This window comes from Mastacembelus armatus, chromosome 23 (genome assembly GCF_900324485.2).
Source record: "Mastacembelus armatus chromosome 23, fMasArm1.2, whole genome shotgun sequence".
In the NCBI taxonomy this organism is placed as follows: domain Eukaryota; kingdom Metazoa; phylum Chordata; class Actinopteri; order Synbranchiformes; family Mastacembelidae; genus Mastacembelus; species Mastacembelus armatus.
This window is the reverse complement of record NC_046655.1, coordinates 6,691,222-6,763,310: the sequence shown is the minus strand read 5'-3', so window position 1 is coordinate 6,763,310 and position 72,089 is coordinate 6,691,222. Positions and strand designations below refer to the sequence as shown.

Below are 72,089 nucleotides of genomic sequence, written 5' to 3'. Positions count from 1 at the left end.
GCAGTGTTTGCTCCTGGTTCTAACTTTGAGCAAAGTTTCGGTGACATCATTTATCAAACAGATCTTGCTTGCTCAGACCTCAGGAGTCACATCTTGTGTTTGATTAGATTTTTTTCACTCTTGTCTATATTTGAGTTCACTCAGGAACTTAAGCTCAGTGCTGCAGCCTAAAGACTGTAGACGTATGACTTGTGTGTGGTGATGGAAACATGTTTACGCAATTACATTATGAGGGCTTCCTTGTTGGGACCAGATCCTGGGTCCCACCATGTAAATCACTGAATTTTGAAGAAACAGCATTATTTAAGTTTAAGGTGAGGTTAGGGTTAAATGTATGAACGTGTCTCCATGGCTCTTTCTCTGTGTCTGTCTTACAGTGCATCTTGGAGTAGATTTGCATAGCAGCTGTGCATGGACTGTACCGTGTTTTGGGCAAACAGGCATTGGGTTTGGGTTGCATTAGGGTTAGGGTTAAGATTAGGGTTAGGCTTATTGTTAAGGCGAGATAGTATGCAGGGAACAAAGTGGAGTCGAGGGCAGCGATCACTGTGAACCGTGGGAGTGGAGGTGCACTTTAAATAATTTCATGGCTTCAGGCATAGAGTACACAGTGGGGGTGTAAACAGTGCAATTACTGAGAATCTATTACCATACTCACTGGGTCTGTTAAGATCTTTATTAGCTTATAAATATTTCCCAAAATGACTATTTCTCTTACACAGTTGCAGCCATGTCAAAATCTTTTTTAGAAATCCAGAAATAACTGTAAATTTTGGAATGACAAGCTTAATAATGTGAAAAAAAAACAACACAGCAATCGAGCTGCTATGATTCTGTGCTGCTACATCATGTAGTTCCTCCCACTGTATAATGAATCTTGTGTTACTGCATTATCAGAGAGACACAGCCGAGGTGAAAGTTTCACTTCGTATTGGATGCCTGAATAAAAATAAAACCTAAATGACTAGTTTTCAAACTTGCAGATAAAGTGATTTTTCTCAAACCTGCCTGGAATTAACATACTGTATGTACAGTACACTTCTCTCAGCTTTGATTACAGTATAAACATGAATCACTCAACATTTGTGTATTTTGCAGCATAAACCGCATTATCAAAATACCTGTGCTACAAATCAGTCGGACAACATTTCATGTGCAGCATTTCTCAAACTAATTTTAGTTTCAAAAGAATGGAGAGGCAGATTTTATTGCCTTTTGTTTACCTACATGTATAGTGTGGCAGGTGCTGGGCAGTGGTCGAGGCCACCCTGGCTGCAGAACAGTCTGAAGTGTGAACTCGCTCTCCCGAGGAAAGCCTGATACATATTCGCGGCGTTTGTGTGAGGCCCTGTGCCTCTGTGTGTGTACATGTCATCAGCTCTGATGGGTGATTGAGTGCATAAGTCCACTCGCACGCCACAGCTCAAACAAGCCTGCATGTATGCGTGTGTACGTGTGTGAAACGCTGTCCCTCCTGCCTGAGTAACTGGGTAGGAACCAAACAATGCAGCCCTGCTCACACCCTATTAAGCTGTCACACTGCAACCATTGAGCCTATCCTATAATCTTTACTATGATGGGTGTCTTTTTTACAGTAATTGTTATGCTGCTTACACAGCATAGTATGTGCACACACCCGTAGCACACATGGGTTAAGCAAACAATATAAATGTGACACATAAAGTAAATACACTGGAACACATGCAATCTCTGCATACAAACACCAGCACGCACAAACCACACAGTGTCATCCACCAAATATACCCGCATGTGCTGTTCTTTCCTGCGACCTCAGCTGTGGGTTCATTCTTCCCTCACACATATGGAGCGCTGGCACCATCTCAGCTCCCGGCTGCTGCCCTGCTACTATCAGCACATTTTTAATTGCCTGGCTTTACAATATAACAGCCTCTCTGATGACAGCGCACTTGTTTGTTTTTATATGTAACCAAAAAGTCCCCAATAGCACGGACTGGATATATGTATATATATGAATATATGTATCCATTGTCTTTAGCGCTTTTATTTTTATTATGTGCAAATAAAGTGTAGTTTGGAGTTTTCTTACCCTGGGATACGATGTTACTCTGTAAAGTGTCAGAGACAAGGGAAATAATTAATTGAACCTAGTACATCGCAACCACCTTGTTACACAAGCTCTGCTGACGACAGTTTCAAACAGAAGAATCTCAGTGGAGGATAAAGGCAGAGCTGCTCATTTTGTTTCCATTGTCATAAATTAATTGTTGATTTCAACTTGTCTCATAATGACAAAGAACAAGCTGCCAAACTGTATTTTAGAAGAATGCCACTGCCCTATCTGGCACAACCAGTGTAGACAAACCTGCATGTCATTATACTGTACTTGCACAGGAACCAGAGTAACCACAGTTGATGTTAATGCCATCGTGGCTGTGGTTGTGTGGAAATAGTCTTTTGATGCATTGAATAACAGCAAAGAATGAGAGATTTATCTGCAGTTTATCTGTTTAGAGTAAAAGTCAAGATATGATAGATCGATAAGTTCTACATGTTGTCCTGGTATTGCCACAAAACAAATCTCTATTAAGGATTTTTTAAGCGAGTTGGCCATTCAGTAGTAGGAAGCTTGTCATTGGTGACCATGAGCTAACTGCAGTCAGAAGATACAAATGTACTTCAGTAACTTTGTCTACTGAAACCAGCTAAGATGGCCCATTGTCGGTCTTTAGAAATCCAACCTGTTTCCAAGAACTGTGGACTTCTCACATTGTTTTTGTCTTAACATCAACTAATGGCCTTCAAAAGGTGTAGCTTACAATATAAAAATAAGAAACAGCTATCACACCTTTGGAACAATAGAAATATCCCATAAATGACACTCGCTCTGCAGTAGTCTCTTGTTTTTCACGTTGGTCCGGTCAGCTGACGTGTGTGTGCGTGTGTGTGTGTTTGTGTGTGTGTGTGTGTGTTTTACTTTCTTTGATACCCAGCCCTTTCCCTAACTCTCAGACACAACAGATACTTTCATCTCGGAAAGTCCCCAAGTACAACCCTACAGAAAAAATCACCTTTTTCTTCACAGTTCCTTGTTACTCATCGTACTCAAATAGCTGTGTCATCACAGTGTGTGTGTGTATGTGTGTGTGTGTGTGTGTGTGTGTGTGTGTGGCTACTGGCCTTTAAATTCACACCTTAGATCCACCCTTATTCCTTCTTGATACTGCAGCAATGACACATCCATGATTCTGTCCACATCACAGTTGAGTACTGTTCATTTGTGGTTAAGAAGTATCAATAATCTTTACTAATTCTGTGACAGAAAGTCCCTTATCAACAACACCTGAGTTACAGCACTCAACCAGCCAGGTTGTTGAGTTCATACCAAAGGGTAATGTGAGGAAAGTTGCCCAGGACTTGTTGCTATCTTGTTGTCTCCATGGAAACAGCTCCGATCTTTGCCTGTCATCACAGTGCTTACAAACACGTGCTTACAGTATACCCACAATAATGTGGCATTTGTTCAGCTTCAGAGTTTAGAAAGCTGGCACAACCAGCTGAAATAACACAGATTCCATGTGTGAAGACAGAACTGGTACGATGGCCTAGTCATACCTTTAGAAACAACACCTGTTCACGTCTAAAAGGCGTGACCCTTCCAGAGGATCATCAGAGGGCGTGTCAACCGGCGGCCTTGCTCACTTTTAAATGAAAAATAGCCGTCACACCTTATTGACACAGAAAAACAAGTCAAACAGTAGCCCGGCTTTTTAGTCACACTCTCAGTACAGAGGTGCTGTAGTAGGAATATAGTTAGTGTATGTGAAATGCATACACTTTAAATCCTTAAGTGATGAGTTATTTGTTATTGGGCATATTACTGGGAGAAAAGCTGTTTGTTTCTGCGTCAATCCTATGGACATATATGTGTGTAGTGATGGATACTCCAGGCATCCTGTGTCTGAAATGCCTTCATAGCACAGCACTGATGCAGAAGCTGGACAGCCATCAAGGCTAAATGTAGACCACAAAATTGGGGAGCAGCTTAGGGATGGTCTACCAAGCGAATGACAATCGATTTACATCATTACACTAAACTCTCAGTCTCCTGCTGACTTGAGAAATAAACCTGGGCTTCATAACCAGACACACACACACACACACACACACACACACACACACACACACAGAGGAAGAGAGAGGAGTGAAGAAAGAGGGTAAGGGCATGCGACGTGAGGAGTGCTCCCTATACTTAGTGAACTTCTGGCGTTTTAATGGGCCTGACGTAGTTCCATGCTGTGGTCTGAGGTCTCTCCACCAGCATCTATTTTCCCCCAGAAACTAAGAATTGGAAAAAAGCACAGAGCATTTAAGCAGGCTAAAAATGTATCTGATGGCAACCACTGTTGGCTGAAAATAGCCCTATAAGGGTATTATTATCATTAATGAGGGATAAATTTGTCGGCCGACTTACTCCAGAGTCAGGAGCGTTTAAAATTATTCTGTAGTTTGCCCCTTTTTTTAGGCAGAGCTGAGCCATCAAATCTGTCTGAGGAATGGATGCTCTCCCGCTGACTTACACTCATAAAGTCAGCATCCCCTGTGGCACCGAACAAATCATGCTGAGTAAAGATCAGCTATAGCAGAGTCTCAGCGTGTTGCTTTAATCCACACTGACAGCTTTGCGTATTTTAGCTTATTAACTCACATATATTTCACATACCTGCAGAGATTTTTTTTCCAATGAAAGCAGTGAGTTTGGTTTCCAGGGTTAAATCTGACTCTCACATAATTCAACAGTTAGTAGTGGCTATTGCGTAGTGGCAACAGGGACCGGTGGCACGAGCTCTGCCCCACACCTAAAGCGTCACTGTTGTTGTTTCATTGTTGCATAGTTGCGTGTGCACGTGGTTTGAGGTTGAATAAGAGGAGATAGTGAAGCAGAGTGAACATCTGCAGCAAGCAGCAGCAACACCCTTGGTTTCCATGGCACTCTGACAAATGGTCAACAAACAAGGAGGGGGAAAAAAACTTGTCTTCCTTTCTGTCGTTTCTTAATTTAGAAGTTTTCCAACTCTTTGTGTCACCCAAATACCTGATGTAAGACCAGGGGTGCTTTAGGGGACAAATGTTCTGCCAAAGTCAAAAGTGACTTTGTTAATTCCAGACATTTTACTTATTAATTGCAGATTCCAACACACCCTCAGTCTCTTAGATGCTCGATGAAACGCATATGAATGAAACACACTTTTGCGAGTGGCTTCCCAGCCATAAAGCATCAATCACGATATTAAAATACACACACCATCATCCTACACATGATATCCATGTTTAGTGTGTTTCTTAAATGGGGCCATTGGGCTCATGAGGTTGCATTAAACTGGTATGAAGCAGACTGGGAGATAAAGGTGGCGTGATGAGTGAGTAAGAACAGTGAGACGATGAGGTATGGTGTTTCTGATGACGAGGCAGGACAGGTGGGGAGAAATGGAGCGCTGTACAGGGAGGGAGGGTGTGTGTGTGGGTTGAAACAGTTTGGTGAGGTATAGGGAGAGAATGGGGGAGGAAGGAAGAGTAAAGGGCAGAGGAGAGGCAGAGTTTGTGGGAGTAGACTTATCTCACCCTCTGTATCACAGTGGTCTGCTCTCATGAACATGGGGGAGGTGACGTTAGTCATACACCAAAAATAGCTGTGTAATATGTAGTCCTTACACAAAGTGATATCAGCATTTCAGCTGCAACCAACATTAATCATTAATCCAGAAAAGTGAACCTACATTTAAACTAACACGAGAAGCGAAGTCACTCTCAATAAAAAGACCACGGTGAAACACTTACGTGCTTTTGTTGCTCAATCCTTTTCTAACTAAACATCTAATAGGGTGGGTTTATAATTACAGATCAATATTGGATCAATAAATACATAAATAGTATGAATAAACAGTGTCTTTATGTGTGATATCAGAGGAGCTGTAATGCAGATTTAATCACCACCTGCGTAGTTTTGTTTACGGATATTACACTTTATACTTTTGTTTGAATCCATGGATATAACATTAATTATTGTGATTACATTCAGCTTTTAAAGCTTATGAATACAGTATATGTTGCATATATACACTTCCAATAAACAAATCCTGTATACTAAGGTGCAGTCGGCTACCATGCACACCCAATTAGCAATAAATGCACCACACACACACACACACACACACTTGTCCACACACACTCCAGTCTCCTGGACTCACATGTCTCACATATTTATTCAATCTTATTTGCATAAGGTCAGATTACAAGAAAAACTCCGAAGCCCCGTTTTTCATTACTGCCTCTCCGCTATAACTTTACAGTCTCTATACCATATGTCTTGTAGAGAAATGGGAGGAAAAACACTGGCACAGATTCCAGTTGTGGCTTACCCTCCTGGACAGGGTTTATAGTTGAGTTGGAAAAGTACCTCTCTGTTTGGAAATGTAACGGCACCATTGTTTGGTTCCTGTCGAGTTGCTGGTTGGACCAGTTTGGTTGTTAGTGCTTTTAGTAAAATTAGTCTCTCTGGTGTGTTTGTTTGTGTATTTGCTGTAATTTTAATTCACAAACATCCAGATTCTTAAGTCCACATAAGTCATACCTGACAGTTGATGCACGTTAAAAGCTGTTTTTTAAAGAATAAATGCAAAAACATACAGCTTTCACAACAAATGATATGCAACAGTGACCTCTGCATTAGTGCTGGTTTGTACAGTAATTGTGAAATTATTTTTTCCTACCTTCATTTCCTTCAGTTGCTACAGAGTGGAAGAAGACAAAACAGGAAGTGCGATAGTGAGTTTCACATTTTCATGACTAGACGGGTACTTTAAAGCACACATGCAATGCGTTTGTGCGTGTGCGTGCGTGTGTGTGTGTGTGTGGGTCATAGTAAAATCACACACATACCGCAACCCAAACATAACCTGAATGCTGCCGCAAAACTGCTGCAGCAACATGACGATGCATTCTTCCTTATCAGCTTTAACATTTTCCTGCACTTCAAACCGAGAACAGTCTTTACACTTTCATTCACATGGTAATTTTAAAAGCTGTGGAGTGTATGTGCGTGCCAACTGTAGCTCCACTATTAATCAGCCATATGTGGCTGTTCTGTATGGAAAATATTCCAGGGTTTGTATGTTTTTGGCAGGCAGTCAAATACCTTGCATGCCTCCCATATGTATAATCCACTGCATCCTGCCTGACCAAGGCTTGGCATGAAATTTATTCTTCGCCTTTTGTTTTAATTTCCACTTGTAATGTATAACTGCATGTTAGCTTTCATTTGTTGTCTGGCTCTTATCTGTGTCTTGTGCCTTTGGATTCACCTTAAATGACTTTTATGGTGAACGACTGGGAGAGCCAGAGAGACATCCCGCTTTAGACAGCTGTCAGAGATAAAATCTAGCCCTCAGAGGAGCGAGGCCCTGAGCCTCGCTGCGCCTGGGCTGCTGTCGGACAGCGCAGATGAGAGATGGGAAGTGAAGCAATGAGAGAAATAAAAAGGCGTGCTTTACCCACAGCGCTAGAGGTTTTTAAACCACAGTCCAAAAAGAATAAACCTCTTATTATCTAGCTGTCTCTCCACATGATTCTTTACTCGGTCTCTTTACACAGGCTCTTATTACATTAGTGGACTTTATCAGCTGACCAAAAACACAGAGAAAAGGATGGGTACACATAGTCTGAGAGAGAAAAAGAGGTCGGCCCTCTTTGATGTGTCTGGTGAAATCTGTTCCTTATCCCCTTTAAATACCCTTCACCACCCAACATTCAATCACACACACACACACACACACACACACACACACACACACACACACACACACACACACATGCCCTCAGGGTTCAGTGCAGTAAGACCCTGAGCACGCGAACCAGCGCCTGTCTTTCATTTTGGTTTCCCCAAAGCAAAAGACAGAGATGGAGGCCAAAAGTGTCAGACAGAGAAATTATGAGACGCGCTCCCGACATTCATTCCAATGTAGCGACCTCTGTAGCATGTCCTGCTTTGACAAGAAATGAATCTGGGCCCCAGCGCTCTGCTGTTTCATACCAGGGGATGAATTATCACCCAGTGGCTGAAACATGAGAGTTTGGCTTCAAGAAATGTTAGGGTGTCACTTTTGAGGTTGAATCATTACCTGAAGCCCATCAGTCATCTCTAGTTTTAAATCAGAAAAAAGTTTCATTTTGAATGCCACATTAACTTCACCATCTGCTTTTATGGATGCTGCAGTAGTGCCCCCCCCCCCCATTTAGATTTTGTTGAATCGTAAAAGGTGAAAACAGAGTGAATGCATGTTTATTCACTGTTTGCTCATGTGGTGCATGGAAGGTTCCATCTGTTGTTTGTCATTTTTCCCTATTTGACCCTGAATGAATATTATTGACCACTCGAGACACATGCCATGTTTGTGTCCGTGGCTTAACTTGATTGAGTCCACAAATAGATCAGGAATAACAAAACAAGAGAACAGCTGAATAAAAATATAGATGGTGCATAACAAGGACACATGGATTTATGGATTAATGACAGCATTCAGCAATTGTATGGTGGGTAAAACCTGACTACTTTACTTTCTGCTTGAAACACAGACTTTTCTGCCTTTTCATTGTTACACCTGAAAGTTTAAGTTGAATTTCTACTTTAGCCAAAGACTCATAGCTCTGATAAGATCTCCAGCTATCTCTGCCCTCATCTTCCTCCTCTATGTCCCACTGGCTGCACTCCTGCTGGGAGGAAGTTTGACCGCTGACCTCACACTACTCCAACAGTGTTTGAAGTGGACCAGCAATCCGCCCAGAGGTGGACAGGTTTCTTAACTACACTCGACATTAGCGATCTTGTGCAGCGATCAAACCACTCCCTCCTTTTATAGGCTGACCCAGATGAGAAGATGGCCTCCTTCATGCTTCTTATTTCTCTGCTTTTTAGCACACTGCTACATTTCTTGGCTTTTTACAGCCACTGACTGTCAGACAGGGGAACACTGTGAAATTAAGGGAGGTCACAAGGATAAATACGATCAGTCTCAGGGGTAAATACCAGTTATTTATTTACCCTTACATAAGGCAGTTGCCGCACAGAGGTTATTCTTCAAACCCATAAATAATGGTTTTCTTTTTTGGCCAATCGAGGGCAGCTTAGGGTTTAAACACAGCATTGTCGTATTACCACTTTATAAAGCTGTTAGTTCTAACATTATCCATCTGCCTATTTCTTAAATCTACTAATCCTGCTGCACAGGTTCACCAGGGTTTTTGAAACAGCTTCTTTCTGTGGCTAAAAAATAATGTTAATAGTGGCCTGGTTTTATCAGACGCCAGAAAAGTGTGTAAATGTTAGATTATAGCGCAAGGCGCCGAAACTTCAGTGGTGGAGCACGAGATAGGAGAGCTGACACTGATAACGTCAGAATCAAATTCATGGTTTCCTTGCAGTGGTTTCCTTCTTATGTTTGATTTAGAGGGTGCTGCTGCCAAACACACCAGTCCTCCCTTTCTTTCTCCGCTAATGGCAGAAGCTGTCTATGAAAGCCAAGACATTCCTGCAGTTTTGCTGGTAGGACTTCTCTACTCTTCTCACTCTCCTTTTTTCTCCCCATGTGTCGACCTCCTCTCCATTTATCTCCCTTTTTTTTTTTTTTTTTTTTGTCAGACCAGTGAAACGCTGTGGTTTCAGCTATCTGCCCTCTGTTAGTTTTCATTCCCTTTCCTCTTCCTTCCTTCCATCCAGTTGCAAGCCGGAGAGCCTGCAAGCACTTTGTGTGTTATGTGTGTGTTTATGCTGCAGAGAGGAGCCCTTGGGATGTGACTCAGAGTGCAATCTAAGACAGCCCCTATCATAATGACTGCTTATTACCTACCATGCTCTCATATAAAGATATATTTATACACCCGAGGACATAACCTCATCGCTCATCTACATAACAATTATGGCTGGCTTTATAGGCCTCTTTGGAGCCATAGAGGAAGCTCAGAATTCACTCAGTTGCAGAAATGGCCTGGGTGACAGACAGGTTGGGAAATTAACAACACCCACCAGTCATATTCTGGTTAAATTGTTGCTGTGGCCTGTAAGTTTGTCTATGAGTCTTTTTGGCAGGAAGATAAACAGATCAGTCAGTCATCCTGTACTGTTTTGTGTGGTTAGCTGGTAAAGTAGGGGACGTGGCGGTAAAAACTTTAAACAAAGCAGTTTCTTACTGTAGTCTCCTGTACTAATGGCAAATGGAGTTTGGGACATCAAAATGATTGTTAAAGATACTGTCCAATATCCTAAAATTTAGAGAGTTGTTTTTTTTTTCCTGTGAAAAAGTCCATTTGATTATTTTATTAGGATGGATAGCTACATATGGTTGGAGCTATTTGACACCCAAATATAGCAGCTGTTAAAGAGAAGATGGAAGGCTGGTTTGAAACTAATCATTTATATAAGATTCACGTCTACCAGTTGGTAACTCCTGCCAAATTTAACAGAAAAAAAGCAGAATTTCAGAATCCACCTAGTCCTTACTGAAATCCCATCAAGTTGACCTAGGCCTCGTCATTGCTACTGGAATTTACCCCACCTTGCTACTCCAGAAGGATGCTGTTGGAAGAACAGAAAGGTAGGAAACATAGAAAGATAAGAAGTAATAAACTGCAGAAGAAGGTCGCCTTGCACAGGTGTGGCCCTGTGTTGTAGAATGAATAGCTCAAAGACATTAAGAAATCAAGAACATATGGAGAGTTTTCACTCAAAAATGAGCTTAAAATACTTAATAAATAAAATTAGAGATGTTTTGATTTACTCTACAAAGCAAATGCACATGATGTTATGTAAGATGCATAGTTCAGGTTATTATGAAATGAAAAAAGTGGTCTCAAACATTTGGGGACACTTATGCCTGAACTTTGAACTCTGTCTTTTTTGTGCATTTGTCAGTTGTTGTCAGCAAACAGGCCTTTGTGCCAGTTCACTTAAAGCAAACCCAGCATGGATTTACTTACATGTCATCCTTTGGCTTAATTGCAGTTAATAATCAACCAATACTGGCTCATTACAGCTTATCACAGGCTAAATGCATCATCATCAATCATAAAAAAGAGGGGGCATGTTTTTGGATAAGGTCCAAATGTACGCAGGTGTTTCTTGTTGATTCCACCGTGGATGAATGTGTGCGTGTGTGTACATTTATTGTGAACAGATGGTTAATGTCCAGAGATAGGCGGCTGGTGCTGACTATGCTGATTTGTTTTCCTGACTAGTGATACAATACCATGCGATTCTTACTAAGAACATCTGTTTTTATTTTTGAAATCTTTTTTTCACCTAAAAGCTTTATTGCCGTAATCCCTTAGCTGTTTTGAAAACGTTAAAAGAGTGAAATATTTTTATTTATTTGTGGGGGAACACAACTCAGTGTATGATGTGACATTTTGCTTGTGGTTTAGCGGGAGATAGACGTGTTGTTTTCTGCTTGAACTTTCACTGTTTCCTCCTCTCTCTCTCTCTCTCTCTCACACACACACACACACGTACATGCAAGTGGTACACCATTGCATGCGTAGGTGCAGGTTTTGCCCTTGTTTGATCTGATCAATACAAAACTCGTCGGACATCCTGTTTGCATGTGTTGCTTGGTTCAAAATGTTAGTGTCAAACTACAAACCAGATAAAAGAGCTGCTTTAAGAGTGAAAGCGTGTGGGAAGCAGCAGCTTTAGGGCATGTGTGTGTGTGTGCATGTGTTTATGTGTGTGAGTGTGAGAGTATATGGGCGCCTGGTAAATGTGTGGGCCACTGGTAACCCTCATTCCACAGAGCTAACAGACCTCTGTCTCCTTTCTCTATCTACATTTTTTTTTCTCACACCCCCAAAAACCAAACTCCAGCATTTACAAAAAAGCATATTGGCATTTGTCTGTCTGTCTGGTGCAGCTCTGCATCTACCTCTGGCACACAGCAAGCAACACTAAGCTAACAGCCTTAATATAATTGCAGGATTTAACTAAAATGTTGCAAATTCAGTACCTGCAGCAGCTGAGCCAGACTTTCACACTCGTGATGCTTCGTATGAGAGCATCAAATAGAAGTTAGAAAAACACTCCCACATCTCACCCTCTGCTGTGGTTAATTATACACTGAGAAAATAGTACTTATTTTCATTTCAGCAAACCAGTCACACTGACTAATGCTCATCTCCTCTTGCAGCTAAATGCTAAGACAAATCCACAGCAGCATGGAGCAGAAGCTGCAGATGTGGAGTTTTAACATCTGTAAATCATCTCTCTGGATAAACTGAGACAGCCAGGATAAATGTGGGCAGGGGAAATGAACGGGATGCGCTTGTCTCTCACTGAACTGGACTCACAACTGTGGTTGTGGTTGTACTGGGCAGCTCCCAGGCCTGCGTGTGGGTTGTGCATGTATAACTACTCCTCCGAGCTGATGTTGTAAGTTGGAGAATATTCTTAGCTGACTTGACTGTTCAAGTCAGTTAAGGAAAAAAAAAAAAAAAAAAACCTTATCATCAAAATAAGGTTTTTGATATGGTCTGGTTTTTAAAGAGAACTGTTTCTAGTGTTTTATCTACTCCTGTGGATTAGCGGTCAAATGGAGATGATGTAACATCAGGCAGACGTCTGCAGTGCAGCTAGAATGGAAGTTTATAGCAGAAATCTCAATTATTGATCATAACTGTAAACCACAGGGTTTTCTGTCATTTCCTGAGAACAAAAGAGCAATAGCTTATCTCTGCAGACCATGGTGGCTCAGGCTTTCCAACTAACATACAAACTTTTCATCACTATACTGTCACTACCACTCCTTACAGCTTCACTTAAAGACCAGCTAAGCGAATGCAACATCTTCACACCCACTTAAAGTGGCCACAAACATAGGATTTGTGCTTTAAAATATTCAGATGATATAATTAAGTCTATGAGTGTTATGATAGCAGCAAAAACTGAGTTATGAGGTTCCCCAGAAAGAATAAATACAGAGTCAGAATGAAGAAAAATAAAAAAGAATTCAGGTTCCAGCTGTTGTCTTCTTCAGTAGGTTTGTCAGTCAGCCTGGGGTCATGCATTAGAACAAGCTGCTCTGCCCTGGACAGCCTACTAATAATGCAACATGCCTGTAAGGTTGCAGTGAAAGGAGATAATCATATTCTTCACATGCCCTGATATGTGACCTGGAGAAAACACACTGCATTTGTCACCTGATTTGCAAGCCTCCATAGCTGTGACCTGCAGCCTTCACATAGGGATTTGGCCTTTAAACATTTTTATCCTTTTAAGGGTCGTGACCCAAACTCACCCAATCACAGTACCTATCACACACACACACACACACACACATTAAAGGAGCGAGTGAACGCCCTCACCCTGACCTGTGAGTGCTGATACTTCCTGTAGCCACACGTCTGTCCTCAGGTCAATCATTAGTCACTGCCAAAACCCCAGCACGGGGTCAACTACTCAGAAACCATCCAAAGCCAGTTCCCTTTTCAAATCTGTTTACACCACCAGTTAATATGCCTTTGAGCTGATACACTGACAGGCTCATACTATCCACCTACTGATTTATCTTGGCAGCATTGAACAGCCTGTCAAATGCCTCATTAATACAAAATCACAGTGAACACAGACAGTGATCACTGTCAATGTCAAATAATAAGCTGAATGTCAGGGAATCTAACTCCTCACAAAATGCTAAGTACACTAATCTGAATAACTGCATGACAGGTTTGTACATATACCAGCATCCAAACACACATGCGGTGTCTGGGACTAACGCACACACTTTGGAGTAGCATGGCTGGAGGAGCCTCGCGTGCCAACCCCCAGGTGCCTGAGCTGTGATGTATATGTGGAAAAGACATGTCCCCGGGGTATTAGAGAAGTCACCTCTGCAACTGATTGTTGCCTTATTTCTTCTTCCCTCCACTCAGACACACATGTCATCAAGCCCTCGGGGCCAGATGAAAGAAATCAGAGACTTGTGACCCACATAGGGGGTTGAAGAGGGTTGGGGTTCTTATGTCTATAGTGGGTCTTAAAACATTCAGCCGTCAGGTCACAAAGGCTTGTTTCCATGGCAATAATACAGGGTATTTCCTCTGGGGTAATATGATTAGATGACAAAAGCGTTTAAAGATTTAAAAATGAGAGTTTTCAGTAGATCGAGGCATGTTTGAAATAATGGAAATCCATTTGCGTCTCAAGCAGTTCTGCTGTATTTCTGTGAAAGCAGCTGCTCAGAGAGTTTGCTGTTCCATGAAAGCAGGGGTGCAATCTACAGCTCTACAGAGAGCCCGTCAGTTTCAACACAGGAAACTCACAGTGCTTGATTTTCAGAAATGCAGAAGTTGTTTGTTTATATCTATTCAATCCACAAGCGCCTTTGTGTGTATTAGCAGAGAACACAACAGGCCTGCACTTTCAAGGTGACCCCTGCTGCAGGCAAACTAAACACTCCAGCTCTTTTAGCAGCAGGCCAGCCAGCATCTGAGGTCACACAGTCAGGCTGCATGAGTCACGCAGCCCAGAGCGAAAGCAAAATGTGTAAAAACTTCACATTGGCAGATTAGTTTGTTTACATCCTGCACTGGACGTGATTTGGCCTGAACGCGGCAAGACACAGCCAGAGAGCCAGTCCTCTCCTTAACTCTTCTCTGCTTCTTTCCCTCTTTTCTTATTCCATCCCTAACGCTCTGCACCTCATTCCCCCCCACCCACCGCCAGCAGCACATGACCATGAGGCAGAAGTGAAGAGGAAAAATAAAGCAGCCCTGCTCTTGTAAAAAAAAAAAAAAAAAAAAATTAAAACAAAGTTTTAAAAAAGGCAGAAATTAATAACACAAAACTGATGTGGAAGTTGTGTTTCCAGAATAAAAACACTTGATTTAAAAAAAACAAAACAAAAAAACTCTTTTCCCCTGAGTGGAGTTTGCCAAGTTATGAGCTCATACTTCACAGGCCCTGATGTATATCTATTCATAGCATCAGCTTCAAGATGTTAAACCTTTATGACCCATTTCTCCTCTCATTATCTGCAGCATCAATTAGGGGCCTGCTAATTTAACACTGGGAGTATGGAAGCACTTTCCTCACCTGTAAGGACACACACGACAGCTCACAGCGAGCTGGCACGTGCAGGAACAGATTAAACTACGGCTCTTTTAGAGGTGGAAGGGACTAGTGAAAGTCCGAGTGCATGTGGCTGCATGTGCATTTATGGGGTGGGTTCTTTTTCTTATTTCTGAAAATCACAACAAGCTATGATGATAAAATGAAACACGAGGTCAGGCTGGGGTGACACCCACACCCTCTATCGACCAGGGGTTTTGAGGTTATGCCTGGAACAGCTCACTGAAATCCTTTAAAAGCAATGACGTCATTTCTACCTCTCGGCACACTGTAGGAGCTACTACCTCTCTCCCTCGTGTTAACTGTCCTCTCAGAAGTATTTATCACTCTCTAAACCCACAGCTGCATTTTAATCATTTGCAAACCCGACTGGAAAAACGCAAACCCCCTAAAGCTCACAAGTTTCAAACACACACCCACACCAAAAAACAAACAAAAAAAAACCCCAACTATCACAGCTGACAGCAGCAAACAAAGCAGCTCATGGCTCCTTTTTAAAAACTCTGCACATCCACTCAGGTGATGTGAGTTTCAGCTAATTAGACGTCTGCAGGGATTCCTCTCAATGATCAAGTCAGATGTTGTCCCGCCTTAATCAGACTAACAGCAACGTGAGGCGGAAAGGTGTCAATCATATTTAAACACGCCCACACCCTCCTGAGAGATCTAATCAGGGAAAATAAGTGAAAGCACCTGTGAGAGTGTGGCTGGGTGTGCAGAGCTTTTAAGTACTATGACTATCAAAATTCACGCAGGCTCACAGCTTCATCTTTAACACACAGTGACATGTCTTCATCTCATTTGTCTTGTTTGGGCCATCGGAAAATGTGCACCGTGCCCTGATTCTGCTTACCATCTGTTGGCACTAGTGGCCCAGATCATTTTCCTTTATGTGGACCCTCAAGCAAGACATTGTAATTGTAACCACCTGAAAGTTCTGGGCCCCTTCAGGCCCAAACAAAGCCCAGGCTGAACCTAGTCCTGGTGTTATGTTCTGCTGTGGTACACAAGATGTAAAAAATGATTTATCATGCACAGACTATGGTGCTATGACTTAATTATGGCTGATTTGATTTTTTGGATTCATTCGTCTTCTGTACAGCATCATGGAGACTGTTCTGAACATCCAGCTGTTTGTTTTTTGACCACTATTACTTCACATGTTATTTTCATTATACTGTAGCTGGAAACCTGATAAAAATGAAGAGGAATTTTAGTGACTGGAACCTGCTGTTCCTAACAACAAACATCAGCTGAACGTGATGAATCAGTTTAACATCGATTTTTAAGGCAAAGGTTTGATTTAACTAAACGACAGGGTCATAATTTGTTCATTTCATACACACAACATGCCATATTTTAATGAGTGGTGTGTCAAATGGAAATGTACTTGAATACTTTCCATTAACCTTTTGTTTACTTGGTATACACAGTTAGTTAGCAGATTTTAAATAAAATTACATTTAAATAAATAAAAAAAACTTAGTGAAATGTAATTATAGCCTAACATTGATAAAATAAGTAAACTTTGACATATGTACACTTTCAAATACAATAAAGTTGTACTCGATGTATTACTGTAAAAGCTGTAGTACTAACACTAAATCTATATATTTTTGACTACAGATCTCCAGAGGGTCATGCGGGGGCAGCTGCCCCCAATATTGTAGGGTTTGCCCCCCAGTTAAACAATGTCTGGAAAGAGTTTATTAGTATCCATCCATCCATCCTGTGCCTAGAAATTCTGTCCATAAAAATAATGAACAGAACCGGTGACAAAGGGCAGCCCTGCCGGAGTCCAGCATGCACTGGGAACAGGTCTGACTCACTGCCGGCAATGCGAACCAAGCTCCTGCTCCTGCTCCCAGCATGCACTGGGAACAGGTCTGACTCACTGCCGGCAATGCGAACCAAGCTCCTGCTCCTGCTCCCAGCATGCACTGGGAACAGGTCTGACTCACTGCCGGCAATGCGAACCAAGCTCCTGCTCCTGCTCCCAGCATGCACTGGGAACAGGTCTGACTCACTGCCGGCAATGCGAACCAAGCTCCTGCTCCTGCTCCCAGCATGCACTGGGAACAGGTCTGACTCACTGCCGGCAATGCGAACCAGGCTCCTGCTCCTGCTCCCAGCATGCACTGGGAACAGGTCTGACTCACTGCCGGCAATGCGAACCAGGCTCCTGCTCCCTCTGTACAGAGACCGGATAGCCCTTAGCAAAGGGCCCCGGACTCCATATTCTCGAGCACCTCCCACAGGATGTCACAAGGGACACGGTTGAATGCCTTCTCCAAGTCCACAAATCACATGTGAACTGGTTGGGCAAACTCCCATGAACCCTCGAGCACCCTTGAGAGGGTATAGAGCTGGTCCCGTGTTCCACGACCAGGACGAAAACTGCTTTGTTCCTCCTGAATCCGAAGTTTGACCAGCACTCTGGCATAGACCTTCCCAGGGAGGCTGAGGAGTGTGATCCTTCTATAGTTGGAACACACCATCCGGTCCCCCTTCTTAAAAAGAGGGACCACAACCCCAGTCTGCCAATCCACGGGTACTGTCCCCGATTGCCACGCGATGTTGCACAGGCGTGTCAACCACGACAGCCCAACAACATCCAGAGACTTGAGGTACTTGGGGCGGATCTCATCCACCCCCGGTGCTTTGCCCCTTAGGAGCTGCTGAACTACCTCAGTGTCCTCGGCTTGGGTGATGGACGGATCAGCCTCCGACTCCTCAGGCTCTACTTCCTTTATGGAAGATGCATCGGTGGGGTCAAGGAGATCCTCGAATTATTCCTTCCACCGTCCAACAATTATCCCCCACAGGGATCCCACAGGAGGGCGGGCCCTCGTCACTCTTTTCAGGCTTTCGCTCGCCAATGGGCCCCAACCCCAGGCCTGGCTCCAGGGTGAGGCCCTGGCTTGGCCGTACAGGGCGATGTCACGGTCCTTGCTGTTTTCTTCATAACGGGTGGTTGAACCACTCTTGGTCTGGTCCATCACCTAGGACCTGTTTGCCTTGGGAGACCCTGCCAGGGGCATATAGCCCTGGACAACATAGCTCCTAGGATCATTTGGGCACTCAAACCCCTCCACCACGATAAGGTGGCGGTTCAGGGAGGGGGTTTATTAATATAATTAAGAATAAATATGTTATAAAAATCAATTTATGTGACTTTTGTTCCATTTACTTAAAAGTAGAATTGTTTTTTTCCTTTGTATAATGACCTACATTTGCCGCCCTCTTATGCCACCCTACCAAACCCTTTTGTCACCCCATGGAAAAATTTCTAGATCAGCCACTGCTACCTACTACTAGTGAAACTGATTTGTAAAGACACTTTAAATATTGGTAATTCACTTTGTTTTAAATCTACTTTGAGAAGTTCCGTACAGTATTTTACAGCCCAAATAAAAGGTAAAATGCGGCCAAAAGAAAAATATCTCTAAGCCACAAACTTCAGTAGCTAAAGGACTTTCCAGGGCACTATTTTCTGTGTTTGCTTGTGGCCAGACTCTATGACAAGTGTTTGAGAATATTTGTGTTAATCTGAGGTTTTTGGCAATCTGTAGGAGGCTCCCCCTCCCTGCCCAGTCATTTATGGAGCAACATGCACTAATGGAAAGAAATGTTGACAGTAACACCCAGGCTGGTAAACACCTGATATATCTCTAAAATGTATCATGTTGCTGTTGTGTAAAGCTGTCAGCCATATCTGAGGCCTAGTCAGATTCAGGAATTATGTTTATGCAAAAACTAGAATATGATTTCAATTAGAGAGAAAACAATGAGACAGATGAAAAAATTGTTCCTGTACTGTTCCCAGATCAGCTACAACCCAAGTACTGTAAACAATGATCTTCACATAGTGGAGACAGATACAGGCCCACGTTCAGTCAGACAACCACAGAGGACTGAAAACCTCATCAAGGTGCAAGGTATAAGATGAAAAACATACTTTTACTGCTTTTCAGGGTAGCATTATACTACTTATTATACATTTTAATATGATGCTGGCATTTTATATATGTTTCACACCCAAATAAGTACTTTGTCAAAAGAGAAAACACCACTGTGGTTAAGAAAAGTGTTACATTTCTGTCAAAAAGTGTATTAAAAAGATCTGAGCTCAGTAATAAATACTGCAGACGCTCACATCCAGCAGGAGATATCATAAAAACTGCTCTCACTCAGAATCTGACTCCTACAAGCTGGTATCAACAGGAAAAAGTCAGCCAATGACACTAATTGGGTGGTGTGTGCTTTATGAAAAGAACAGCCTGTACTGTCCCAGATTCCCTCCCACAGATCTGACTGGCTGCCTCCTAAGTGGTCTGCTTTTCTTCTCTCCGCTGTGATTGGAGCCAGGGAAAGCCAATAACTGATTTTTTTTTTCTCTCCACTTCCCTCCCCGCTTTTCCTCAGGACATACCCTTGTTGTTTTCAACTTCAGTGGCAGAGCTGGGCTGAGGCGATCCAGCACAGTCACAACCCAGAACGCCGTGCTGGATTTCAGGCCCTATTGGCAAATTATAGAAAATTTCTTCATACAGTGATTTACTAGTGTTTAGATATATTATGGTATGTTTACTGAACCTGTCACAACTGTGTCATTCCCCAAACTGAAGGGCACATTAGGACTCATTTATAATGTGTGTTAGACTTTGTAATCACTATGATCAGCCTGCCAGTTCACAGGGCCAGATCAGTTTAAGCTTAAAGTGTGTTTGTGAAGGGTGGAGCGGTTGAGTGCTGTGCAATCAAAGCAGTTAGCACAAGCATTCATTACACCAGTACGGCATTTTAATCAATCCCCAGGCCTGATCTAAGAAAAGAAAAGAGAAAAACACACACAGGGTATAAAATCGATTATTAGGCTCAGTTTTGCAACAGTTTATTTATCTTAAAAACAATAATGAAAATATATATTTACAAAAATGCACAAAAAAAAGATGCTTTGGGAAGCTATACATACACCCACAAAAAAAAAAAAAAAAAAGCTCAACATAAATAAGTTAGTATATTTTTTTCAGTGTTTAAAAAAAGGCACACAGGTACACTTCAAAGTTTTACACCAAATGAGGCAGTGTAACTTTGTTTTCTGCCTTCACAAAAATGAGAAATTAAGAATAGTGCAATATTTCATGTTCCACATGAATTTTACACCACAAAGACAAATCTTTGATTCACATATTTGCATAATAAGCAGCCCAGAGGTTTAACATATTTATTCTATATTAAACTGGGACTACAGCATTTATTCCAAGGGGCGGGCTGGAGTGGCATACATGCCACTAAAATATGAACTCACCTAATTTGCAAAAAAAAAAAAAAAAAATAATAATAATCAAAGCTAATTCTTAGGATTATCAGCAAATACTGTTAAAATTTGGTTGGATATTGCTCAGCAGTTTAGCCAGCCCTCACCCTCCACCCTCCACCCCTCCCTGTCAGGAACAAAAAGGTACAAACTTTGGCAAAAACCCTAAAAATAAAACAAAATGGGGAAATAGAAAGACATTTGCGTGTAAACCTTATCTATCATGGCTGTTCTCAGTTAGATGGACCCTCAGCTTACAGTGTGCCCTTCAAAGTCAAGATATATAACACTGGGACAAATAAAGACATAAAAAAAAAAGAAGTAAAGACCCCCCTAATCCCCTCCCCACCGCCCAACCCCACCCCCCCATCCCACCCCCATAACCCTGACTTTTGAAATCTGCATTTTTTTTTTTGTATTAAACTTACATCAATTACCTGAATAATGATACAATATGACCACTTTAACAAAATAACATTTCTCTGTTGGAAATTGCACTGCAACATCCCGAGTCAAATTCACACACTTATTCAAAAATATTTAACAAAGTTATGAAAAGCATATTATGCTTTTTTTTTTTTTATGTGCTACATCTGAAACATAGGTAGTAGGTAAAAAAAGAAGGATGAGCAAAAATCCATTTGCACACTGCTACATTGTCTGCTGCTTCTGAGGCAATTGAACTGAAAAGAGTGCCAAAAACTTGATAGTGTACATATTCAGTGCTTGGTGCAGCCTCTCCTCCTCCTCCCTTCTTTTAGAAAAAGGCTGATTTTACTTTCTTTTATTTTCATTCTCTGTGCCGTCTGTCAGGTGATGGGGAAGGCTGCAATTCTCCACCAGCAACAGGTCTCCCCGCTCTGTGGGACAGAAAGAGGAAAGAGGCTGCTCAGTGGTGCAATTGAAGAAACTGTTGCTCTCGTGCTTGATATCCACTAACACGCACGCGTACGCGCTGAGCAGTCGTAACGTAGGGTTATGTGAGATGAAAAAAAAAAAACATGCATTATGTGTGAGGAGGCATGTGCGCAGGAAAGAAAAGCGTTTGCAGCTGTTACGAACCGATAAACAAACGAATACAACTGTACTGGCATCCAGTCTGAACGCCGATCATTAGTATGTTGCACAGCGGAGACTTTGATGTTATCATGCATGTGTTTCATTTATTATCAGTGGAGCAGTGAGACGATGATTTCTAACCTCACTCGGTTTTTCACTGGACCTCCGCGCCGGGCTGTGAGGAGCTGCGTCTCTCCTCCTCCGCGACACTTAGCGCCTGACTTCCTGCACCGTCCGACTGGTCTTCATCGTGGTCGTCGTCGGTTCGAGACCTTTTGCTCTGACTCTCGTCGGAGCAGGAACCTGGCGAAGACAAAATAAACACATATGGGCTTTGTATATACTGTAAATGTGTATAAAAGATCAAGCAGGAAACGTTTGTCAGTCGTGCGTCGAGCTGCTAATCCACTATAAAAGGCACCTGGCGCCCTGCGGAGGCTGCTGGAGACATTTTAGCGCAGAGCAGAAGGATCAGTGTGAAAATAGCAAGAAATAAGTGTCTTGGTCAAATCCACTCTACACCGCCACCTGCAATAATAAGCAGGCTCGACTTCAAATGGCTTTAACTTGTGCAGAGAAGTTTGCTCTGTCTGATCTACCGATCGTTGAAGACACAACTGTAGCTCTGCATCGCTGCACAGCGGAAACAAACATGCGTGACAGCTTTAAAAGGGCCAAGGTAAATCACCTAAATCTCCCGAACGTCTTTTCCTTGATCCGTTTCTCGCTGGCTGGCGATCCGAGTGCTCCTCACTCCTTCCCTCGGCAACCTGCTGAGTCCCGTGAGGCGCCCTGAGATAAAACTCCGGTGGGTCTTGGTCCTCCTGCCAGTCGTAACTGCCCGGACTGAGCGGTCTGTCGTTGACCGGATCGAAGTTATATGTCTCCATAAAGGCCGCCACTCCGTCCTGAATCGAATCCGTCAGAATTCTCCGGTTCTCCTCTCGGTCAGGTGTCCCGAAAAGGTTTCTGCAGACCGGAGGTCTGACGTTTTCTGGCTGCCGCGCATCCACCCTCTCCACTGTCGGGCTCGCATTAGAAAGGCGAACATCTGACATTTTGTTGCACATATGACAAGTAAAGAAATACAGAAATACCTCAAACTGCTAATCCGGAATAGTATTCCTTTCGAAAGACAAATTCACGGGAATGCTGCATGCGTACTCCACGCGTATCATCCAAAACGCGTGCGCGCAAAAAAAAAAAAAAAAAAAAAAAAAAAAAAAAAAAAAAAATAGGGATAACGTGTCTCCAAATGCGCAGGGGGGGATTTAAGAGCCACTCCTGTCAAGTCCGTAGTAAGTCTGAAGACAACAACAAGTCAAGTTCTAACAGCCAACATGGCGTTAGAGGGAGCTATGAGCGAAGAAGAAAAGTCGACATCAAGGACTATTTAAACAGAGAAGGCGATTCATTGGTCTGCGCGCGCTAGGACCGCCCATAGGGGGAACAACAACACAGAGCCGGACTGGATTAACTCCGTACTTGAAAATCAGTCAATTCCGTGTGAAAAATAAAAAAAAAAAGGAGGTGGTAATTGTAAATGGGCGCATGCTTGTGTTTTCCTTCCATTAGCGCCTGATTTATGAAGCAGGGCTCATTTGATCTCTCTGTGTTCATGCACTGTAAGATCCTGTGGCTAAGAAATCTGCTCATTGTGTTAAGTGTAAAAGCTGATAAGAGAATAAGTGATAAAAAAAAAAGCTTATCTCACTGCGGGAGCACGCGCTTAGGTCTCCCCTACAGGCTGGTAATACAAGAATCACAAAACGATTGTACGAGTGCTGACAGATATCACAGCTAGATCTGATTTGGTATCACATAAACGGGTTAGGCACACTTGATTCAATCACTGTAAATGTATTTGGATTCAGTTTAAGGGTTATTGAGGGACAGTGGGATTTTAAAGCGAGCTTTTATACAGGAAAACAAAACAAAACCCATCAAAAAGAGTCATAAATAATCTGTGGCTTGGCATTCAATGACATCAGCTCGACAGCAGACAGCCTTCCGTCATCATTGGCACGATGCCTATCACTCCCAGCCTTTGGCACTGGTGCCACAGGGTGGTTTCTGTGCTTCATTGGTTGTGATTACTTGTGTGTGCATAGAGTTTAAATAGAAAGTGGTTCAGCTTTTAAAGAAATTAAAGAAATAAAAAAAAAAACACGTTGAAACTCACAGCCGGTTCCCTCTGAGGGTTCTCTGTTTGCACCCTGACCTGAGATTAGGACCAGTGTTCATGTCAAGAATGAACTGCTCTCAAGTTTGTTTGCAATCCTGCAATAAGTGAGTGAAAACAACAGCAACAGTAAGAGCTACTTGTGCCCAGAAGTTCACAGTGTCCCAACTTAACCTCAGCAGTGTCACTCAGCATTCCTCTGCAGCATCTGCCAGTAAAACTCCCTGGGCCTGCCTTTAAGGCCATGCTGTTTCAATTAACCCTTGAAAAGACTCAAGCATCTCGTGATGAATACAGCAGGCCCATGTGTTATATCGATGTCATCGCTGGGGTCATATTTAATCTAGAACGTGGTTATGGGCAGCGTTGTAAAGAGTGATCCCTGAGCTGGAGGGATCGGTTTCAGCAAACTGAAGAGGATATTTCGCTACGATCCCACACAGTCCTGATGATTCTCAGCTAAGCTGAAGATATCTACAGGTCTCATTCTCGTCTCGACAGAGGGGGGAAAAAAGTATGAGGTAGATAATCCATCCCAATAAACATGAAACCACAAGATGAGTCTGCTCGACTTTTTGTTTTTATTACACTTTTACTCATCCAAGTTTTAGATTTCTCCAAAAGGAGCCAATTCCCAAAATACCTCCCACAGATGTTTTATTGCCACGTGTGTTTAGTGTTATTCAGCTACTTGTTGTCTGTTGGGAAGCTCGGTGACACCGTAAAATTGTGCATCTTGAAAATGACAGTGTGATGTTGCACTGTGCCAGATCCTGTCATTAAAACAAGCTTTAGTTACACATTAATTCTAATCTACAAAAGGTCACTGTAACATTTTATAGTTCACGATAACAGGAAAACTCTAAGTCAACAGTGCAGAAATCACAGTGATACTTAGAAAGGACGTGCCACGGTCAACACCTACGTGTCTACAGCACACGAGGGTATATGTTATAATGTCATATTGTCAGTTACCATCAAGTAATAAAAATGTTTTCTCATAAAAAGAAGCACAATGAACAAATGTGCAAGAGCCAAAAGAGAAACTGCAGATTATTAAGTTCATTCCTCTGCAAGGATAGAGGAAACATCAGTCTGGTGTTTCATCGGCCTAGCAACTACTACTTGGAAAATATTACTTGAACATTGTTCTCCCACGTATGATAATATTCGTAAGAACAGCTTTAAGGAATATTGGAGGAGTTGCTGAATTGGGCTTAAAAGGCAATGGCCCCCAAAACTGATCAGATATTAGCAGTGATTTTATTAGTGTTCAACCATGTCTGACTATCAATAAACATACAGACTTTAAATTGGGAACCATTTTTAATTGGGAAGTCCTATTCTGAGCCTGCAAACACAACCCAACAGAGGTCCGGCAACACTAGACACACCTGCTGTTCCCTTCTATAAAACTCCAGAAAGAACAAATAAAACATGGTTGGCTAACACAGCAGGCTAACTTACTGACCACAGCCATAAACTGGTATTTTTCTGGTGGGTGGTGTTAACTTCACAGCAAAATAATGATAACCCAGAGCCATGCTAATAAAGCCCAGGATGTCTTTAGTGTCTTTATGGTTTGGTTCACTGTGGTTTTAATCGAAAGTGCTGATAAAATGTCGATTTATGACAAAAGCTATTCAGACATTTGTCTTCCATTGTTATGGACCTCTTGCCCGGTATCATGAGACGGCAGCTTTGGAAATCTGCTTCTTCTTGGCCAGCTCAGCTTGAATCTGATGGGGGAACTGGTCCAAGTGCTTGTTCACACACTGCATGCAGAACCTCTTGGTGTAGAAAAGACTGCAATCCTGACAGAAGAGAAAAGAAAAGCTCAGAACCAGCCCTCAGCTCCTCACAAGCACTTTTATTCCAAGATGAGAAGATATTTTCTTACTATAGACTTATATAACGATTAACTTCAAGGACAACAGTCATGAAGCCCACTGAGCCTACACACACACCCACCCACACACACACACACACACACACACGGTCATGTCCCACTATAGTTGAGTGGACACATAGACATAATTCATTCCCTAGACCCTGACCCTAACATCATATCAAAAGGTAACCTTAACCCTTAACCCTAAAACCGAGACGTAACCCTGTCCAGGGTGTACCCCTGCCTTTCACCCAGAGAGAGCTGCTTAGATAATGGATGAACACACTGTTCTAGCAACACACACTGTGCACCTTAATACACTGCACCAGCTCTAGTGCATCTTAACAGGCTTTGAGTACGTGCAGAGGCTTATCAGGACCGGTGTCATTCCTCCCTGTGCGATGGGTTTAAGTAGATGAGCGCATGTTTAGTCTGTAGCACAACCAGACCGCAGCCAGTCTTACCGAGCCGACACAGACACGCGTGTTGCACAGGCTGCAGGTAGACCCCAAAACCAGAAACTTGTCCTTGTCCGGACTGAAGGGATCTTTGGTCACAAAACACTCCTCAAGCAACCTGGTATAGAACAGAAAGACAGACATAAGCTCCCAGACCAGACAGATGTGTTTTTGAACATCTGGATAAATGGAGGGCTATTGTGGTAATTATGCTAACGATAGCGTTAGCCTAGCTCGTGCCAGAACGCTAAATCAGAGTTTTGCTTAATTTTCACTTACACGATGGCTCTGGTGTTGGGTGGTTTCTGGCCGTAGTAACTATAAGGGCTACTTAAATCACACAACTGACACGTAAATGTTTTTTGAGGGGTTTCGCTCGTAGTTTGCTCCATCATTCAGAACATGGGAGCGGAAAAACATGGCTGTTCCTGGTTTTCACATCATGTGACTTTACTGCCACCTACTGGCCTGGGGGAGTAAAACCACAGACTGTATAGAATTTATTGTAGTATACCGATTAAAAATATTTATATACATGTGGGAAAAAATACGGTGATCATCAACAGAAAACTTTTCATGTTTTTACTTTTTATTGACTAATGAATAAACACATTTAAACTCGGTATTTCACATTGAGGGATTTTATTTCACATTTGGTGAACCAGATATTTTCATACTAAAACAAATCCTATGGAAACACAGTTTTACAGCTGATAGTTCACCATGTCAGGATAAAGGAACAGCCCGGGTGTAATTGCTGATCTCTAATTAATTCCAAAAGTGGGGTCCTAATCAGATGAACAGACAATACTGGCTTCATTATGCAGTTAAATAAGCAAGCCATTACAAACACAAACCAGTTAAACATAATCGTTTATTGTGGTATAACACAATTAGTTTTATTAAAAGAACAAATATATATATTTTGTATTCTACACTGTACTGTACATGAAACAAAATATAAACAGTTTTATTATGACAGGAACTAATGTTTCAGTACAACATTGGGAGCTGAAGCCAAAGTACAGAAAAGAAATTGTCTTTTTTTTTTTTGAGGTCTGTGTTGTATTTACAAAAATAAACATAAACCAGCTTCACAGATTATTTGTTTATACTGAAAGGATTCAATACTGGCCAACGTTTTTTTTCTTGAAAGAACGTGTCTATTGTAGAAAAAAAATTCGTAGTGTGTGAGACTTATCTAAATAGGTTTAAAGGTTGTTAAGGTGTTGGTTGTGGCAGTAGGATAAAAAGGGTTAAATAAATATATAGCCCATAATGATGATGGTAGATTTCTTACTGTATGAAAACATTCTCTGTTCCAAAATGAAGTAGTTACATATCTAAACCATGTATTTGTCATGAAACACTGTGGCACTTGGTGAAAACTTATGCAGGTGGATCTTGTCTCAAAATAATGCACAATAAAAGGGCATTACAGTGACTTAACCACATTCAAATTACTTTTAAATTAACTCATCATACTAAATATCCAAACGGGAAAAATGGGGCTTTTATGTTTATTTCAAATAAACATAAAAGCCCCATTTTTCCCATATCCCTGTTCCATGGAAGCATTCCAGTCTGCTCCAGGACCTGCCAATTCCCCTAAACACCATTTAATTTCTGGTTTGTTCCAGTAGAAGGTGTTTGAATTCCATAGTCACAGCAGTGTGCATCAATAAAAGCTGCACAACAAGTTACTTACAGTACACTGATATGCATGATAGCATCAGTTAATGTGCATTCTGGCTGTACACCCAGTTCTGGGTGTACCTGGCTTACATTAACATTGTAACACATGAGCAAATTTCTCAGTACATGTCCCTGTATATCTCTTGCAGTAGAGGGTGCAGCGACGTTTCCTCTGTTGTTTTGATTTCCTGCACCAACTGAGCATGCTCGGTGACCAGCTCCCGGAGGTCGGCCAGTTTCTGCAGCAGCCTTGGGAAGAGGAAGGTGTTGTCGGGGTGGTTGGCCAGCAGGTGGAGCCGTAGTGCCTGAATGATGCTTTCCTGTAGCTGCTCCACTAGAGGCACATCCACCAGGCCTGGACGATCTGTGTGACGAAGAGATCATTTACGTTGAAAATGTGCAAATGTGCTTTAAAAAAAAAAAAAAAAAACAAACATCTTATTTGATTTTTCTAATCTGTTATCTTGACACACAGTGTTACCTCCACAACAGATAATGGCAGCCACAAAAATGGCCAGGTCACTGTCATCCAGCTCCAGAGCATTAAAGCGTGTGGCAAACTGGAACTTGGGCTCCATCATGTCGCTAAATGGGCGCCGGAGGCTTTTGAGGAATTCTCGGGTGATAAAGCCTCTACCACGGGCCACCAGGAGGCCATCTTTGTTCATGCAGGAAGCCAGGAGGGTGAAGAGAGCTTCATAAACACCATATTTTAATAGAGTAACCTAAATAAGAGGCAAATAAAGAGGGAAATAGAGATATATCACAATCTATCTGTATAGTTTTACAAGAATGAAGGTGGTGGGTGCAGTCTTAGACCCACCTGATCATTCAGATCCAGTGTCTGGAAACCTGGCACTGCCTTAGCAAACTCTGTCAGCTCAGTGACTGTCTCCACCGAGGTACTCTGGCAGCAATGGAAGAGTCTGGCTTCGGCCTCTCTCTGCTGGAGCTCCCCACACCTCTCATCCTGAACCACCTCCTCAGGCCGAAGGCTGCTCTCGGGCTCCGGATAGTCGCTGTGTACCATATGGGCCGCCAACGTCCTCTCTGCCAGCTGGAATGTCTCCATGTCGTGAATGATGAAGGGCTGCTGGGACAGACAGGGGAAGGTGTCACTGAGGACAACACATAGATATAAATGATAGAATATCCACAAATGTTTGCCTTTGGCTTTATGGTTCCCTTTACCGGCTTGTTGGTTTTTCCAGTGAGTATAAGCCGTGCCTTCGCCTTGTTCATGTTGAAGTTCTTCATGTAGGCTTCGTGGATCTGCCCAATAAGAATTTTGTGGTCGGCCAGCATGGGGCTTTTCACTTCTTTCTCCACCATCTTGATTTCTGCCTTGAGCTTCAGCTTCTCGGCCTGTGGCATCCGACCAAATCGTATGGCTGGTGCACGGAAACATTCGCTCTTAGCAACAGCTACAAGAGTTTTCTTATATTACAACTACACTGCAAGCAGAGACATCGGAATTATCCTCCCACCACTATGTGCATAACACATAAAACATTCACCCACAACAGATCTGGTGCGTTCTGTTCTCTTTGCTCCCTTCTGAAGACAACATGTCGTCTTCCTCTCAGGTTTCTGACACTGTTCTGCCTGCAGTGGGAGGCCATCATAACAAACCCACTGACCCTTCAGCAGTCAGTGCAGATGACAGGCCACATGTGGTGCTATATGGGCCTGTGTTTTCTCAATGTCAAGCTGGCTGTGGCAGAACATTGTTCTATAAAAGCCAGTAAAAAAAAAAAAAAAAAAAAAAAGCCCATTCAACTGGATTGTGTTTAAATGGACATGATTACAGTAATTACGTTCACAGCGATTGCTAATATACACTTTGAGAGCACGACTATTTCAAAAGGTGATATAACATATTTTGTACTTGCTCACAAAAGAATTTAAAGTTTAATTTATAAATAATAAAATACAGATATGCTCAAATTAGAACAGTTTTGCTGCCACAGCCTCATTAGTTCTGGTATGTTAAAACTCCTCTTTACCAGTGCTACTGTTAACCTATGTTTTACTATTATTCTGTAATTGTCTCTTGTGGCTCCACTCAGCAAAAGATACATAGTGTTGCTATAAACTAATTCAGGGGTGTCAGGTCTTACCACTGTGGGACATGCCCACAGAGAGGCACTTGTGGAATCGACAGTACTGGCACTTGTTGCGGTTCTTCTTTTGGATTTTGCAATTACGTTCACATTTATCATACTCCAGCTTCAACCTGATGGTCCTCCTGAAGAAACCCTAGTTGAGACAGGAAAACACACACGCACACACACGCACACACACACACAGTGTAGATATCAACTTGGTGTACAATTTCATATAAAAACATTATAAACTGATTACACAAAAAGCCTACAAAAATATTCTGCTGGTACATATGAAAATCAGTTAACATCATGATGTTGTTATACTCTGTTTATCCATAAGGTCAAATCCTTGTCACGCAACGGTGATGAAGACTCTCAATTGAATTTTACACCAGAAATCAATTTTGCGTGAGCAAAGTACATGGACCTGAAGATAACATGTTGTTTTCCAAATTCACATTGCTGTTTTAATTCTGTAGTCTGGCTGTTAATACTATTCTCATTTAGAAAGCATTGTCATTTTAATTACTTTAATTACTTAATCTAATATTATGAATCTCAGGTCCTGGGGATATACATATAATGTAGCTGTGTATTCCTCCACTTCCATGGACTGTAAAATCTGACCACAAAGGCCATCATCACTAAACATGTTAAGTTTGAGCACATTTTGAACTGCGCTGTACAGTTAATGAGAGTATTTAAAGAGAGATTTCAGAAAAATAGTCCACATTGAGTAAGACACGCTGCATGCCTCCAACACACACTGTGATACGAGGCAGCAAGCCAACAAATGTTAACAGATGTCACGCATGTGCCAAAACATATGATCCTTTGGAGTACACTCAGACACACACACAGACACACACACACACACACACAAACATACATCACGGAAATTTCAGTCAGGACTTCTTTCAGTGCTTGTCCAGAAGGGAAAATTGATTTTCTGGCACTATGTCTGAAACCACACAGAACATCAGTTATCATCTTTCATTTGGCCTTGGCTGCGTTTATGTTTCAGACACATTATTATTATTATTAGGGGTTATTGTGCAGCACACATCAGCTTTTGTGTCATTTTTGACCGAAAGAATCTCACTGTGTGGGGAGAGGCCGGTTGTATTCCCTGTGAAAATGCTGTGAACGTCCTGGCATATTGTTTAGTGCTGTATGTTAGCAATCAAAAACACATTATAAAACAACAGGAAAAAGCAGATGTGCGTTTTTACAGCCTAAAGACTAAAGACATAAGCAAAGAGATGTATTGTGCAATGCTTCCAAACATTTTTCAGTGATACAGAAATAAAAGTTTAAATTCTGGCATCTTTGACCAGGTGACTGTTGTATTTTATACCATCACCACCAGCGACTTCAGCTCTCAACAACGCAGCACTGTCCTCTTTTTAAAACGAGGTGCTGAAACTGATACGCAGATTCTGCCCAACATGGAACTGACCGCTACGTATCACAGGCCAGACTTTTTTCCATGATGGCGCAATATCATCAGTCCGAGAATTTGGAAACACAGTGCTGTCAAAGTACACCTCTCATATGTGCAGTATCAGACAGTACAATGCCATCACATCTCCACATTAGAGTAATATCAGCCTGAAACAATGTGTTTGCACAATGAGCATGAGTTTGTAATGACTGTGACAAATAAGAAGTGGGTCACCAGTACCAAGTAAAAGAACGTTGTGTAACTTTAAAAATAGGAGAGAGTCCACTTTCTTGGTCATTTTGTAGCTTTTGTTACATAAAACAAACATAATTTCAAGGTGGACTAGCGGCTGATGAGAGAAGAGAACCTTAAACCATGCAGGTTAAAATGTCATTCAGAAATAGAAAACTTAGATTAGCAGGAGCAAGCTGAGGTCGGCTCAGAGAGGTATGACACTACGACTAGCTCACATGACTCGATAAACAATGCAAGTGATGATCCTAAATAGTTTTCAAACACACACACGGACCTGATCACTGAGCGCAACATATAAAACGTAGCTCAGTGTCACAGTTTTTTAAAAAAAATGTGACGATTTCTTGTATCATCAAATCCCAAAGTGACTCTGCTCCCTGCCAACCAGGGGAGAGGTGACAAGTCAACCAAGGCCATCATGTCCCCCACCTCACATGACCTGGCTACATGTCTCAAAAACTTTCCACTGGCCTCTAGGTCAGGCGCCTCTGCAGGCTGAACTTTGTATGTTTGGGTGTGTGTATGTGTGTAAGTGTAGGCATGCACTGTATCTGCATGCACACACACCTGTGCACATATGTTGTGTTCTTCACCTCTGACACAGTTTCACAGGTACATACAGGGACCCCCAAAGACAACACCTCCCCGTGGCTGAACCGTCCCAATGTTAGCCCCTCATTTCTCACCTTGCAGCCCTCACATGCATGCACCCCGTAGTGGAAGCCCGAAGCCTTGTCTGAGCATACCCGGCACTCCAGGCTCAGGGTGCCTGGAGCTGCTCCACACACGCTTGACGACGGACTGGAGGCTGGGGTCAAGGTGTCTGTAGCAGACAACACAGCAGGAAGAAGACAACGCTATTAAGACAAATCTGTAACACAAGTCACAGTGCCTTTACAAAGGAGCACGAGTACCTTCCAAACTGTTTTTGTAACTTTGTAATCACATTTTATTTGTGTCCTGTGATTCTTCCAACAATGAGGACACCTGACTACTCACCCGGTGCGGTGGAGCTTTCGAAGCCCAAACCAGCGCTCTGGTACTCTGGGAAATCAAATCCCAGCTGGTCGTCTCCTATAGACTGGGAGATGTCATGAAGGTCCTCCATCAGGTCTCCGCACAGGGGACTGTCCATGAGGGAATCTCCCAGTGGGGACGGAGGGCTGTACAGATCCCCTGCCATGGTGGAGATCAAGCCAAACATGCAGGGTCACTCACCTGACTGGTACAAGACGGGACAGAATTAGGTTTTTAGACTAAACATTACAAACATACACAAACCTGAAATCTGCTGCGGGGGGTTACATTGAACCCTTAGGGTACTAATACCAGAGCTGTTAAATTCATTACATTAAGGTGACTGTTTAATAAGTGATCCATGCGCATAGAGTCACTGGTGTGTTATTTCAGCTGCATTATTGACTAAAACCCAAGCCGGAGCAGCCAAAGTACACATACTGAGTTTGTTGAAAAGCTCTGGCTCCGATTTATTGACTAACTCTGTGTGTACATGCAGTACATTATACACTGTGTTTGCATGTTTACATTGTATGGAATAGGAGACACACACAACCTGAAGGCTTTTCTCTCGGTTAGATTACATGCAGCAACAAGTAAACCCTATGTGTCCCACTACCTGTCTGCTTTTCGGCCTGTGTCTATCCATTTTCTGTCTATTTTCAGAGTATGTGTGCGTGTGTGGGAGAGCGGGGGGGTTGTGGAGCCCCAGCTGCTCACAGCTGGCTAAAGGACATCTGTTTAAGCCATAGCATATCATCACAGAGCTGTAGCCATTGTTCATGTTCTGTAACACTCTGTTCCAGTGTTACTGTACGAAGTGTATTTTGGCCTATGAGCATTACAAACAGGAACATTATGCTATTCATATTATAATGGTAACAAAATATTGTGAGGATGCTTTAAACTGTGCTGCTTAAGCTAATGTTTGAACATGACAATTAGGTCACGGTGCTGCCTTTATCAGTTTGTGTAGAAAAAGTGCACTCTGTCAACCCCTGAGGGCAGGCAGTGAGGACGTGATTGATCAGATCATGCTTGTTCTTGTTTGTCTGGTCTTTGTGTTGCAGCATTTTAGGGAACAGGTCCTGACAGTATGCCAGGGTTGTGTAACAGGGGTTTTTGTGTGTGGAAATGGGATGTATGCTTCCAATACACTGTGCGCCGTATCATATAGAGTACACTTGTTTACTGAAGGTACGCACTGAGGCCTGCTGACTAACTGGTCTGTCGAGTTGACGCACCTTTGCTATCTGAAAAACCAAAACCCCTAACAGTCAGCAAAGATTTCACCAAGGGATCCAGCGAGCACCCTTAGGAGCACCCTCAAATGAATGTTTTCCTGCAGCCCTGACCATGTCTTCTAAGATCTTGTCTTAGGAAGTCGACATGTCGAGGCTGCATCTCTGTAAGCCTACACTAATGCAGCCAACTCCTGTGATGAACATCATATGGCATCATTTATCTACGTCTCTGCTTAGGATCCAATCACAACACAAACATAACTGCTTCCAGATCTGGTTTTGCTCCAGATCCACCATGGCAAGACTGAGAGAAGAGCTCCAACGATCTGTCATTAAACTACTTTTTGATCGAAACCTGACAGAAAGAAACTTGACATCTATTTTGATATTTATTTATATAATCTTTGAAAGCAAGACACTAAACATTTCACACTCTCAGGAGAGTGTAGAGAATAATAGTTACAGCTGTAAGTGAAACTGCATATTCTGTGGTTTCCCTTTCATTACAGGGGGATTACTTGGAGGTCACAGCTTTCTAATGAATTCAGCCCATTTCATTTAGCCTTTACTGGATTTGTGTTGATGTATATTTAAGTAGGTCAAAAACTATAGTAACTCTTGACTGAGTTATAATGACTTATATTTCCTCTTTCTGTGATGGCCCAGGCCCAGCCCACGCTTCCCTGTTACCTCAAACGACATTGTGTTTTAATTCCCAGAGGAGCTATGATCCCAGAGAGACAGGTCTATCTTTTGTTCAGCAGAAGAAACAGGAGCTGCACGGGGAGAAGTCAGCTGCTCTCAGCAGAGCGTGTTGGCAGACAACAGCGAGGATCCAGCAGACCCAGAATCAGTCGAAAAATCCCAAAACAAAGCACAGTATTTCAGGTGAGCAGCAGGATACCTGCAGATGTTTTTTAGTGTCTTTGGGTTCAAGTGTCATTTAAGATCCATGGCTTGTCCAGGAGGCACCGGCAGTACAGAGGAAAGAACAGATCTCTTTCTTTCTGTCACTGCCCACTGCTGAGTCTGGATCAGCTGTGCTGCCCTGACCTGTGATCCCTCCCCAACAAGGTCATCCCTGTAACCACTCAGAACAAAAACCCACTTCCACACTTGGCTTGGAACCAGTTCTGTGAGTATTTCTAGGTAATGCTGCTGCACAATCAATGAAATTAAACACGTAAATAACCAGGTGGTTTTGTGTGTTTGACAGGAAAACCAAGCGAAGACTTGACTAGTGGGAAAGTTGATGCTGGGCAAACTCACAACATACATTAACACACAGAGCAACAAACCCGCAGCCTGGGCGTTTAGAGACAGTTTGAGGAAGCTCAACGAAATGATGTTTGGACTAGTAACTAAAAGTTCGCAAAATCTCCTCAGACAACAGGGTTAGACTGCTGCTAAAGGTTTACAGCCGGACAAGAGTTTATAAGTTACCTCAGAGACTAGTGTCTGAAGCATTTCCACACGGACGCTTGTCTGAAGGAGGTGTTTTGGTCCCGGGTTCCCCTCTGACACACACTGATCCAGATCGGCTCTGCTCGAGACTCACCTCGTCGCCTCGTTCAGCGCTGTCAAAACTTCAGCTCGTCCTCTGCCGGAAAAGACGTAGCGACGGGCGCGCACACCTCCTGACACACCTATGCTTTCAGCCAATGGGCGTGCTTAAAACAGTCACTTCCCGGTGGCGCAAGACGTCACGCGTGGGTGCGTGCGGATGTGAACCGTGGACGCCTTTGTAACGTGACTCACATGTCCCGTATTTCCTCCCAACAAGGGGGTGTCATTAAATCACAACACTGGAAAGTAAATCAGCTGATCATAAATCATTTACTCACCAAATAAAAGCATCAGTATTACACAAACGCTCAATCACGTGATGGTTTTTCAAAATAAAATGCCACCAAGCTACCTGACGGAGTGTTGTGCAGGTTACCGTTAGGTCCTGTTTGAACTCTTAGAGAAAACATACCACACATACCAGCAGAGTCAACACTGGCTGTGAGAATAGATCTGAAACCAGTGTGTGTGTGTGTGTGACCGAGGATCTGTAGTGTTGCCTAAGAGCATGTACACTGTGTGTTTTATAGAGAGATGTTATTGTCTGAAGCACTGATAAAGGGATGTGTCACTATGGTGGCAGTAATGAACTGGGTGATGCATTGAAGGAAAACTGTAAAGAGGTTTTGCCTAATTGATCTTTATGAAATGTATCTGTAAACTGAGGGTCCAGCTCTCATGCGTTTCTCCTACATGTATACTTGCAACCAGGTCTTCTTTGAAATATTATAGCCTGCTATAAAATAAAGCTTGCAAATGTGCATTGAGTATGTGCTGCCACCATTCCAGAAATGCACCAGACGTAATATCTGGCGCCATCTACTGTGGATGGACGCATAAAAATATCTCAGTGTCTCTCACCTAAGGCGAGAGACTGTCTGGCATCATCTTTCCCTCTTGACTTCCACAGTACAGTTAGACAACAAAACTCTTCTGAGCGCCCTCGGTGTGTTTTCACACAGGCATGTGTGAGGGCGATAATTTATGATTTTTTGCTGGTACCTCAGCACCTGGTCACTTGTTCCATCTGCGAGGGGAACACGCGCACATACACACACAATCACAGAGACACACACACACACACACACGTTTTCTGAATTAGACAGTCTCCCACTCTGAAGCTCCATTAACTGCAGTCTGTGTGAACCAGATAACAGCTTTGGTGAAGTTTGGCTCCAAGCCTGTGACTACAGCAGCTTTGACATTACAAAGTATGGAAATATCTGTCATTTATTTTTAGCTCACATAAAATGTTCTGACTCTTTTGGCTGTTTTTCTTTATTTTTGACTATCAAACTGTCTAATCACCTTTGTTTTTAAGTAGAAAAGACATCTGTTGCTCACACTCTGGAGGAGATTTCTAAACAGGCAGAAAGACACATGTTAAACTACAGAGGCTTCTGCGATTTGAGTTTCAACATACAAATCCTTATTATGGATTACAGAATAAGATAAATCTCTTATAAAATACTTCTGAACACACTGAAAAGATCAGACTCCAGTCATTAGTTCTTGTACAATTATTTTTTTTTATCCAGCCTTTATTTAATTATGAATGAAAAAGTACAAAGTTAAAATACAAACAATTAAAAAAAAAGTTCTTAGGAATTTTCCTCATTATATTTTACCAGTTACAAATCTATTGAGTGATTATTAGTGTTGCTATCAAATGTGTATTGTAACTCAGCACCACTCACCAATTCAAAGAAACCTTTGAAATCAGACGCCGGTCGTGTCACGTACAGAATATGAGAATCTGACGGTTTTTTTCAATGGTGACAAGGACGTGTGTGCTCCTGTGATGTATTGCTGCCCTCCAGGGAAGGCAGTAGGTTGTATAGTTAGCTCCTGATGGGGTAAAATCACAACCCTGAAACCACACAACCTACTACCTCACCCTGTACGAACACCATAAGTCACCCAGGTGGGTAGGAGTGTAAAAGAAGACAGAGCTATGCTGTGTTATCAGAGAGGAAGCAGCGAGGTGGGTGATGATTCAAAGTTAAAAGTGTTACCTTTCTGCACAAGCAGAACCATTATTCAAATATTGGCTAGTGGAGGCATGTTATTAAAGCACTTACAAATAATAAATAAAGCACTCCAAAATTTACCCTTTGAGTAGCCAAAGAACTACAATAAAATTGTCTATATTTTAGAAAAACACAGTAATAAATTTCAGGTAATCAAAATCAAAGGTTTACATGCAGCAGTTATTTTTACAATCAACATTTATATTGCCCGAAAATCTTATGATCTTCTAAAACATCACTAATTCTGCTTTTCTTCCACAGTTCATCAGATCTAACTGTTTTTAATTACTGATTTGAATGAAATCAAATACTGCCTTCTTTAATTAAATATTCTATGACGTTACTTTTCAGACATCTGAGATGGTGAACAGGTTATATGACCGACTGAGTCCGTCCGACGACGATGCCAGCACAGTCGCTTCAGGAAAGACAGTAAGTTGTATAGTCATCTGACAGCTTGGGAATGACCCTAAAACTATACAACCTACTACCTCACCCCAAAGGACAGTTTGTCTCCTGCAGGTGTCTCCTGAGTCACGCGGTCGAAACGACAAACAGCCTTTAGGAAAGTAAAGACATGAAACCCCAGACGAACCGCAAAATGAAAGATGAAATAAAGAGCCAGACAGTGGACCTCTGAACTGAAACAATGTTTGTCACACACAGATCCTGTCCTCTATGTGCATGCTTTATTACTATCTTATTGTATTATATATACTGTATATATATGCTAAAGAAATTTAACAATAATAAATATTATTGAAATAGAAAATAATCTATATCTAAACTGTCTTACAGGATACAAGTGCAGGGTTCATTATACTGTATTTTTTAAATTGCTTAATTACTTGTTAAATGTAGTTTGATTACCTTCGATTTAATGCTAAAGCAAAGCAGCGTGAATTGTGCATCAAACGATGTGTCACAAGCTGAGAAATAATCATATCTTCATGTGTTGTTTGCTAAAAAAATTAAAGAATGCTGTCAAAATACTTCCTGTTCGTCACTTGTGCGAGACATGTCACCTCCTCTCTGTGGTGGTGGCTTCAGGTCTGTGGTTTTCTGTCAGCTCACCTCCTCTCAGGTTTCCAGGGCCTAATGGAGACAAATGAGGAGAGAGTGAGCTGCTGCCGGTGTGTCAAAAGGTCATTTTGTCTTCTACACACGTCACCCGGTAACAGCGCAGCTCCACTGTGCATGGGATCCTGCACCCACATATAACACACAATATTCACAAAAAGCAGTATATAGCAGTACTATCTGAGTGTTGTGTAAATACCTGCCCTGAAATGCAGGTACTCAGAAAGTGAGAGTCTCTCTTGTCTCTATTATTCATGAGGATCTTGTTTGGCAGTCTGTATAAATGTTATCAGGTAGGTTAGGTGACACCTATTAGGAAAACAGACATACTAACAGCTGACTGACTGAGCTAAAATTAAAAACCTGTTTAAATCCTATGAATCCTATGTGTCGTTCTTCATCCATAGCCAATTTATGTATGTCACACGAAATTGTGGTGCAACTAAGCATAAATTTGTATATGTGTATTTATAAGGTCAAGCACACAGGTTGTGGTCGCTTCAGGGAGTTTCCCGAGTGAGACAGGAGAGGCGGCGGCTCTGCTGTGGTTCCCCCTCGAGCTAGGGTGAGACAGCGAGATGTGAGGGACCGAGTTACGGTGGGACTTATAAAAGTGAATCACTGCCTTGATTCCTGACCTGCGTGCACACGTACGTGCACACGAACGCACCAGTTTGCGGCTGTTTTATTGCAGGTTGGCCATCCCATAAATGCCACACAAATCTCTGCTCTGGCTACCTAAAATCCAAGCCTGTGAGGTCTACTGCGGACCTGAATGAATCTCACGGCTTCACTTATGCTGCTAATGTGTGTACAGCGAGGTATCAGGTTTACACAGGAGAAGACTTAGCTTTAGTTCAATGTGTCCAGTTTTGAAACATCTGTCTGAGATGTCTGCCTACACTTCAGTATAGTGGAGCTGATTTTTGATGTTCGGGTTTCGATGGTGACTTTCACAGCATTGAGAATGCAGATGTTAAAAATTATAACTATTCCGTTTGTTCAACAGAATTCACTGTGACCTGTTTTTCCCCACTAACAAATAAAACCCTGTGACCCTGAGTAAGAACAGCACTTTTTTGGAAAGTGTCGTAAATGTTAAATTTATTATAATGTAAATTTATATTACTATGCTGACAACCAACAAAATACTCACTAGTCATTCACCATTTTCCTCCACACACCTCAAAATTAGCAAATTAAACCAAAATATCCGTACTAATAGAAACTTAATGATAGTAATGTGTGTTACAGTCATGCTATAGATTATTTTTAAAATAAAATATGTTCAAAGAGTATTTTCACAGTCACACTCAAAAGCACAAGTATCCAGGCTTTAAAAATATAATCATATTATGAAGTAATAACAGGTGTAGCCAAGGAACACCCTGCAGCCATGTGCACTCCCATAACTTCTTTAAAAGAAAGCTCAGCAAAGGTTTTGGAAACATTACGCATTGAACTGTAAAACTGTGTTAAACTGTCATGAATGATCCTTACAATTATTTGAGATTAACCACTTGCACTTTGAAGTGAGCGGACCCTGTGTGCCTCAAGGTTAGGGATTAAAACTGTAAAATGAGCAAACATAAAGCAAAAGCAATTTCTTTTCTTTGGTGTGTACCTCTGTCATTTGATGTTTTATGTAATGGCATACTTGGGAAAAACAAGGAAATAAACAGAATACAACGTGAGATAAAAGCTTGTGACCCTGAATGAAACCCGTGACCATATTTGCGTGGGAGTCTGCTGATCAGGGATTCAGTCAAAGTTATTCCAGACATATTTCAGTTGGTTCAAACTAAAGAAACGAAGTCAAAACCCCAAAATTTGAGGAGCACTTTCGCCCTGTGAAGGCATCCTGTCACTCAGCCTGCAGTTGATCAAAACCACCAACAGGTGTCATGTCTCCCCAAGTACACAAGGAGAGTGTGTGCAGAGCCGAGGGCTCCTGTGACAATGAGGCCTTTGTGCAGTTCCGGGTGCCAGTCCGTGTGCCCTCGTGTACTGTTTCTCTCTAATCTTCATTTGACCTTTAGGCTCACGGCTTTTCTTTCTCGTTTTCCTGACTAATTTCCTTTGAGAAGATTATCTTTGAGCTGAGGCGGAGACTTACTGATTCAGATGACAAGTCACACACAACCCGCCAGAGCTCGTTTTGATAGGACGCCTTATTCGCTGCCACGGTCGCTGCTGTGAGCTGGGAACAGTGTGAGCCGGATTGTGTTCAATAAACTAACGACAAACTGTGTTAATTGTGCTGTGTGCCTGCAGGCCGATGAAAGAGGAAACCAGTAGTTGAATGTTCTCAGCTCGAGACCAGACACAAACAATTTTTGACTTTGAGAATTCAGCAGTATGGTGTTATTCACACGCACAGACACACACGCACAGTAGAGCCTATTATCAAGTGTGAAGTAAATATATATGTTTAAATTGAATATATAGATTGATATATGTAATAAAATGCATAAAAGGTTAAACCAACCTTAAATTTGAGGTCTGAACAGGGAAAAAAGAGTAATTCCAATATAATGAGCCTGTAAAAGAAAGAGAAAAACAGAAATGTAAATATGGTTACTTTTATATATATCTACATCTACACACACAATATTGTACAGATGCAGTCACAGGACACAACAAGGTGTCCATGTAGCTCGTGGTCATAAAACTGCCAATCAGCTAAATGCGTGTATCATTAAGGCTGATGTAACATATGTTAAAGTCATCATGGCTCAGAATACTGCTGCCGATTTTAGACTGGCCACTATATTAACATATATAGTGGCCAGTTTTAAAGTAGTTCAGATTCATCTCTCCAAAATCCCCAGAGGGAGTTATATTAGTGTGTTTGAAGAATCGCAAATTAAAGTACAGTATAATAACAGTTATTTTAATTTTCTGCAATTAGCACTTTACTGTTCTCTAATTTTAGCTTCTAAAAATAAAATGTGGAAACTTCAAAATATTTAAAATATTAAAACTATAAAAGAGACAAAGCTGGGATTTTGAGATATGCATCAAATTAAGCTAAAGATAAAAGCCACACTTTTTTGGTTTTTAGGTAGTTTAGAAACAAATCATTTTAAATATACTATGGCACTTCACACATTATAGAAATAAATATAGGTGTCCCCTCCTCTCTCCTTCACACACTCTCACACACACACACACACACACACACACACACACACACACACAGACAAACACACAAATACACACCTACAAAACACTACACAGAGTTAGAGAAAAAATAAGTTGTACTCTAAAAGTAAAAGGAATCTTCTTCTATGATATTAAACAAATAAAGAAATTAATTTCAATAAAAATATATCGTAAAAATGAATCCCAATTATGTAATATGATTTTACCAAACAGCTGAATGAGACTACATAATATTAAACAACTGCAACAAATTAAAATCTCTTCTATAATTTGTTGAAATGTGTGTGTGTGTCTGTCTGTGTGGGTATATGTATATATATTTTTCTCACTGAACATCCCCACACAGATGAAGACAAACACATGCTGAAGTGCTGTTATTAAGAAAATCAAATGTTAGATTTCACAAACTTTTGTTTCTGCTTCATTTAAATTCTCCCTGTAAAACTGGATGACTGACACGCATTTGCTCTCTCTCTCTCTCTCTCTCTCTCACACACACACACACACACACACACACACGACGTGAAACAAACAGAGGTATAACTGAAAGTAAAACACCCCTAAATACTTCTCATACCTCATTTCCCCTCTAGTTTGTTGCTTGGCAAAATAAAAGTCAGTTTTTATGCCAAAGTGCAAAAGCACTAGTGAAAAAACCTACACTGACGTGCTCATCATGGATGTAAGTGTTCTGAATAACATTAAATATTTTATGTATGTCTGCTTTTTAAAAGTGTCCTTGTACCTTTGGACTGCATGTGTGTGTGCCTCTACAGTCTATTATACTCAAATGCACCTGTGTGTGTTGAGCAGGACTGTGTGGTGGCCATCTGTAGTGTGTGCATTGTGTGTGTGAATGCTCGGAGGAGGGAGGCTGTGCCCTGCACTCCTTGGGAGAGGCGTGGGAACCCCATTCATCTTCGGAGCCAGGGTTCATTGTGGGGTACATGGCATCAAATGTGTCTGGGTGTTCGCCCGCGTGTGTGTGTCTGACAGTGCAGTGTGCATTTGTGCATGCATGCATCCTAAGATGTGTTGTGATCCTTGTTGTTCGCTTTTTAATACTCCATAACACATTATAGGGAAGGCTGTCGATTCAATGCTAAGGACCAAATGCCCAACTCCAAAGGTGTTTTTTTCTCTTTAAAAAAAACCCTCGCCATTTACAGTGTCAAGGTCAACCTTAATTAAACACAGGAAATCAGTTTTTGTTTTTATTCTAATATTCTAAAATTTTCTAAAATATCTTCTCAAAGACGGCCAATATTTTGAAGAAGTACGGTCTATGAATTTTTTGTTATATGTGACATAAACAAACTAAATGTACACTGAAGACACAACATGCCAGGGGGAAAAATACTACAAAATATTTTCAGTATATTTCCAAAGTTAATGTAGCGATCCAAGTGTTTTCAAGTTTTGTTTGTGAAGGGCAGCACAACTTAGAGCAAATATTACCTTAATTTTTACACTATGTGCACTGAACAGAATCAGATGGAATAGCAGGAAGTATAAAGCTAAATAAATAAATAAAAGAAAAGTAAGCAGAGAAAAAAAACATCACATCCTTCGATGATCTCTGCTGCAGTTTCTACTGCTGACCCTTGCGTTCAACAACAGTGTGTTCCTTCTCCAAATGCTCATATATTAATTTCCGGCTGCGTGTAATAGAAAAGGGGTACGGACACACCGAATGCAGGAAACGATGTTAGGGTTTCCTGCCGGGGAGAGAGTAACGGCAGTGGTCATGCCAGGCCTTGTAGTGTGAGAGTGGTGGATGAATAGGCCTGTCAAACATAGGCTGTAGGCGGGATGACTAGAGCTATCTGTGATGACTCACACTGCCTCCACTCCTACCTATTGGTCATGGTTGGCTCTGATATGCTGATGTGTTCAGCATGAAGCCAAATCGACATGCATGTGGGAAAAAAATTACGATTTTCAATTAGCACTAGTTTGAAAAATTGATTTATGAACGATAATTAAAAGACGCCATGTTGGATGGCATTGATGAAGGGTGTGGCATATTGAGATTTTTAATTATGAGGAATATTTGATGTAATACTGCCGCTATTATAGAGCAGCCATTATTCCTCAGGGATGAAGCAGGTGTAATACTAACATTAATGAATATTTCACTTTTTAAAAATTCTTTTAAAAAGCATACCGCTCCGTTACTGTTTACAATAGCTTACACTGCTTTGAAACCACGCAATCAAACTAAAGAGAGAAATACCTACAGCTTAATGCTTCAATATGTCTTAAGGTAAAAAACAGAAAACAAAAACTTATGGTTGAGCTGTTTTGATAAAACATATATAAATAAATATATATAAATAAATGGTATGTTGTAAAGCCCATTTGAGCTATATTAAAGCTATGTGTGGCCACGTGTCAGCGCTGACCCATTTTAAAATCTTTAACCTTCTATTACAAACCATAAACCCTGAACATATTCACTAAGCTGAGGTTTCAATGAGAAGTTCATATGAGAAGCGTGGTTAATGGTTTTCTGACCAGGAAAGAAAAAGAGCGACACAGACAGAGAAAAGGGGGGAGAGAGAGAGAGAGAGAGAGAGAGAGAGAGAGAGAGAGAGACAGCGTTGTGGTGGGGCTCGGCCTTGTGTAGCAGGCCTTGCCTGGCCCTCGTCCCAGCATTACAGCACTGGTCCCTCTTTGGTCCCTCCAAAAATGTCTCTTTTACCCACACAAAAGGCCAACCTGGAGTGCTACCCGCAGGTACGAACACACTGGAGGTGAGATTCATTTGCTTTTGTCTGAAATTCAAAGCCCATGCCACATTTTCTCTTTTGCCTATATTTAGTTAAGCCTTCTGTCTCTGGACATATAGCCCTGAAGGGAACAACACCCAGGCACAACGTTTAAACACACAAACATGGAGATTGGGTCAAACGAAGAAGCTCTCCAGCATTTGTTTCGGCTGTGTGTTGAATTGTTTTGTCAACAGAAAACCCCTGCCTATGTACTTGCTTAACACACATAAGCATACATGCACACATACAAACACACACACACACACACACACACACACATATTTACCTCGACACAGATTCTCTGACTTACCCGCTGAGACATTGAGGCAGCTGGCAGACAAACCACAGCCATCAGCTATCTGGGGTAAAGTGCCGAAATCTCTGCCGTTCATTGTGCTGGTTTCCTCGGTAGCTGCACACAGTATGTCCACATATGCTCTCTGTAGAGAAGGGCAGAGAAGGAGCTCGTATTCAGTCACACAGTTCTGCACTCCCTGCAAGGAGTAGGCGGGCACGCCAACGAGAGACCCATTCAGAGTCCCAGAAAGTGCCAGCCTGCCTGTCTGCCTCAGCACCTTGTCTGTATGTCTGTCTGCCCATCTGTCTGCCCCTCTGTCTGGGTCTTATCCTGTCAATCTGACTACCTCACCCCAGACCCTTCTCTAAGCCTCGGGTAACCTGCCTAACCTCAGCTAACTGTTTTCTAATATATACAAACCAGTTCCCCTTGCTCTCCCGTCTGCCACCTCCTAGTCTGAGACTGTCAGGGCCCGCCACAATGGGGAGGCCATGTGGGTATCCCATGGAGTCGCGTGTTCCTCCCGTCTGGCAGTTAACAAGGCTTTGAATGAGGAATGTTAGCAAACAGAGCCACTGAATGTCGGGTGAATGCTAAGCCAGGCAGCCAGTCAGATCGCAGCACTGGCCCGGGCATATGAATAATGCAGAGGACTCGGCAGGGAGGAGAGGAAGCAAGGCTCCGCCTCCCATGGCTCCTTCCCTACTCCACCCGCCCCTCCTCCTTTTCCCCGCTCGAAACTCAAATGCCTTCACGGGAGCAAGAGAGCGAGGCGCGGGGGGGGGGGGGGGATTCAAGATCTCTGCTGCTACTCACTCATGCAATACAAAAAAGTCCCACAAGAGGAAAATAGTTACACAAGCACACACATGTAATTGCTACAAATCAGTTCTTAAAACATGCCACTTTCTTCCTGTCGTTGGGAACTATCTCACTCTTTTTTAGCTTTTTGTGTCTTTTGTTTGGAATTGGCACCTGTCCCAGAAAAAGCCCAGTCGCTCCTGCTCCGCCCTCCTGCTGCCTTCTCACTGGAGACTGCCCACGAGAGAGAGAGAGCGAGAGAGGAAGAGAGAGAGAGAGAGAGAGAGAGACAGAAGGGGGAGAGAGAGAGGAAGAGAGGGTGGGGCACAAAACCCAAAAGAGGGAGAGGTTTAGAGATGGAAAGGGTGAGGAAGGTGGAGGGCAAAGGCAGATAACAGCACAGGAAAAAACATGAGAAACCATTTACTGAAATCAAGATACATGCACAGGTAATATAAAATCAAGCTGCTGGTCGAACAAAATGTTGAAATCAAACTGCTGTCTTCGTCCTCGGCTTCAGGGACGGCTCAAGATAAAGGAAAGCATGGAGAGCAATCAGAAACACGTGCTCAAAAAGCCTTCGCATCACAGTAGGCCACAAACCAAAACCACCAATTCTGCCCTGTCCAGTCAAACTCTATTGACAAGAACACAGAAGATGCAAAACTGACCAAACGCATGCGATCAGTACCCATGAAGTGAAGAAATGGGGGTCCCAAAAAACATCTTCGCAAATGGCGCAGTGATGTCGAAACAGGAGTAAAGCAAAGCCACTTGTTGCATGATATTGAGGAGCAGATCTCGCAGAGAAGTGAGAGCAGGCAGAGGGTTAAAATCCTGGGACTGGGAGTAGTAAAAAATCCCTCCCTCTTTTGGCACAGGCCAGCTAAAGGGGAGGGCCCGCCTGTAGAAATAGCAGCAGAGCGTTTTTCCCCTCTTTTTTTTTCAGAGCTGCAGCGTCCTAGTCTACCCTCTCGCATGTGGCCAGAACCCAGGGAGAGAGACGCGCGATGGATAGAAAAAGCAGCAAGAACCGAGAGGGGAGGGGGCCAGAGAGGGAGGGGAAAAGAGCTGTGAGTGGAGGAGAAAGGGCTCAGCTGATGATGAAACAGGGACGTGTGGGAGTGTGTGCGCACTACGTGTTTTCATCACTGACCTGGCGTGACGTGCGTGTGCACGAGGGGTGGTGTTGGTTGTTGGAGGCGGTGAGGATGGGGGGGGGGGGTGTCACAGTGCACACACATTCACAAATGATTAAAAAATTGTGGGACAACATGCAGCACCCAGGTTTGAGATTCCTGTGACAGATTTACAATTCATCTCTTTCTTTCGGTGCTGCTGCAAGTTTGATATCCGGCATCTGCCTCTGACCTACATTTTCCTTGTCATAAAACTTCCAGGGAGCAATTGGAAGCAACAGCAGGCACCTCATAAAGGCCTGGGAAAAAAAAGGTCTGGAATGATCACTGATAAATATCGACTTTAGTTCTGTGTCTTTTTCTCGACCACAGACACGTTAATGAGTTGAAAAGCTACACTGGCTGATTTGGCACGCAATCAGTCAGATAAGCACCTGGGTGCGACTGCCCTGCCTTGATTGCAACAGTTAACCGTGCTGTAAAATCCTGTAATATTTACCGCAGTGCGCCCGCCATGTGCCATTACTAGGCCACCCTCGCCTTGCTGCGAACTGCAGCAGCAGCAGCGGTCCTGCGTGCGAATAAGGAGAGCAAAAATGTCGGGCAGTAACCGAACGATAAAATGGACCCTGCTGATGACTCCGCTCATGTCCTGCACCCTCCTTCCCCCTTCTACCTCCCCCTTCAGTGTCCAGCCTATTCTGTCTCCCACCCTTTCTTGTCCTTTCAGTAGAACAGCTATAGCCTACAGTAATAAACACCATTGCTAAGAACAGCTAGTGTCAATTTAAGCCTGCACGAGGAGGATCTTTTTCATGTTTTTTGTGCCGGATTCCACCCCTGCTGTATTTCTCTTTAACTGTCTCATGAACACCTAGCAGGGCTCTGCGTCAGCCTATCGAAGGCTCTTCACACCCGTCCAGTTTCCGCCCGACTTCTCTCCCCGAAAACTTCTCTCTGTGGCCAAAATGCTGTAATGCCCCTTGGCTGTTTGCAACAAATTCCCCCAAGGCAAAAAAAAAAAAAAAAAAAAAAAAAAAAAAGAACAACTTCCTCTCTTCTGGACACCATTCCCCTCCCCTCCAGTCTTCTCTTTCCCAAAAGAAACCCAGAACTCAGCACAGGCAAATTTTTTCCCTCCTCTCTCCCCAAAGTAGCAGCCGCACAAAAGAGAGGGGAAAAACGGAAAATTGTCCAAAAGAACGAAGTATTTCTCATCATGTAGCATAGCTAGCTGGCCTTGGTTTCAATCTGTCTTTATTCCTCACGCAGAGTCTGAAGGGGAACTGCGCACACTGAAACAAATGAAAGGTGAAACGTCCTACGTATCAAGGTAGCTGTTTTCATATACATGTGTGTGTTTTTTACTTTGGAAAAACAGACAAAGAGCAGAGCAAATATAAGCGACTGAACAGCAAACTAATATGGCCGCTCGGCTAGCTGCAGTCTCTCCTTCCTCCTCACTCTCTGTCTTGGAGGCTGAAAGAAAAGGCGTTACGCTGCTGTGTGTGTGTGTGTGTGTGTGTGTTTGTACCTCAAAGGACGGACTCAGTCAGAGAGAGAGAGGGACAGAGTGAGTGCACTTGTCTTCCCTAACTCTCCTTAGCTTTCCAGTCTCAAACAAAACTCAGGTTCCCTGTGTTCTGTGTATCGCTGCACCATTCGCATATCAAAAACGCACAATGCACAAACGCGAAGGCTTACTGTCGTGAAAAATGAACACAATCGAGACAAAAATCAGGCTACAACAGAGCTTCAACATGGGGCAAACCAAGCATTTCAGTGCACATTGTCATTATATCATGTACCTTGATGAGAAATACCAAAGCTCCAAATTGAATACTGTGACGTCACATCTCGCCACGTCTTTGAACCAATTGCAATTGCTGCAAGTATAAAACGCCACCACAACTGCGTGCTGAATATAAATCAAACAATTGTATAAACAAATGCATGTTTCATCAGTAATCTGAAGAGCCCCCTATCTAAAACACTGTTTCAGCTAGTCAGTTGTTTACCATCTAACATGTGGCAGGAATTCAAAAAACTTGGCAGAGCCTGTTGCACCGTACGTCGTGGAGAGTTCATTTGAGGATACAGCTATGGTTTTGGCTCAGCTGCCAACTTCTGACACTGTAGCCCTCTGCAGAGCCTCGCCCCAGCAGGAGTGGCCTGCGTAATGCTGCCATTGATGAAACTCCAATATTAACAAACTCGTTTGTGACACCTCCAAAAGTACACAACCACAAATTTTTCATCATTCCCGCTCATTTCCAGATTAAAGCCAACCTATGCTCTGCCTTATGCTTATTGTTCATATGCAAAGGCATAATGCATTGTCGCTATTTAATAGTCGTATTTTAAAGCTGTGGGTATTTTAGCTGAAGCCATTAGGCTTTACCACCCTGCCACTGTCTTCCAAATCTGCAAACATCAAAAAGATGCAGAGGTGAGGGACACCATCAAACAAACCCTCTGCAGTAAATGTGTCACTGATCATGCACAGTGGCAACATGGCAGTGAAATGAGTTACACTTCACTTCTGACTGACAACAATAGAGCTGTTGATTCTTATCAGAGCCGGGGCGCCTTCACATCCATATGAATCCTCACACAAATCCACTGCTACAAACACAACCAACCAATGCACAGATTAAATTTATAACACACACACGCACACACACACACACACACACTGCTCGGTGCTGTACTGCCCTGTGCGAGGCAACACATGCAGTACTTGAGAATAATATGCCATGATATTTTTTTATTTTTACTCAGTGGCAAAACAATATGCTGTCAAATATAGGACATGAATAGTAATTACATAACTAATACAATTGATCAGAATCACAGCTGATTAGCAGTCAAGCAAACTCAAAATGCATCAAGGCACAGCAAAAATAAATATATAATTAAATAAATAGAAAAACTTCTGCAGCAAAAATACAATTTCTGAAATGTATTGCTTGGAGTTGTTAGTAAGCAAGGAATAAAATGCTGTTTAATAAGTTAGCAAGGAAAGAAGTGGCCCACTGTAAATTAGCTACTTCTGTAAATACATAACTTAGTGAATTTAAAATGAAAGCTCAAGTCTTCTCTGCAAGTCTAAGACAATGCTCTGAATAGTAAGACGTCACACGTATGTTGTGTTTAAAGCTATATATATGTCCACACTCTGGCAAACATACACACACACACGCTCCGTCCTCCCCTCGGTGGCCAGTGCGGCGAGCCGCCTTCCTCTATGAGGTGGTCCGCTGAGGGGCCCCTCAGCAGCACGCGCCTCGACAACTTCTCTATTACAGCCGTGACCCCTAAGGTCGGGCTCTGAAGAGTTCTGAACAAAGGCCACGACCCCAGGGTCAGAAGTGTAACGCCGGGGGCAGGCTGGGGCCCCATGGCAAAGGGAGCATGCTGTTTGCTTTGAAAGGTAAGGATCACTAACACAGAGGCCTAATAAGGATTAAGGGGCCATCCCCTTTGGGATGTCACTCTGGGGCCTCATACATCAGTCTCTATTAACCTCTGTGACCCACAGTGGCCATTATGGGGGTATGGGTCACGGCTGCTCACGCTGCAGAGCTGTAAAAACTAACATTGCATGCAGTCACTAACACGGGTGCTGCTGATTTTATAGACAAACTGTTTTAAGAGGTCAATGCCTTGTCAAACAGGACACAATCCTCCTTTAAGGAGGGCTGTCAGTGCAGGCAGCTTCCGACTTGTTGCAGTAGCTGGCAGATTTCAAGAAGGTACTTCAGGGTAAACGGCAAAAAAGCAAAGTAATCACCAATCATAATCTATAGAATGAATTTTTCACTTTGTTAAAAACACAGAGAGAGTTTGGCAAAATGTTCGTAAGAGCAGGTGAGCAAGAACCAAGAGACAGAATCACAAAATGGAGGACAGGAGTAGACAACATGGTGGCCCGAGTGATGCAGTCACTCACACACAGACTGCCTAGAATTTTTCAAATTGCGACAAAAACATTATACCTTGTATAACGTATGTCTATATAAAAAAAACAGACAAAAATTATTGTTTAGAAACACCAAAAGAGAATCATACAATGAAGTAACTCTAAAAGATAAAGATATGAATTCTTTTAGTCACTTTGGGACCACACAGATCTAGAGATTGACCCTCTGCAAGGACGAGGCACGTGGGCACATGTGCTTTACACTTTTCATTCTGCTTGATTTGCTCATATCCAATTTAGGAATTTTTTTTCTTTTTGCTCAAAATGTCTTAGTGACAAAAACGCTTCAAAAGTTCCTAACAAGTATAGAATCTAATTATTTCATGCCAGAATGAGTAAAAAAAAAAAAAGTCTAAACTATTAAAGCTTTTATCTGTAATATAATTGACGAATGGTTAGTAAAAGCAAACACCATTTATTTAAAAAATGACACACGAATTGTACACAGTGTGTGTGTGTGTGTGTGTGTGTAGATATATATATATATATATGCATAAATATTAATCTTTACATATATAACAGTATTACTGACAAAGAATAAAATTACAAGTCCAATTATGAATAACAATAATAATGATGGTGATATGTCAGTTTGACCAACACTCACTAGTGATCAGTGGGATGCAAGTTCAGTCAGAGAAGAAAAAGACCCCCCCCCCCAAGTTCTAGATACATTTTTAAAAACTGAATAATCCGTGAATTCATTTAAAAAGTGACTTAAAAGAATACTGAACACAGTTAGAAAGATAAAGATGGAAAATTAAATTCTATATTTGGTGATGATGATTTTGTTGGTTTTTTTTTTTTTTCCTCCATTCTGCCAGGCAGGCATTCATAAATCCTGACCTGTTTTTCTTAAACAAAACTTTGGAAAGTAATGTGGCAAAGTTTTACACACAGTGGCCTCATTTTCACTCACAGCTCAAAGGAGTACTTCATATACAAAAAAAAAAAAAAAAAACATCATCATTATTATTGCTTCAAAATGCCAATATGACCTTTTTTATTTAAATCAACTGTTCAAGCTTCAGTTTCAGGGAGAAGTAAGTTGTATGAAGAAGAAATTTCTTTTTCACTTCATGAAATTAGAAATGTACTGAGAAGGTACTGGGAAGGTTACTTTAAACTTTAAATGATTTCAAATAGTTGAAACAATAAAAATATATTGGAATTGTCAAGGAAATGAGTGGTCCAAAATTATTGGAGTTTCAGTCCATTCCAGACAGTCTGAATATATAACTAGAAAATCATTTTCACATGTATGTCACTACTGCAGATTTCTTTGATTTAATAATATGATTTTTCATTTTGAAGTATTACATACGTGTAGTTGATTTTACCCTATAAAAATTAAGTTTTCTAACTTTTATTTTTAAAATATGCAAAAGGGTAAAGCAGGTGGCTGAAATTCTAAATAGTGGCAGGAGCCTGCAAGGGCATAAAAACATTCTTGAGTGTTTTCCAAACACAGTTCACACTCATCAAGGGCACTGACAGATTCAAATGAATTTCTTTGATAATCATTAAGCCACTCACCTCTGAAAACCGAGCTTGTCTGTGTGGAGGGAGCCAATACTGCAGCAGAGCAGAGCAGAGCAGAGCAAAGGTTGGAAAAAAAGAGGAAAGAAAGACGAAATGGACCAGCGCATGCTAGAGACGAGTGTCCCAAATTGGTCCATTCCCAAACAGCTTTTAAAACAAGCAAACAGACAATAAATCGTAAACAAGCAGCTGTTTGACAAATTCACAGCTCGCCTTTTTTTTTTTTTTTTTTTTTTTATACCCTTCTCTCATTAAAGTAAGGGCAGTGCGTTAGGAGACTCATCGTCCTACTTTCTGTTAACCATGAGACTCCCCTCTCTAGGTCATTTTGCAATTGTCAGGTTTATTAGAAAAGTTTGGTTTCTAATTTTGCTAACAGAATACACTGTCCCATCTTGAGTACATTAAAAAATTGCAATTACAGGGACATTTATCCAGGGAACAAAGACACACTACTTTCTATTCTTTCTTTTGTAATAAGTGTTTGGAGTATGGCAAATTTTAATTTACAACAAAACTAATGCTGCCGTTCCTGCTACCTTGGCCTTATTCATCCTTGCATTAAACATAGATTCACTGTGAGGCATCAACATGTTCTGTAGAGCAAGACGACACAGGAAAAGCTCAAACATTTGTATCTTTCTTTACAAATGCCTCCTCTGGAATAGCTTGTTATTAAGAATGCTAAAACTGAAAGCAAATTACAGCCATAAAATAATACATCAAAAATATGTTTTCAGATGCATTTTTTCAGTTTGAAACTTACCCCTTTTTCTCCCCTGCTCCCACATTATAAACACACACCTCTGCAGAGCCTTAACTACTTAACATCTCACATTTCGAGGGACATCCACTATTAATAAATTCTTGTTTTTCGGCTGTTAACGAACATCGGTGCACATGCACATCTCTGACATTGTCAGGGAGTGGTACCACCTCTTAAAGGGTTCGGACCTGCTGTTGGTTCTGGTTTAATGCCACGTCACAGACGCACTGCAGTCTGGATGGGCCTGCGTGACCTAGCTCGGTCCGGATAGGCGCCCTTTGCACCCCAGCCCCCATCGGGACCACACACCCACATTTCATACAAGGAAGGTGGTGGTGGAAAAAGGAATGGATGTGTAGCCATATTTCAATTTAACTGCAAGATCTCTGGCCTCCAGTGCCTTCCTCTCTGCTCTTTTCCTATTTCCAAAGAAATGAGGCACTTGTCTGAGTGAGAGACAGCATGTTCATTTTAGTCGCTCATATCTATTTCAGCTGACTAAGGCTTTGTGAACGATCCAAATGGAGTGTTTGTTTAATTTCATATCTACCACGAGTCTGCACACACATGCTTCTGGCTTCACACACACACACACATACACAAACATACAAGTTAGGAGCTGTCTGGGTTACACAAGGTAATATGAGGTACCAGAGTATGTCTAAATTAAACTAACTTTATCTATTTATGTGAGGAGGAAATTCACAAGTTTCTAGATTCAGAGGATAATCTGTATCATTTTCTATTGCCTGTTCACTGTGGTTTAATAAGAAAAACACTCCCAGATTGAAACAAAGTGTGTGCATGTGTGTGTGACTTCATGATCCACTCAAGGACATCCACGTAGCACATTAAAATTGAAAAATGGAGAGTGCTGATAAGGGTGGAGCATCTCCTAACTGCAGCAGCCTTCAGTTCTTGATGCTAGTGATTTATCTTTAATTGGATTTTACAGAGGGGTCTCCCAGTGGGAGTCGACGGTCTCATTTCTGAACTGCTCCTACAACTTTGTGCAAAATGTAAGGACAAATAAGCAAAACTGGCCCGCCAGTAAACAGGGCATGTAATTAAAACTGAAATGTGAAAACTATCCTAAATCTGACCTGCATGATTATTTTCTTAAATCTATACAACACACAGCCCAGAAAATATTTATATTTTTACATATTTTTAATGTGAAAACTTTTTTTTGTTTTGTTCTGTGGTATTCTCCTAATCACGACCGGCATCGATATTGACCCAATTCTTCAAACCAGCATGAATTTTTCTGCTCTGCCTGGACATTAACAAAATTGACATAAAATTTCAAGTATCTGTCTGCAAATATTATATTATAACTATTCTCTGATATTTATATTACACGTTTATTTATAATATATTATCTGGTGGTTTCTCTGAGCAAACATGCCAAACACATAAATCACTATTAAACCACTGTCTCTTACTTTAAATAAAGTGTTTTTTCCCCCCCTGAAAGCATTAACACACTGTTGAGTCCACTGGAGTATGCAGTCTAGTGGGAGGGTAAAAGAGACGCTGGCTCTTAGGGGTTAAGATGCTAGCAGTCATGTGCCTGTCGGCTGCAACAAAAGCCTGCCTATGTAGGGTGCATACAGATGGAGCGAGCTCCTTTGTGTGCAGCGTTTCACACGTCACAGCCTCAGAGCTGCCAGGTCTGGCTCTCTGGGCCTGGCTACAGGCCTAGCTAGCAGCTTGTAGCACCTGACACTGGGCTCTCACTTTGGTTTTCTATGCTTGGGACCCAAGTGCAGCAAGTTTTGAAAGATAATGGCACAGAAGTCCAAATAGTTGGGTCAGACAGCTCAACACAACAACAAAATACAGTACAGGATCGCAAGGCACGATAGGCAGATTGAAACTCCCAGCTCAGATCAGATCGACATGATAGGAGCAATAGTAAGCCTGGTTCCCACTCAGATCTGCCACTAAATATTTGATTTTTCCCCTCCTCTACTGTATGTCACATACCCCTGTAAACTACTTGGCAAGACTGCTTATAATGTGGTCCTATAAATACCTCTACTACATCTTTTAATTATGTGTCTGGTATATCAAGTGTAAAAACTTCTGTATCTGTATCTGTTATAATTATGCAACATGTGCTAAGGCACTAAGTCAAGTTCCTTATAGTGTACGTATTATTGTACGCAGTGTTTAAACTGGTTAATAACTGAACCAAGTATTAAAGCAGAAGTACAGACCCACTTAAGCAAGAATCTCGTGGCTCTGGAAAATGTTGTTTCTCTACAAAAACAATTCATCTGCCCTCAACAATGAAAAAAAAACCTCTTTGGTGTGCACTTCCCAACTGCGGTCAGGCATAATCTGCACATTGTGATGCACACTGAAAAATAAACCATGTATTTCTTCAGCTTTACACGGTCGATTTAATATTTTCATTCACTAATAATGCATGGGTTTATTCCGCTGTTGAGGATTTCACAAACTGAGATTCTGCTATTGATGAATACGAGAATCCATACTCCTGTGCTTTCATTTAAACTGTACAAAGATTTGACTTTGAATAGGGCATCAAGTTTCATCCTGCACCACATAATGTATACAAATAGCCTGTCAGGGGATGTCACTGTGGAGAATACCAGCTGTGTGTCTGGGTGTTTGTTGAGGGCTCTTACACGTTGACAAAACCACACGGTAAATCTAAAAAGTGATGAAGACGGTCAAGAGCAGATTTGTATTCCACGAAATTAAGAAACCGGACACATATAACAGGCAGTGGTCATCAATTTATGAAGTACATACAATACACACATACTACATCTTGCCATTAGCCAGTGGGGTGGATCCTTTTACCCAGAGTGAGTGAGCAGGTGGAGGGGCTTGGTGTTGTGCCCGAGGACCTTAATGCAGCACACCTGGCTGCTACGAGCATACAGCCTTTGACATTTTCAATGCAGGACAATCTCTGTCAGCACTAGAAGACCATGCTGACATGACTGCACTTAAAACCCACATAAAGTGGATGGAATGCTGCGGTGGACCGGCATTATTTCAAGTGCACTGCCCACCACTTGCACTAAGTTAACTTTTTAAAAAGATCATTACACATATAAGCATGTAGTCAATAGAAAAATATTTTTTCAGTGTTCTGTTGGTTTTGGATTGAGAAAGCCCCAAACGAGCCATATGTGCGACAGAGGAGCAGTAGAACCATAAAAAGTCAATTCTTCTATCCTTCCAAAAATCACAATAAATCTTTAATGAGACAATACTCTGTTCTCTCTAGATATTCTCCTCAAATAGGCTTACTGGCACAAAAACAACTGTTTTACAATGTTCAGACCAACATGGGGTGTGCTGGTGTTGCTACAAGCACTGCACTGCATATTAGCAAGCTAGTATTTTACTTAAGACATATGAAAATATTTTAATGTGGCCCATTAGAAGCTTTTATATGGCTAATAACACCTATTACGATATAAAATTAGTACCTGCTTAAAAGATGTTTCTGTGTTGGCAGTCAGTGAATTGAAAAATTACACGATACTAAAGTTAACACACCTTTTAAAAGGACACGAGCACTGTTAGCGTGATATATGTAAGCTGACAGTATCTATTAGTTTCTACAAAGTTTTGTTTGTCTCTAAATACTTGGAGACTATAGGTTCCCAGAGAAGAGAAGTAACAAACTAAAGGCCCTCCAAATCAAGTGTTACTTTTATCTCTTTAGAAATGGCACAATGGTCATTTATTCTGCCATAACACTTGTGCTGAAGCTGGTGAGGTGCAATTAGCTCCCACATACCGTCATGTATTGTACCACACCGTGTTACAAATTTTATTAAAAGTGTAAATACTCCCGGATCAGGAAATGAAACTCTGCAGTCCTGCAGACTCAAATGTGCATGTGTGTATGTGTGTGTGTGTGTGTGTGTGTGTGTGTGTGTGTGTGTGTGTGAGAGAGAAAGTCTCTGTGCTCTCTTTCTTTTACACACACACACAAAACAAACCCCCCTCTGTCATTCAAACAAGCTGCTGCTATAGGCTGTATGTTAATTAAACTTTTGTCTGTAAAGGCTGGAGAGTATTAGCTCCTATTTTCCGACCTTGACACCCCGCTGTCACCAATCATGTCCTAAAACACATACACACAAACACTCTTGTACACACGTGTACGCACCACATGCTTGAGTAACATACGACCAGGACGAGCCGGCCTGCAGCCTGACAACCACAGCGATGGAGGAGACGTGAGGGAGGGAGGAAAAAGAAGGTGCCCTAGCGTGTTAGTTTTCTGCCAGGGAGTCCCTATTGACCTGTTAAACCTTTGTGACTGGAACAAATGCAAATGGCGCTGACTTGTTCACACAAAATACTAAAGGCCCATTCAAATGAGGCTCCGGGCCACAACGCAGCGTGGCCGAGCGCTCTGTGGAGGCAGGGCAGCCCCAGTCAGAGAGAGACAGAGAGAGAGAGACAGAGATTCTTAAAGCCATTGCACAGTTCAGTCAAGTTGTGTGGTGGAGAGCAACCATTCACTCTCATTACTTCTCCTTTATGAAAAGAGACACACAAGATAGTTACATTACACCTCTGCTGTAATTCTACCTTTACTAAGTCACACTGTAACAGCACTGTTACACTGCCCTGAACTTTACTCCATAATTACCTTGTGTGTAATGCTTTGGAATTGGATGCCAGTGGACCTGAACTGTTCCTGTTATCAAGCAGGATACCAGTCATGCTTGATAATCAGACACTGCTTAATCCAAGTTGGGGTTAGCAAGGATACGGAGTGTATCCCTGTGGCTGGTATCATATCCTACTTTTGAATTCTATCCATGCGGTACAGAATGAGAAATGAGGAAATGAAAGTGAGTGGGTAAGAGAGAAGTGTAGAAAGTGGCAGAGAAATCCACAGATGTGATCTCTGAAAATCAGACAAATAAAAAATAACTACATGAAAGACTTTAGTACTCTTGAGGTAATCATTAACTTAATTTTAATAGAATAATAGTAACAAGAACGGTGAATAGTTTACCCACAGTGTAAGTGAGTATGAGTTTGGATGCAAAAAATTAAGTGTTAGGAAGGTATTTACAATGGCAGAATGTTTACAGATCCGTGCATGTTTTACACATCATTGTGTTGTAAATTAATGGAATTTTGAATGAATAAAATTGCCATTTAACCCATGACTATATATACAATAATGCATGATGACAAGATAAAACGATGGTTTTTATTTTGTTTTTTGCACAAATATATCAAATATTAAAAACTGGAATCTTTAGAAAAAAATTTATACCCTTTTCTGTGGTCAGATATCCCTTGTAATCTCAATTGATTGAAAGGTAAACACTTGTGTATTTTCCCCAATTCACACTGCATGTCACGACTGCACAAAATCCAAGGAACTCTCTGTAGACCGGTGTGATAAACATGTAGTGAAGGCCAAGATCAGAACCATTTCCAGGGCTCTGAGTGTTCACAGGGGCACAGCGGTCTCTTAACTGTGAAATGGAGGATGTTTGGAACCACCAGGTCTCTTCCTCTAGTTGGCTGGCTGGCCAAACTGAGTAACCGAGCCACAAGGGTCTTGGTTGCCGAGGTGATCAAGAACCCAAAGTTCTTTCTAATAGTTTCAAAAGTCATCTGCAGTGATAGGAGAACCAGCTAAAAGGACAACCAGTTCAGTATAATGGCTCAACAGGAGTGAATTTGAGTGAAAAGTACATGGCAGCCTGTTTGCAGTGACCAGATAGCATTTAATAATCTCTCAGAGTATAAAGAAAAGATTCTCTGGTGCAGTGAAACAAAAATTCAACTGCTTAACTTCAAGCACTAACTCTGAAGATCATTAGGCACTAATACCCTCCCTACTCTGAAGCATGGTGGTGGCAGCACCTTAGGGTGGTGGGGTCACTGGTCAGAAATGAGGGAGGGATAAATGTAGCCAAATACAGAGGTTTTACAAGAAAACCTGCTCCAGAGCACATGTGACCTGAGACAGCAGTGACAGTGCACCTTTCAGCAGGGCAATGACCTGAAACACACAGCCAAGATAACACAGGAGTAACTTTAGGACAAGTCTCTGACTGTCCTGAGGCAGAAGATCTGTAGAGACGTGAGGAAGCTTGAGAAGATCTGAATGAAGAATGGGATAAACTGGTCAAATCTAAGTGTGTGAAACTCAGAGACTTAACCAAGAAGACCCAAAGCTGTCACTGCTGCCAAATGGAGCCTTTTATAACATTCTGAATTATCAGTATGAATAATTACAAGAGATTTCAGTTTTTGATTTTTATACATTTACAAAAAACATGAATATTTTCTGAAGCCACTGCACATCCCATGGTAATGGATGAAAGCCATGGAGCCCAGTTGAGGTTTTCCATAATCATTGAATGGGGTATTCAAACAGATACGAGATTTGAGTGAGTCAAGCCACAAGTGGATTAACTGGGTTCCAAAAACAAAATTCTTCTGCATGCAGAACAGAGCTATTGATGTATGTGAATATAGTCAAGACACTTCAAGAGGCTTGGAGATGAAAATATCTCTTAAATGCTAAATAATCACCTTTAAATGAATTATGACATTATATGACAGAGGCTCAATTCAGCTGTAGCTCATTTGACTTTAATATGACTCAAGGATGCTCTAAAAGACCATGTTTCTCTACTTCAAGAAAGAATATGCTTCTTTGAAAACCCTTTACAGCACAGGTTGCTGGAAGTCATAGAGGGCTCTCTTGTTCCATCACTTCATTACAAAGAAATCAATAAGAGCCGGAGGATGGCTCTTAGCAGCACATCTGGACAACACCTGATCAGAGGTGGACTGCCTACTGGACCACAACTACCCCACTTTCATCAAATGAAAGGACATTTCCAAAAGTGGGGATGTGGTGGGAGGTGATCTAACCAAGTCAGGTTATCCAACTTTTCAATATAATACACTGCAAAGGTGTTGAAATTAAATTCATAGTATCAAATTTGCTGGGCAAAATATAAAATAGTACTTTTCTTACAGTCATGTGAGGATTATAACTTCAGTGTTTTATTAATAGTTTACTGCAGAGATGCAGAATGAGTCATAGATTAAGTGATTTCTTACTTGACACTAAAACCCTAAAGTAAATGTTTGCCACAGTTTTATGATATTAACTATGCATATAAAACAGGTGGAACATCCACCTAAATGTTATTTGAAATGGATGTGTTACAGAGTTTAAATAAAAGTACATACAGAGCTACTATTCACTCAAAATCATTTAAAATCATTTCATTCAAATTCTCGCAACTTGCTTGGACCTGTAAGTATTACACTTAGAACATTTATTGGTGCATTTTATCCAAGTAAAAGTGAGCTCTCTTTGCACCCTGTGCTGGGTCTGTTCGACATGCTTTATGTGAATTGACACCTGCAGAGGTCACACGTGAGCTAAAGCTCTACAGGGAGAAGGACAGAGGAAGCACAGAGGGAAGAGAAACACCAGGGAGACAGGCAGAGAAAGCTTTAGTGTAAAAATATTTGCAAATGCCTTTTGATAAATGGTTAGAGAGTCTGAGCAATTTGCTACATAAAAAAATCTAATGAGACTATTTAACTTTGTATTAGTCATATAAGCATATAGCTTTTTTAATAGTAACTAATATGTGCTGCTAATTCATCTGCACTTTTTAAAAATTAATTTGCATTCAGAATTTCAAGCCAGGTTTTACATCGTGGTGGTGCCCTTCAGCAAACAATTTGAATGTTTCTAACATCTTTCCCACAGCACACAACAGAAGGGCTAAAGTTAAATGAGGACCCTGAGTCAAATCTCAACCCTGAACATCACAGGGAAATGGCATATGACAAAGCCAGCTAAACTACCACAGAAATAAAAATAATTAGAACTTTACTATCCTGTTCCATCAGACAAAAGCATATCCTGCAGCCAATCATTCAAATCCACAGAACCTTATTTCATATTCTCATGATGCTCATAATGGTCTCGAACATACTAAATATGTCATGCTGAATTATGGGGAAATTGTATAAATTGATGCGAGAGATTTGAAGAATTTTTTCCATTTGATCTAATGGCGGACCCATAAAAAGACTGCATCTTGAGGTTGAATATTTCATTCAATACAAGCATTAAATGCTGTGGCTTTAGTGAAGCCTTACATACAAAATACAGTATGTACGTTACAGTGTGGAGGAGGGGTTTTTTGCTCATTTACCAAACACTTATGATTAAGAGGAACATCAGGTTTCGGGCAGCTTAAGTGAACTCAGTGAACTTTTGTCAGCCTGACAATGATCTTACGTTGGAACTGTACTGCACCGTAAAACTCCACCCATGTAGTCTGTGCAAGTTAAAACAAACAACAGGATTTGAATCAGGCCTGTGACAGGTATGTCAGTTCCAAGCCGTTCTGTCAAGAACGCTACCGAGTCACCATCAAGGCCTGTGCATATTAATTTGTCACAAACTTGCACCTAAATAGGTCATGAGTATTCCCTTTAACTTCTATTATAGTATTTTCAGCCTGAGAATAACCAAAGTTGTTCTTATGGAGTAACGTTACTCATTAAAAGCACAACTTGCTTCAACCACATTTTCACATAGCGTTGCTTTCATGACGGCAACATAACATTCGGATTTATGAGGAGTCAAAGATGTAATGTTGTTAGGATTAACTTCATGAAAGAAATAAAAATGATAAATTATTACGCAACAAGTTTATTTAGAGTCTTCACAGAGAAAATCCACTATGATCAAATCCCCCTAACTCAGAAGCCAGTTAGGCACCATCCTCCTTCGCTGGAAAAGTCAAGAGTGCTGACAATGTTGCTGGACAAACTGAGACTCATCTCTCAAATCTGATTGTGCTTATTATGGTCTACTGAAAATATACCCGGCTGCACTGAAACATTAGACAGAGACCGCTGGTTTGAGCATTAATCATCTTATTTTCTGTCTTCCACTTACAGTTTCGCTGAAGATGAGGAAGGATGCCCAGATTTCAAGTTACGTAAAATCTACTTAAGAAATGCTGATTTTCTGGAGAATAAATTTCAGTTTTCATTTTTTTAAACTTTATGTTACCTCATTAGTCTCTTTTACATTAAAACCCTTTTTTTTTTCTAAAAATGCTCACTGATAGAGCGCAGCAAAAAACCCAGAGTTTGTATTATTGCATATTAAAAAATACAAATCATACATGCAATTATGCCACTGTTTTGCTTCTGCGCTCTGAGCAATCCTGACATTTCATCGTATTCTGCTAAATAAGACTGTGACCAAAATGACAAGTTAAAACTGTAAGTAACAACATTTTAGATTTGGCCATATATTTTTTGCACACAGCCTCTGTGAATGTTTGTGTGTTACAGTCCCCATGTGCTCACCTGCTCTGCAGTGTCCAAGGCCAGGTCCAGGTCCAGGTCCACTTGTGTCCTCGGCTGCCCTGAAAAAAAGACAAAAAAAAAAAAAAAAAAAAAAAGGACTCAAATCACAAGTCAAAATCAAGAGCGTGGAAAATCACAGTTCTGGCGTTTCAACCTGCACTGTGAAAAATGATTGAGATCTGTGATTGATTAGGACGTGTGGTGCGCAATTTTGTTACGTGTTGTTCTCCCACCGTGTGCCAGTACAAGCTGAGAACAGGACATTCTTAGTGGAACATTTCCACTGCTACATGTCAGCGCTCTTGGGCAAAGGACCAGCTGGAATTTAAGCATTCTTCCTTAAATATCTAAAATCTTTTTTAATTACACTGTAAGTACAGTAAAATTATTATTAATGATTATTAGCAAAATAATCTTTATCATCTTTTAAGGACAAAATATCCTTCCTGAAATGATAGTGACAAGCTGAATTAAAGTTCATTGCTTTGAGATAAATGAAATGCAGCAGCCATTTAGAAATGTGTCCACTTAAACTACAATAATAAAATACTTTGCTGATTCATTTTCAGTCCTTTGCGAAGGTCAAAGCACAAAGTCAGCTACAGCTAAAACTCTGCCGGGGCTTTGCGTCAGGCTCAGTGGTACTAGGGACCTGTGGTCCAAGCAAATCAGCCCTCCTGTTATAGTAATACAAACTTCCATAGACACAACAAATAAAGGCAATGAAAACGCTACTGGACAGTTCAGACTGCATCTACATTGTTCTTCATTTATAAATATTATTGTATTTATAAATATTTCTCTCATACTGCTGCAGTAGTTGTAGTATGTTGTTCTACACTATAGTTTGGTCTAGCAGACGTAATTCAGACTGTCAAAGATTTTGCAAATACTTGAAAGAGGCTGAATACGTGGTTTCAGTTAAAGTATCTGGTTTTATTTAATTCCTAAAAATCTCCTTTATTGCATTAGGTCCTCCACACTAAGAGATTATCTACTTTTAGGGTTTAGGTCCGTCTCGTTCAGCATTTACAACAATCACCTTGGCCTGTTTTTGATTCCTGGAACAAGTGTCATCCAATATGAATTGTGTCTAAGATCAAATTTAAGCCCAGTGATTGAATAAACCGATGACCCATTTCCAGTCTGGGATATTGGTAAGATAATGTATAAAACCAGGTCTCAGGCATCTTTGTTTTGTGCTATTGGGATTGTGGCAGGAAAATTATTGTAATATTTTAGCCATTTATCTTTCAGCCAAAAGGGTTTATCAGCTATGTTTAGCTTCTGTCCTTTCTATACTATCACAGCTTTAAGGAATACAAAGGGATTCAGAATCCTTCCCAGCGCCCAACACTGGCTTTAATAAAGCCAGTTTGTGTAGGTGTTTTATGTTTTTCTGCCTCCTAAGTACATAATGCAGGCAGCCTCTTTTTGCTGTGGGTAAAACTGAACCGGAAGAACCTGCACTGCTCCCCACAGAGCCCTGCTTCATTTGCTTTTCGTCTCTCCTTTCCTCTCCCCCCCTCCCCATCTTCTCACAGGACTCGTGAACTCTCCATAAACCCACCGTTTCCCTCCAGAACGCTACTGTCTACCCGACATCAGTAGAACCAGAAATAAAACAAAAGAGTGAGAAAAAAAGCTGAAACAGACAATAAGGTATAGAGGATGAAGAGAGAGAGAGAGGGAGGGATAAAGAAAAGGACAGAGAAGCAAGCCAGATTGCAGAGAGTTGAATCAATGCAGCGGCCTGGGCTTTTTTTTTTTCTCCCCTCTTTTTTTCAGTTTTTTTTCCCTCTCTCAAATGATTCACAGTGGAAAGAAAAGGCCTTTTCCCTGTCCTCAGTTGAACTCCACATCAGCTTCCTGTTAGAAAGGCAAGGAGGAAACACCCAAAGCAACACGCGCGTGCATACACACACACAAATACACACAGAGGAAGGCCTTCACTAGTGGATTCTTCGCTGCCAGAGAAATTAGGTCAAGCACTTAAATGCTCTGCACTGAGATGCGCAGAGATTTAAAATGTGAAGTGTTTGGTAGGGGCAGCAAAGGCATACCAGAGCATGCATACAAACGCTTGTTTGGAAGTACACACGAGCTAAACACTGTACTGTCAGCTCATGGCTTGCCACATTATTAGTACCGGGAAAAAAAATGAAATAATCGGTGACAGACGCCCACTGCTCCTACTGCTCAAACACCATCCATCTGTGCAGATTAGAACATGACAAGGTGGCTGTAGCACACACAATAAAAGAAATTATGTGTATTTAAAAAAGACTAGGTAAAACACCTTTTTTACTTTCCCTCACGGGCAGAAAGTGAAGCACTACGTACATGTATTCAAAATTCCAGATATCCTGATTAGGAAGGGACAGGAGTCTCAGCAGGACAGAATAGGACAGCACAACACGCCAACATGCGATATCAGCCGTGCATACAGAACTGAGCTCTGTTAACCCCACCACCTCCCGCCCTCTGACCTGATATGCCCTTAAAGAAACAACATTGGCTTCACATCCAATCAACTATTCATAGACAGGCTGGATTGCGCTCAGCCTGATCTTGCCGTTTAGGGTTTCAATCAATTGCGTGAGATATGAGAGAGCGGGAGGCAGAGTGGGAGGGAGGATGAAGCTGTTCTGAAAGCAAATGAGAGAAAATTTGGGTGAATCCAAGCCGCTTCTCTTCTCCATATTGGCAACTGCCAATATGGCCCATAACAGTGTTCTGAGCTACAGGGTGGCAGGGAAAATCAGACAATAATCTCGCCAATTTTCACTCTGCAGCCATGTGCTTTCTTCTGTCCCACTGACTCAGTGGAGAAATGAGCCCCAGTCCATTGTCTGAAGGCCACCTGTGTTTCTGCTCCATTTTCTAGAAGGCACAATGGTATTTTCCTGTTTACAGCGCTGACTACGCTTTATGTACATGCAAAATCAGGGTATTAATACATCACTTAAAAGAGCCTGTTTGTGACTGAGGGCTGTGGCCACAAGGTCACACTGACCCTGTTGGTATTCCAGCTTCTCACACTTCTGTTCCTCTTTCTAGCAGGAGGCAGAGAAAAACTGACATAGAGCAGGAGAGAGGGCTAACAGCAAAACACCATGTATCTGCCAGCCAATACAGATCTTTTCTTGGGAAACATTGCTGTATGGCAATTTCGACTGATGCTCCAGTATGAACAGAATCTTACACTGCCGACCAGCCGGCCTGCAGACGAAGCTCTGAAAGCACACACACATTCAACTGAAGCAAAATACATGGCCAGATGTGCAGGATGCCGGTGATAAATTGAAAGGATAAGCAACCCCTTAAGATAAACAAATAAAAGTGATGTGTGTGTGTGGTGTGTGTGCCACTTTTAAACTTTTGACTTCTGCTCATTATGAAGTGCCGATGTGCTATGGAGCTGGACATAAAACTTATCTTAGACATGAACAATATCTGTGGCATAATGTGACACAGCTAAATTAAAACGAGACTTGAGAAACGCCTGAATCTCACAAAAAGGTGACACTGAAATGTGGTGTAAAGCCGATACTCATGATTTAAATCCTGCATTTTCATTCAGGATAAAAAAATTAACATGATACTACTGCAAACAACAATCCCCCAGTGACCTTTAGTGCACTGGTGCATATTATTTTAGTTGCTCAGAACAAGAAGATGCCCAAATTAGATGTTAGATTTTTTTAAATGTGCAATTTAATTAATTTATAATACATAAACATGTGAACAAAAGATTTGGGCATCAAAATGAAAAATCAATATGAACCTAAAAACCACTTACTTGCTCTGTTCTCTAATAGAAAAAGCTACTACCTGATGAATGTGCAGCTCCTGTTTGATTGTCCAAACGCACAATCACATATAACACCAAACAAATATTATCATGTCTATGCTCTTTTTAATTCTCTAAGGAATTTAGGTTTCCTGTCTTTTAAAAAGTTTTCTATCTTTAAAATAATAAGTATTTCAAAGAAGGTCACTGTACACCTGAAAAATAGCCAGGAAGCACCATACAGGCCTTTTAACCATTAAAAATACATTCAGCTACTGCTGAGTTAGCTCCTCTCGGATTTCAATGAATTAATTTCATCAAAAACTTCTCTGAGGGAAACCACAGTGACACATCAGGGGAGACCGCACAGCTCTGCCATATGTTCTCATGCCTGACATACAGTGATCATCTCAGGGCGAACAGCTCGGGAGACGCCGCTTTTCTAATTAAATGCACATTTTACTGATATCATACAAATTGCTGACTTGAAGAGTGGTTGTGTTTTTCCCTGGATTGGCGTGATCTGCCCGGCTGTCTATCTCTGTTTGCATCGGGGACAACAAAGGGAAAGATTATGCCTCTGTGTGACGGGAAACTAGGGCATGAAAAGGCGACCTCCTTTCTCGCATTGCGAGGCAGACTTTACAGCCCAGCCACCATTTCATTTTCACTTAAAGGCTATTAGATGTTTGGGGCTTGTTCTCAGATTTACAGACGATTATATTACGCTATAAAGCTGTTATTATGAACGCGCTTGTTTTTATCACCCTGCAAACTTCGCCCCCCCCCCCACCACCTCCTCCTCCCCAAAGGACTGTGGATCGCTTCAGTCATAACAGCGTCAATTTCCACTGACCCAGTCAAAGGAAATAAACCTCTACATGCTTACGCTTTAAAACTGCTTCGGTGCTGTCATTTTACGCATTTACGTAAATTTAAACCTTTAAAAAAATCGGCCGACAAAGAGAATAGGGCAGAGGGAAAATTACTCACCGATAGGTAGCAAGTTCAAGTTGGACGGTCTCTTCCTCCGGGGTGTCCAAATAAAGTCCGCCGGCTTTATATTTCCTGGAGGGTGGCTCGTCTTCTATTGTGCGTCTGACCCAAAAGGGAGTAGCATTTTTTTTAAAGACAAGGCGACAATATTTGTATGTGGAGAAGGAGAAGAGATATTCACTGGTAGACGCTTTCCGACTGCGGCTTTTGGGCCATGACACAGTTGTGCTTCCTCTTCTCCCTGTGCGTGCGTGCGTGCATGCGTGTTCGTGTGTGTGTGTGTGTGTGTGTGTGTGTGTGTCTCGCCGGCCATCCAGCTCGGTTCAATGGGGACACACAGGCTGCAGACTGCGCCGTGAGTCCTGCGCCGCCGACGAACCAGATGCGTCGAGTTCAGCTGAGGTGAAGCTCCGTTATACAACGAGCCCGAGGACGGAGGGTGCGCAGCAGCCTGCACCGCCGCGCCGCTTGTTCCGTGAGCCCTAAAGACACGAGAGAAGGGAAAAGGACACAGCGCGGTGAAATATGTGCAAAAACAAGGCTGTGTTGAGATGATTATTAAAGGCTGCATCACTACCCCCCACCCCTACGCCTCCCGCCCCCTCCGCGGGTCTTAAAAACACTATTTGCTTTTGTGAACTTACCTGACGTGAAAAAAAAAAAAAAAAAAGGCATTTTCAGCCTGTCATTCGTTTGACACTGGGCTGGAAATAACCCACAACACCACCGCGAAATTACAAAGTGCAGCACATTAATGTGTGGCCGTATTAATGCAGTAATACTCTGCTGTTTTCAGAGCTCCAACATGCAGTGAAGTCCAACAGGTTACCATAAAGTCACTGTGCTGGCGCCCTACACAGACCTCAGCTAGCTACACCTTGGATTATCCCATTTTACAAATAATACGCTAAATAATAGTCTTGACACGTTGTAGCTATAAAGACTGTTTCTTGGGTTATTAAAATATTGTCTTGAAACAACAAAGAAAAATAAACAATAACCAAGTAGTCCTCAATACCCTAAATGTGAGAGTGTTACCCTCCGACCATGCAAAAACACCCTCAGACCTGGAGCTAGCTTCACTTTTAGTGTACCGGCTAATTCTTCTCCTCTCATGCTACTTATTAAAACACAGTCATATGTCGTTTCTTATGTCAGTCTGTGTTTCTCACACCTGTTTGCCTGCGTTAATGAGCTCTCTTCAGTTTTACCCCCTCTGATGGTTTAATGAAGGTCTCGTTATCCAACAAGACACCACAGGTGACTGGAAGACAAGTCCAGACTCGTCGAGTTCCCAGATTTTTGCCTCACCAACACTTTATTGATTGATCAGCTGCGGAGGTGAGGCGAGGCAGAGGAGTTGAAGGAGCAGTCCGACATTCAGAAAGTCAAAAACGACCCTGCCAGCATGGGATAACTTCAAGCTATAATTAATTTCCCATGCTGCTTTGTTATGTGGGTCTTCATTTAGGATGATGGCAAAACATTTGTGATTAACAATATTTTTTATTTAGCATGAGAGCTTTTCTTATGGCTGAGAATATTAAAACTAGTTCACATCCCCAAATATGCATGATCTTCTCTCTGTGAAAATCTTTAATAAACACACACACACACACACACACACACACACACACACACAAATAATCAGGCACCAAACTGACAATATAGAGGGAAAACAGTAAAATGTTGGGCTTATTTATGCTGAGGATAGACCCCTGTAGAGTCCCCCCATTTCCAAATGCAGAGACTGAAATGAAAGTGCATTTTAAATAATGTGCATCAGATTATAGATAACAATCTTTAAAAGGGATTGGTAATTATTAACTTTTAATATGGGATCCCTGGTATGTTTATTAACACACTCCTTTGCCAAGAAATACTCAGATGTAAATCAGTAAATAAGTAATTTTAAAAAGTTAATTATTAAATTAATTTAAAATCTTCATGTGCAAATCAGTTTAGTTCATTTACAACACTTTCGTGGCTTTTAAAATAAATTTTGTTTGCAAGCACAGTTTTAAAGTTAAACATCAGTTAAAAACACATGATGTGATCTGTTACAGTCATCCGTAAAAGAGTTTAAAATTAATATTAAATTAAAAAGCCAGTGCACCTTCATTCAGTAGAACACAGGCTTGTTCACCCTGTTGCTCGTGCCCAAATGTCTGTGTGATGTGCTTGATTTTTTTTTTTCTCTCTGTGCATAAGTTTTAGCACCACTTCAACGGTGAACCTGCACAATAGAGACGAGTTCACTGACTGCTGGTAAATCTGCATCGACAGGTGATAGTACAGTTACACTCATTGATCATACTCTGTGTATGGTACGACCAGAGTTGTCAGTACAGAAACCATAGGATTAATAGTGTGTGTGTGTGTGTGTGTGTGTGTGTGTGTGTGTGTGCCTGTGTTCCTACAGCTCAGTTACATATAGGCTGGGCATGTAGGTTATAGCTTAGAAGGTCACAAGGTTCATATAGATGGGGATTAACTTGGTGTGTCTCAAGGTAAACACACACATCATTTTTTAATTAAAATATTTTTACAGTGTTTTTAAAAAAAATAAAGCTCAGTGTTAACATGTATTAAAACCGGATGGTCCATTTATTAGAATGACTGCTTTATAAATGAATGCCATAATATATGCTTCAATTCTAATTAAAAGTAACATTATCATCAGTGTGTAATTAATTATAGTTTGTGGTACCTTTTATACAAGGCAAATATACAAATCACTGCAGAACCTACTAGATTTTTTTTTACTAACACACATAATAGCAACAATGACAATGACTGCATAAACAAAGTTAATTTTTTGCAGCTGTTTGTATTTGTTCCACATGCAAAGATAATGCTTTTAAGCCTGTTATTAGTTTTTAATTCCTCATATGCTGTTATACAATATTACATATGATGGTACATGAAGATGTGTGATGACATTAAAGTTGTAATTCTGGCAAATCAGAAAACAGTTTCTTCTAAAATAAATGAATAAATACTAAGTATACTTTTTTTTAGTTTGGTTTTTTTTTTAGTCAATGCATTTTAATAAGGTAATTTCACTGTTTTTCTTCACGCCTGACTCTTTTACTTGTTCTGCAGTTTTTTAATTTGTGTAACTGAATTTAAAAAACACCTACAATGGGAAATAATTTACTCACAAACCTTTTAACATTCTTATGTCTTTTTTCAATTTTTTACTTAAATAGACATAAACAGCAGCAAATGTCAAGCTGTAACATGAATGCACTGGAAAATGTAAAATGTTGCAATAAGGCAAAGTGATATTAGTCCTGTTGATGGATATTATGGTATTGAGCACTTATCATCCAAAACCTTACACCTAAATGCACTCAATACTCATAAATGTTTCATTTTATACAATTTGCATGTACACTCATTTGCTCACATCGATTTAGAAAAAAGTACTGAAAAGAGAAAAATACTGACTGCACTATGAACCTTTTTTGACAATTCGAAGCAACAACATGTCCAAGCAGGAGAGGAGTGGCGAGGAGTGGCGAGGAGTGGAGAGGAGAGGAGAGGAGAGGAGAGGAGAGGAGAGGAGAGGAGAGGAGAGGAGAGGAGAGGAGAGGAGAGGAGAGAAAAGGGGGGTGAATCTTGTGGAGGTGGCCAGGGTGCTCCATTTGGCACTGCTAATTTGCAATCAGACACTCACTTTGAGCTCCTTCCCTACCATGTCTCCAGACATTGCGGATGGCAGCAGAGACAAAGCTAGCATTCTCCGCCATCCAAGGCCCCTCTTAGTTTTATTTCAGGCCAATGCTCTCAGACACAGACCATTCTGCAAGGAGCACCCAAAGACGGCAGCTAGGGAGAAGACAGGAGGAAGGAGCAAGTTTGGAGGAGGAAGAGGATGAGATGCGAGGGGAGGTGTGGAAGAAAAGAGGGAGGAGGCTTCGTCAAGCGCCCAATTGCTGTCTCTCTCCCCAACCGCCCTCACCACCTTCCCTCGTCTTGCTGTTGGTACCCTGGACTGTTCCCCACAAATGTGCTGCAGTGCAGTGCCACGCCCCACCTAGTGCCATGACAAGATTGGAGAGTTGATCGATCACACTGTTCAGACCAGGAGAGCTGATCGTCACCTTTTCCCCTCCACCATCTTTAGTTACATACTGAAGAAAACACTATTGGAGAGAAATGGTGAAAATTCACAAAGTTCAGTAACCTTGTGACCAGCTCTGTTTGGCCAAATATAGAAACCACAATCCAGTGTACTGATCCAGTACTGACGATACTGGCTTTATAAAGTAGGTCAGGCCATGACATGCGCGAGCAACATTAATTACATCTTCTGGGACAATATCAATAGTTTTAGTGCTACAGCAATCAACTAATACTGAGAAGTAATTATTAATTAATTGTGGACAGGAGGCCACAAATACATGAAGCTAAAAGTCTGCTGCATCTCTAATATCATCCACATCTTGCTGTTGTCTCTTTTTTCTCCTCCCTTGTGATTGGCATGCAATCAGTCATTTTTATTAAAGTTATGTTTATACTGTGTAGGGTGACCGAGCATGTATGTTTTTACAGTAACGCCCTGTGTAAGGAAATAATGAGAATAAGCAAAGGACACTAGCTTTTCCTGGGGGCTTACTGAGAAGAGCACGTCAGTGTAACTTCATCTTTTAGAAATCAGCGTGAACACACTTGCACGTGCGTGCGAATATGTCTGTGCACCTGCATTATCGCTTTATTATCAGCAGACCAGTGGAAGTACAGTATGTTGTGGCTTGGTTGCCGCAGGTAACAGGTCAATGATTACCCGGAGGGCCAAGGGTGTCCTCAGGCTTAGGTCAGAGCCACTTCCCCATGAGAGAGACTTTCAGCAGTAGGCTGCAGCTGTCATCTGTAACTCTAGGCCTGTGCAGTTATCAGTGTCTTATCTGCTTGAAAAGCTGCATTGTGTGCACACTGTGAAT

At 41.6% G+C, this 72,089-nt stretch overlaps 3 protein-coding genes across 4 annotated transcripts; all 3 read right to left on the bottom strand.

Moving 5' to 3' along the window:
* Window positions 1-20,853: 20,853 nt before the first annotated feature.
* Window positions 20,854-22,892, bottom strand: cdkn1ba (cyclin dependent kinase inhibitor 1Ba). The gene is made up of 3 exons (XM_026326846.2): window positions 22,216-22,892; window positions 21,669-21,830; window positions 20,854-21,328 (listed from the first exon to the last, which is right to left on the bottom strand). The coding sequence occupies exons 1-2, from the start codon at window positions 22,595-22,597 to the stop codon at window positions 21,682-21,684; spliced, it is 531 nt and encodes a 176-aa protein (XP_026182631.1). The 5' UTR covers window positions 22,598-22,892; the 3' UTR covers window positions 20,854-21,328; window positions 21,669-21,681.
* A 1,379-nt stretch (window positions 22,893-24,271) lies between these two features.
* cdpf1 (cysteine rich DPF motif domain containing 1) lies at window positions 24,272-26,491 on the bottom strand. Its single transcript, XM_026326931.1, has 3 exons — window positions 26,338-26,491; window positions 26,065-26,176; window positions 24,272-25,523 (listed from the first exon to the last, which is right to left on the bottom strand). Exons 1-3 carry the CDS (start codon window positions 26,451-26,453, stop codon window positions 25,395-25,397), a joined length of 357 nt encoding a protein of 118 aa, XP_026182716.1. The 5' UTR covers window positions 26,454-26,491; the 3' UTR covers window positions 24,272-25,394.
* A 423-nt stretch (window positions 26,492-26,914) lies between these two features.
* LOC113141857 (peroxisome proliferator-activated receptor alpha-like) lies at window positions 26,915-67,640 on the bottom strand. Of its 2 annotated transcripts, none has more exons than XM_026326459.2 (14): window positions 67,138-67,640; window positions 62,352-62,410; window positions 44,747-44,876; window positions 40,986-41,037; window positions 36,696-38,512; window positions 36,249-36,414; window positions 35,265-35,626; window positions 32,560-32,782; window positions 32,247-32,383; window positions 29,874-30,012; window positions 28,945-29,144; window positions 28,577-28,846; window positions 28,235-28,478; window positions 26,915-28,117 (listed from the first exon to the last, which is right to left on the bottom strand). In XM_026326459.2, the coding sequence occupies exons 8-14, from the start codon at window positions 32,762-32,764 to the stop codon at window positions 27,873-27,875; spliced, it is 1,440 nt and encodes a 479-aa protein (XP_026182244.1). In that variant the 5' UTR covers window positions 32,765-32,782; window positions 35,265-35,626; window positions 36,249-36,414; window positions 36,696-38,512; window positions 40,986-41,037; window positions 44,747-44,876; window positions 62,352-62,410; window positions 67,138-67,640; the 3' UTR covers window positions 26,915-27,872. The 2 variants fall into 2 exon arrangements, with proteins under 2 accessions (XP_026182244.1, XP_026182245.1); XM_026326460.1 differs by having other exon boundaries at window positions 28,577-28,843; window positions 67,138-67,638.
* Between the last annotated feature and the right edge of the window lie 4,449 nt (window positions 67,641-72,089).

What these genes read in the sequence shown, in the direction of transcription:
- LOC113141857 (XM_026326459.2), bottom strand. Translation starts at nt 32,764, where the DNA reads ATGTTTGGCTTGATCTCCACCATGGCAGGGGATCTGTACAGCCCTCCG. An exon ending in CGAAAGCTCCACCGCACCGG is followed by an intron (nt 32,384 to 32,559) that starts GTGAGTAGTCAG and finishes TGTCTGCTACAG; the next exon opens with ACACCTTGACCCCAGCCTCC. An exon ending in CACTGGATCTGAATGATCAG is followed by an intron (nt 28,479 to 28,576) that starts GTGGGTCTAAGA and finishes CCTCTTATTTAG; the next exon opens with GTTACTCTATTAAAATATGG.
- cdpf1 (XM_026326931.1), bottom strand. Translation starts at nt 26,453, where the DNA reads ATGATGGAGCAAACTACGAGCGAAACCCCTCAAAAAACATTTACGTGT. An exon ending in CCCAACACCAGAGCCATCGT is followed by an intron (nt 26,177 to 26,337) that starts GTAAGTGAAAAT and finishes GTTCTATACCAG; the next exon opens with GTTGCTTGAGGAGTGTTTTG. An exon ending in CGCGTGTCTGTGTCGGCTCG is followed by an intron (nt 25,524 to 26,064) that starts GTAAGACTGGCT and finishes CTCTTCTGTCAG; the next exon opens with GATTGCAGTCTTTTCTACAC.
- cdkn1ba (XM_026326846.2), bottom strand. Translation starts at nt 22,597, where the DNA reads ATGTGCAACAAAATGTCAGATGTTCGCCTTTCTAATGCGAGCCCGACA. An exon ending in AAGACGTTCGGGAGATTTAG is followed by an intron (nt 21,831 to 22,215) that starts GTGATTTACCTT and finishes TGTCTTCGCCAG; the next exon opens with GTTCCTGCTCCGACGAGAGT.